At 48.8% G+C, this 61,547-nt stretch overlaps 3 protein-coding genes across 9 annotated transcripts in view; 1 reads left to right on the top strand and 2 right to left on the bottom strand.

Moving 5' to 3' along the window:
• The window catches only part of LOC306639332 (spermatogenesis-associated serine-rich protein 2-like), a 3,097-nt gene extending 1,570 nt beyond the window's left edge, over nucleotides 1-1,527 (bottom strand). The window contains 2 exon segments of the mRNA XM_079102762.1: nucleotides 1-380; nucleotides 383-1,527. The exon segment at nucleotides 1-380 is cut by the window's left edge and continues 43 nt beyond it. Coding sequence (XP_078958888.1) covers nucleotides 1-380; nucleotides 383-1,003 — 1,001 coding nt within the window. The 5' untranslated portion in view covers nucleotides 1,004-1,527.
• The window catches only part of SLC3A2 (solute carrier family 3 member 2), a 19,590-nt gene extending 8,131 nt beyond the window's left edge, over nucleotides 1-11,459 (top strand). The window contains exons 2-10 of the mRNA XM_079102761.1: nucleotides 4,598-5,029; nucleotides 5,458-5,631; nucleotides 6,572-6,666; nucleotides 8,325-8,393; nucleotides 8,500-8,555; nucleotides 8,693-8,873; nucleotides 8,985-9,128; nucleotides 10,755-10,832; nucleotides 10,946-11,459. Coding sequence (XP_078958887.1) covers nucleotides 4,598-5,029; nucleotides 5,458-5,631; nucleotides 6,572-6,666; nucleotides 8,325-8,393; nucleotides 8,500-8,555; nucleotides 8,693-8,873; nucleotides 8,985-9,128; nucleotides 10,755-10,832; nucleotides 10,946-11,308 — 1,592 coding nt within the window. The 3' untranslated portion in view covers nucleotides 11,309-11,459. The remainder of the gene's footprint in view (nucleotides 1-4,597; nucleotides 5,030-5,457; nucleotides 5,632-6,571; nucleotides 6,667-8,324; nucleotides 8,394-8,499; nucleotides 8,556-8,692; nucleotides 8,874-8,984; nucleotides 9,129-10,754; nucleotides 10,833-10,945) is intronic.
• A 14,824-nt stretch (nucleotides 11,460-26,283) lies between these two features.
• CHRM1 (cholinergic receptor muscarinic 1) lies at nucleotides 26,284-38,882 on the bottom strand. Of its 7 annotated transcripts, none has more exons than XM_079105456.1 (5): nucleotides 38,829-38,882; nucleotides 38,204-38,314; nucleotides 37,672-37,764; nucleotides 36,702-36,811; nucleotides 26,284-28,794 (listed from the first exon to the last, which is right to left on the bottom strand). In XM_079105456.1, the coding sequence occupies exon 5, from the start codon at nucleotides 28,718-28,720 to the stop codon at nucleotides 27,338-27,340; it is 1,383 nt and encodes a 460-aa protein (XP_078961582.1). In that variant the 5' UTR covers nucleotides 28,721-28,794; nucleotides 36,702-36,811; nucleotides 37,672-37,764; nucleotides 38,204-38,314; nucleotides 38,829-38,882; the 3' UTR covers nucleotides 26,284-27,337. The 7 variants fall into 7 exon arrangements, with proteins under 7 accessions (XP_078961582.1, XP_078961584.1, XP_078961583.1 ...); XM_079105458.1 differs by having other exon boundaries at nucleotides 38,204-38,309; nucleotides 38,829-38,862; XM_079105457.1 differs by lacking the exon at nucleotides 38,829-38,882 and adding an exon at nucleotides 38,703-38,767.
• Between the last annotated feature and the right edge of the window lie 22,665 nt (nucleotides 38,883-61,547).

Raw genomic sequence — 61,547 nt, 5'->3', positions numbered from 1 at the left:
ATATCAGCTCTGGGCTCGACCAATTGCTCCTCTGACATTCGCACAGCCACATCAGTCATCTTCTTTAGAAGTTCAGCTTTCTTTTGTCGGCTAAGCAAAATTTCCATGGCTTCAGCTTTCACTTTATCCATTTCAGCAAGCAATGCCACTTCTCCATCCATTAAACAACTTTGCAGTTCAGCAAAAGCTTGTTTCATTTTCTTAATGGAAGCATCCATCTCTTCTTTAACTACAACTCGATACCATGCAAGACAGACTGTGCAGTGCTGGAGGTCTTTTACAGATTTTTCAATATTGAAACCAAGTTTTTTATTGGTGGAGGACAGTGGAATGTCCTCCATTCCCAGACTAGAAAACTGAGGTCCTGTCGTGGATCTTGAGATTTGGCAGCATTCCTGGAATGTTGGGCGTTCTGAATAGGGTGTATAGTTGAAGACCTGGACTCAAAGTCAGAGACACCGTTCTCCAGTACGGATCCTATTCTACCCAGTGTATCTGGCAAGCCAGACTCAGGATCTTCTAGTTCTCTGGCATCTACTGAAAGTGTCTCCAAACCTTCACTGAGTGAGTCCACAGACTCTGCATCATTGATGGCACCATTGACATGGTAACCATTAATGCCACCTTTTCCTGAGGAAGGCACAGACTGCTCCTCTTGAATGGAAACCGATTTACTGGAATCTGGGATACTGTTACTTGCTTCGGCTGTAGGTTTTGGTTTGCTTTTCTTCTTTTTGTTCTTTTTCTTGCCTGTTACTGTCCATTCTTTGAGTACTTCACTGGCGCTCCCTTCCATGAATGCTTCAACTGTTTTGTCCACACAATTATCAAAATGCTGCAAAACCAGGATGATCTCATTGTTGCTCTTATTGGGAACTATTGCACGCACTGCATTTATCTTTTCTTTCATGTTCTCAAAAGTACCTCCCTGGGCCAGTACAGTATTGGACTGCAAATCAAAAATGAATCCTGATGAATCCTTCTGGCTTTGTTTCCTAGACATTGCAGTTTCTTTGATCTCAAAAAAATACAGAAGTATCCTTTTGCTTTGTCTGGGGTCTGAGATTATCTCTGATTTTAAATTGCCCAACAGAAGTCTAGAGTTGAAAGTGATAAACAAAATATCTTGGTAGTATGAAATTCGTTTCACTAGCTGTTAACTGCCTTTCCTTCGGTTGTATCAACTTCTTGTCAGGAAGTATCATTGCAGATAGTCATGGCTCTTTTTCCAGGGAGATTCTAGCCGAGGCCCAGCAGTCGCCGCTTTCCCCCAGTTCCGGGCTCTGAGTCCCGGACGCTCCGAGGTCTGAGAAGAGGAAAGGAGATCCTCCGCCTCCTCTCCTGGAGCCGCCGCTGTCGCCGCCACGCTCCTCCCCCCGCTCTCGCAGGGCCTGAAGCCGCCCCGCCTCCACCGCCGCCTTTCGGGCTTCCCTGGTCTACCCGGCGGCGGGCAGGGAATCGCAGCGCGGCTAGGGGCCGGAGTGCCAGCGACCCACACCGACCCTCCACCGGGCTCGAGCTGCTCGCCCCTCCTTTTCGTTTCTGTCCTTTACCTTCACATGCTCAGTTGTTTAAGAAGGAAAATGTGTGAGTTTAATTGATACAGTTCATCCACTCATTTACTTAGGAAGGGTCTACTATATGCTATTTCTGAGCAGACAAGTTCATTGGCAAATACCACAAGGCCCTTGCCATTTGCCTACAAGGGCAAACAGACATTCGGAAAGGAAATATAAACAAATGGGACATGAAATGTAGCAGAGGTAGATGCACCATGGTGGGAAAGTACTTTTGTCTGTGGAATTGAGAAAAGCTGTCAGTTGAGCTAGGTCTTGAACATATAGGAGCTTCTGAGCTGCAGAACAGGAAGAACCAAACACCAGAGGGACTGTACAAGATGTAGAAGCCTGAAAAAGGGGGTTGGGGTCGTGGCTCAGTGGTAGAGCACTTATCTAGCATGTGTGAGGCACTGGTACTGCACCACCTATAAATAAACGAATAAAATAAAGGTCCATCAACATCTAAAAAATATGTATATAAAAAAAAAAGCCTGAAAAAGTCTGGTGTGTTGTGAGACTGGCAGATGTTTGAAAGCTGATGTGTCTGTAGGGTAGTGCCTGTGGAAGGTGTGGTGGGTGAGAAGGTGTGGGGTAAGGTGTAGGCTTCTTCAAGACATGGAGAAGGAATAGGCTTCAGCCATCTGGAGCCATATGGGGCTTTGAGCTACTATATCTAGGGGGTGTTATGTTGAACCATCTCAACAAGAGCTTCTGACCCCACAATTCTCTTGACCTTGGACTTTCATGCTGGGGATAAGGACTGTTTGGAACCACTGGCTGGCATTTCTTATCTAGCATGCCCAGGGCACCTTGGGCCTCTTATCGTCTTTGAGCACTGTTATGAATCCCAACCTCTACCCATTTGCCTGCCTTCCCCTATGAGCTGGTTTTAGCTTTTCTTGGTGGGGATGGGAGAGTATCCTTTGGGATACAGAAGGGCAATTGCAGTGGACAAGACTTCACACCTCTTTTTTTCTTTGCTATACGTCAAATCTTGGCTTCTGCTTTATTTCAAATCCTGGCTTCTAGCCTAGGTGAGAGCGAAAGAAAGAACCAACCCATTCGTTTCACCCCTCTCTGGCTCTGCTCAAGAACAAGTAGTTCCTGAGAGTGTTGGCACCTCCTGGTGTTGATGTCCATTTGTCTCTGCTTTGAACCTTGTCTCTGCTCCACTGACCCTTTCTCTATCCAAGATTCTCTGTGGAGGGAATTCAGGTCTTCAAACGCTCCTGCAGAGTTGGGCCCAGTGGCACATGCCTGTAGTTCCAGTGACTAAACTCAGAAATCTGAGGCAGGAGAATTGCAAGTTCAAGGCCAGCCTCAGCATTTTAGCAAGGCCCTAAGCAACTTAGTGAGATCTTGTCTCAAAATAAAAATAAAAAGGTGTAGGGATATAGCTCAGTGGCATAGCACCCTGGGTTCAATCCCCAGTACAAACAGACAAACAAAACCCTTGCAGAAACTGGGTGTGGTGGCAAAGGCTACTCAGGAGGCTGAAGTAGGAAGATTGCAAGTTCAAGGCTAGCCTGGGGAATTTAGTGAAACCCTGTTTCAAAGTAAAATAAAATTTATTTTTTGTTGTGTTTTTGTTTTGTACTGGGGATTGAGGCTAGGGGCAGTTTCCCATTGAACTACATCCCCAGCCCTTTTCATTTTATATTTTGAGACAGGGTCTTGCCAAGTTGCTTAGGGTCTCACTAAGTTGCTGAGGCTCACCTTGAACTTGTGATTCTCTTGCCTCAGCTTCCCAAGTTGCTGGGATTACAGGTGTGTGCCATCACACCCAGATTTAAAATAAAAATTTAAAAAGAACTGGGGATGTAGCTCAGGGGTAGAGCACTTGCCTAGTGTGTGCAAGGCCCTAGGTTCCATCTTTAGTACTGGGAAAAAAAAAAAAAAAAAAACCCTGCAGAATCTGCTTCCTCCCAGGCCTAACAGTGAAATGACACCTCTGACACCTGGGGGAGTTCTGGAGGCCCTGCAAAGTGGGGAAGAGTCTGTTCATGGCATCTGGCCTGTTCTAGGAAAAGGGTGGACACCTCAATGCCCGAGACTCAGTTCTGTAATATTTGCTACAGCTCATTAGTCTCTTCTGGATGTTTGACTCCTAGTTGCCCAATATCTTAGTGTCAGTATCTGAGCTGGGTTAGTGTAAGAAGAGGGTTGTCCATTTCAACATTCTTGCCCAAATATATCCCCACCCCCCATGTTGCAGAGGATTGAACCCAGGGCCTTGTGCGTACTAGTCAAGCCCTCTACCACTGAGCGGCATCCCCAGCTCAGATTCATTCGAAGTCATGGAGAAAAATGGGTGAGTGAAGTCAGTAAAGTTAATGAAGCAGAGGACTAGTAGGTGCGTAGTCAATAATTTCAGAATTAACTGAAATCAAGTCAAGATGTGTCTTCAAAGATGAGTGGGAATAAGCCCTGAAGGTCTAGCGCTAAGTCCAGAGGCCTGAGAGGACAAGGCTGGAGGGGCGGCGGGGGGGGGGGGGGGGGGGTGTCAAAAGCAGAAGTTGAGTCTGGCTGGCTCTGAGTGCCAGTGCACATGCGAAATTGGCCTGCAGGGGTAAACAGATGATCACGTCCAGGGAAGCTACCAGCCTGCGGAGTAGGCAAATGGGGACCTCAGGCAGGCCTTTGTGGGGCAAGGCCAACCCACAGAATTCATCCTCCTGAAGGTGGATCTGTGCAGTGTCTTCCAGGGGTCCGTTCTAAGGAATTTTAGGGTAGACAGGTTCAAGCTGAGATACTGTACCTCGTAGCGGTCAGAGGCGTGTTCTCTCTGGCCATGATCACCTGCAGGCTGACTCAGGACGTCCCAGAAAGAGCAGTCCCCGAGGTTGCGCTTTAAGGGGCGGGCCGGGGCGGGCCGGGGCGGGCCGGGGCGGGCCGGGGCGGGGCTGCCCTGCCACTTCCCAGACGCCGCGCCCTCAGCTTTCCAGAGGCCGGAGAGCAAGCTACGCCGAGCCACACGGGCCGGGAGGACTCTTCTGGTAGAAGCTGACCGCAGGCTGCCTTGTGTCCCTGGTCCGCAGGCACCATGAGCCAGGACGCCGAGGTGGATATGAAGGAGGTGGAGCTGAATGAGCTGGAACCCGAGAAGCAACCGATGAACGCGGCGTCGGGGGCAGCCGTGGCGGTGGCAGGCGGTGGGGAGAAGAACGGTCTGGTGAAGATCAAGGTGGCCGAAGACGACGCAGAGGCGGAGGCCGCGGCCAAGTTCACAGGCCTATCCAAGGAGGAGCTGTTGAAAGTGGCGGGCAGCCCTGGCTGGGTTCGCACCCGCTGGGCGCTGCTGCTGCTCTTCTGGCTGGGCTGGCTCGGTATGCTGGCCGGCGCCGTGGTCATCATCGTGCAGGCGCCGCGCTGTCGCGAGCTGCCTGTCCAGAGGTGGTGGCACAAAGGCGCCCTCTACCGCATCGGCGACCTTCAGGCCTTCCAGGGCAGCGACGCGGGCAACCTGGAAGGTGAGTTCTGGTGCACACCTCCCTCCCTGTCCCCATCTCGGGGCACCCCTGGTTTCACCTGGCCACCTGTATCGGACTCCCTTCCCCCTCTTCTTCCCTAGACGACTGGGGACAGTTCTCCACCCCGCCCCGTTGTCTAGGGCTGCCCCCTCTTTTCTTTGAAGAAAACAACCCGGCCCCTGCTCTACTCAAGGGTGGCTGACTCAGCATTCCGCTCTTGCTCTCACACGCCACGCGGTGCCAGAGCCGGTCACAACCGGTTTCTGAAGCAATGTGCAAGGTTTCTTACATCAGCTCCTCAGTGCCTCGTGATCCGCTCCCTCCCACTCCAGCCCTACACTGCCTTAGGCCTGAGAGAGGAGAGAACCAGGAGGAGATCAGGGGCCTCGCTCCTTAACCCAGCTTCCCTTTCCCCACTCCCATTTCAGGTCTGAAGAAGCATCTTGATTACCTGAGCACTCTGAAAGTAAAGGGCCTTGTGCTGGGCCCAATTCACAAGAACCAGAAGGATGATGTTGCTGGGACTGACTTGGAACAGATAGATCCTGCACTGGGCTCCAAGGAAGATTTTGACAGTTTCCTTCAACTGGCCAAGAAAAAGAGTGGGTTCCCAGGGCTTCCCAAGGGCTTGACCTCCTGGACAGAAGGAAAGCAGGATAGGGTTTTTTGTCTGACTCTCCTGAGTTTTCTAGGCCAGGCACAGGGGAGATCTGTCAGCCTTCAGCCTAAAATGGATTTATCATGTGGCTTAGGGACTTTCTACATGGCTGGGCAATCTTGACCAGGTCATTTAACTTATGGGCTTTAGTGCCCTTATTTGCAAAAGGCTGACTTTTACTAAATCAGAACCTTCCTAACCTGTTCATCAGTGGTTTTTACACTTGTAAATCTGTGGATCCTTGGTGGGTGGCAAATACTGTCTTACAATTCACTGTAGAAATATGTTCATGACTTTAGAGGCTACTGCAAGAGGATTGCAAGGTTGAGAGGTCAGCCTTAACCACTTAGTGAGACTCTGTTCCAAGATAAAAAAAAGAACTGGGGAGCTGGGCGTGGTAGTGCACACCGGTAATCCCAGTGGCTCCAGAAGCTGAGGCAGGAGGAGTTCTAAGCCAACCTCAGCAACTTAGTAAGGCCCTGAGCAACTCAGTGAGACCCAGTGTCTAAATAAAAATACAAAAAATAGGCCTGGGGATGTAACTCAGTGGTAGAGTGCCCTGGGTTCAATTCCCGGTACCAAAAAGGAAAAAAAACAAAAAACTGGGGATGTAGCCCAGGAGTAAAGTGTTTCTGAGTACAATACTTACTATCCAAAAAAAAAAAAAAAAAAAAAAACCGACAAAACCCCACACAGATGTTTAAAAGCATTTTCTTTTGGGTGGGGAGTTTGGGCCTCCACAGCTCAGTCTACTTTGCTAAGCTACAAACTTGCCTTAGAACTTTTAACCTTTGTACCTAGTAACATGGGAAACACGTCTTTGTATCCCCTTACTCTAAAGACTTAAGACTTTGTCACAGCTGTCTCTTCCTTCATTGTTCCAGGCATTCGAGTCATTCTGGACCTTACTCCCAACTACCATGGCGAGAACTCATGGTTCCTCCCCACTCAGGTTGACGCTGTAGCCATCAAGATGAAAGTGAGTGTGTTGAAGCTAATCGTTGGTGGGAGGCAGGTGTGGGGCTGTGCTCTTCCTTTCACAGTAAGGCCATTACATCTCGCCTGTCTCTGGCCTGTAGGCAGGAGGACAGGCCAGCAGTAAACCTGGTTTTTTCTCGATCTTTTCTGACCACTGATTTTTCTTGTTTATTTGACTCTTGGGATGGGACAGTGACAGGAAGGGAGTTTCTCAGATGGCAGTGTGGAAGTTTGATTTTTTTCATCCTTTTGGAATAGGAAGTCCTTTCTTTTCTCTGTGGGAATCCTGTGGTTTCCAGTTCTTGTTTGATGTGTTTGGAGTGGAGCCCAGTCTGAAATTGTAAGGATGGGGTCTTCCTATGTGTCGGGGCTGTGCAAGTGTTTTGTAGATGTTTTCTAATTGCCTATATAACCATACAAAATACGTCTTCTCCCTAATCTGTAAATGAGGAAGGTGAGGTTCAGACGAGCTTCAGGTGCCCAAGATTTGCAGTCTGGAGTATTCTTCTCTAATTTGCTTTTCTTCAAGGTAGTGGATCAAACTCAGTACCCAGCAGGCTGGGTTTGGGGCTTTCACTATCACTTCAGCTCCTAATGCTTGAGTTCTGGGACACAGACAGGCTCAGAGTGGGCAGAATAAAAGTAGAGGCAGATTCAGGTAGCTGTGATTTTGAAGAATTCAGGACTCCCAGCATTTGGGTAGCACCCCTGGGACCATCCAGTTTGGCCCTTGCCAATTGCTGGGAGATCCTTTGAAAGTTACTGGTAATAGATTGTTTTCAGATGGTAGGGCACCAGGAGTAGCTTCAGGTGAAAATGGGGGCCAGAGGGGAGAGTACATTGAAGAGAGAAAGGGAAGAAAGGAGGTGGGGGTGGGGTTCCACACTGCGTGCCAGAGAATGCCAGAGCTTCAGGCTGGGGCCTGTTTTGTAGAGCTGGCCTCCTTTCAAACCATCTCTGCTGCCCTGGGGCTGTGCTTTGAATTCTGAGCTTTCATTCTTGGTCTTGCTCTGACCAGCTTTTGTGCTCATACCCTTCTCAGGCCCCAGAAAACTGGGAGAGGAGTAAATGTATTTGCCTTGGGGTCTTCACAGGCATTTTAGGTGGTCTCTGCTGCTTCCTGATTATGATCTTTGGCATATCTTCCTTCTCTTAGCCTGTTTCTTCATCTCCACAATAGAGGATACTAGTATTTCATATGCTAAATGTTAAAAGGAGTTATGTTTATGGATAGGTCTTCTCTTTGGCCTTTGTATAGCTATTAAAGGTGAAGCTGTGTGATTTGCCAGAAGCAGGAATAGAGAAATAAAATGCTAAAACAAAACAAAACAAAGTGCTGCAACAGTAAGAGAATCAAGGGGAAGTTAGAGATGGAAGGGACCTCTGGGCATGGTGGGGCATACCTGCAATCCCAGTGATTCAGGAGGTGAGGCAGGATTTGAGGTCAGCAAAACTTCGTGAAACCCTAAGCAACTTAGCAAGATCCTGTCTCAAAAATAAAATGGACAGGGATGTTAAGACCCTTTGTAAGAGCTGGGAGAGTGAGGCCCAGGCAAGGCCGGCTGCTGCCTGGGGTTATAGAGAAGCAGGCTGGGATTCTCATTCCCGGAGCTTTGCCTGTATAACGATACCTTTCTTATGTTCATTTGTCCCCTGTAGGCAGCTCTGAATTTTTGGCTGCAGGCTGATGTGGATGGATTTCAACTTCGGAATGTGGAGAATCTGACAGTGAGTGTCCTTTCCACATCAGGAGCAAAGCTGGGGTGAGAACAGAGGGTCCCAACCAGGGTCGGGAAATGTTACCTTTTCCTTGATTCTGCTGTTTTCCTTCTAGGATGCATCCTTATTGGCTGAGTGGCAAAACATCACCAAGAGCTTCAGTGAAGATAGGTGGGTGCCAGGCCCCCTTCCTGACTTAGCTCAGTGGAGTATGAGGCCCCAAGAGGGGCGTTCCTAATTCAGAGAACTTTCTTTATACTCCCCTCTGTATTTTCTGTCCTGTACCAACCTTGACCTCTCCTGTTCAGGCTCTTGATTGCAGGGACAGATTCCTCCAACCTGCAGCAGATCCTGAGCGTCCTTGAGAATGCCAAGGACATGCTGTTAACCAGCTCATACCTGTCAAGACCCAGTTCCAGTGGGGAGCATGTAAAATTCCTCGTTACCCAGTATTTGAATGCCACTGACAATCGCTGGTGTAGCTGGAGTGTGAGTACTGTGTTGTCGGGTATGGGGACAGGCCTTTGGGACGGAGGAAAGGCTAGTTGGGAGGTGAAGGCAGAGGCAGGCTCTGGGGCTCACTGGTATCTGTCCCTGCAGTTGTCTCAAGCAGGGCTCTTGACTTCCTTCGTGCCAACTCAGCTCCTCCGACTCTACCACCTGCTGCTCTTCACTCTGCCAGGGACTCCCGTTTTCAGCTACGGGGATGAGATTGGCCTGCAGGCAGCGGCTGTTCCTGGACAGGTACCCTTGCTTTCTGCCTGGTGCAGTAGAAGAGGTCTTGTTCTGTTCATTCATCATGTCATGTGGCCCCTGTGGATAGTGGAGATAGATACCACCCTTGGGATGGTACTGTTTTTGGTTCCTGGTCAATTGCTGCCTAATCAGTAGTTGTATGACCTTGGGTATTATTTTACTCTTAGGAATGTTGGTCATCTTTTCTGTGACACTGCATTCCCTGTAGAGTAGTTGGAATTAAATTTTTTTTTTTTTTTTCTTTAAATAGATGGGCTCTTGTTATGCTGTCCAGGCTGGCTCTGAACTCAGGCTCAGCAGTCCACTTGCCTCAGTTTCCTTAGTAGGACTTGGGGATGTAGCTTAGTGGTGGAGCACTTGGCTAGCATTGTCAAGGTCCTGCGTTTGATTGTTAACACTGCAAAAACACCAAAAATCAGTTTAGTTAGTAATTGGGACTATATCTGTGTACCACCGATACCCTCCAAGGGCCTATTCATGAATGAATGTTTTTTTTTTTTAATTTATTGATTATTGCTGGAGAGTTGAACCCAGGGCCTTGTGCTTGCTAACTAAGTGTTCTGTCTACCTCTAAACAATATCTCTCATCCCCCAAAGGCTTTTTTTGGTACTGGGGATTGAACCTGGGGGGTACTTTGCCACTGAGCTACATCCCCAGCCCTTTTTATTTTTTATTTTGAGACAGGATCTCATTAAGTTGTCTAGGGGCGGGCTGGGGAGATAGCTCAGTGGGTAGAGTGCTTGCCTTGCAAACACAAAGCCCTGGATTCGATCCCCAGCACTGCCAAAAAAAAAAAAAAAAAAAAAAAAAAAAAAAAGGCTCACTAACTTGCTGGGCCTGGCTTTAGACTTGCAATCTTGTCTTTGCCTCTGGGATTACAGGCCTGTACCACTGCACCTGGCTCTAAGGGCTCTTTTTAATGGCAGTGCCTGGTACCTGGTAGATGTTCAGTATGGTAGCCATCATTCATTCATGCATTCCAAGGTGGGTTCTCAGTCTAGGCTTTGAGTCCTCTAGCAGCTTACAGTTTAGTGAGGGAACCAGACCAGTAAGCAGAGACATACATGGTGGCGAGTGAGTGCTGTGTTGGGATCCTGCCATTAAGGCATTTGCTGGCTGTAGCCGTACGTTGGAGTTGGTGCCCAGCTGATGTTTGTAGAACCAGTCATTCACTTAACTCGTAGGTCTTACTGAATAATTCTTGTGTGCTACACACTGAGGATAGCAATAGCACATGAAAATACTGGAGGTGGTGAAATTGGATAATAAGTAGATATAGTAAAGACACCAGCTGCTGATAAGTGCTGTGGAAAAGAGAGTGAGGAAGGGGCCTAGGGACTAGGAATGGGGCATATTTTATATAAAGGGGCCACAGAAAACCTGGAGAGATAATTGAGCAGAGACTTGAGGGAAGTGAGGGAGTTGGTCTGTGGCTGTCTGGAAGTCCTCCAGGCTGAGGGGACAGTGTGTGTACAAGGAGGTATGAGTCTGCCTTGTCTGTCCAATAGAAGTTAGCCACACCTTGGTGGAGAAGGCTGTGCATTGATGAGGTGGAGGGAGAGGAGTGAGAGGGGGCCTGGTCTTCTTAAAGCCTTATCCTCTCTGTTCTACAGCCTGTGGAGGCCCCGGTCATGCTGTGGGATGAATCCAGCCTCCCCCATTCTTTAGTAAACGTCAACATGACAGTGAAGGTGAGAGGTTTTGATGGGCGGGGTCTGACCAGCAGAGGATGGGCAGGTGGCTTGTAGAAGTCTGTTCCTAGAAGATCCCTCACCCCCTCTTTCTGTGTTTTCATTATTCTCAGGGCCAGAATGGTGACCCAGGCTCCTTTCTTTCCCTGTTCCGGCGCCTGAGTGATGAGCGGGGTAAAGAGCGCTCCCTGCTGCATGGGGACTTCCATCCACTCTCCTCCAGTGCTGGACTCTTCTCCTACGTCCGCCACTGGGACCAGAATAAGCGTTTCCTGGTGGTTCTTAACTTTGGAGACATGGACCTGCCAGCCAGGCTAGGAGCCTCCAACCTGCCTGGCAGCCCCAGCCTGCCAGACAGGGCTGATCTGCTGCTCAGTACCCAGGCAGGCCGTGAGGAAGGGGCCTCCCTGGAACTGGAAAACCTGAACCTGAATCCTCATGAGGGGCTCCTGCTGCACTTCCCCTATGTGGCCTGACCCCATCTGTCTAGGTCCCAGTACCCTCTCTGTTCCCTCCCAGCCCCTCGGGTTCTTTTTTGTTTTTTTGTTTTTTTAACTTGTGGATTACAAATGAACCCCCAAGTAGGGTGTCTTCTGCCTTCAAATAAAAGTCACCCCTGCTTGGTGAGGTCCTGTCTTCCCTTTGTCCTTCTGTTACCGCAGAAATTTCTTTCCTCCTTTCCCTCCTGAATCTGCCCCATAGTGATCTTAGCCGAGGTTCATTCCTCTGCTCCAGCTCTTTTATTATTCAACCCTAGGATACAAGGCCCAGAGATGGGACTTTGCAAGGTGAACAGCAAGGAGGTGTTAGGGCTTGGACCCCTCCATGTCCCACTCAGTCTGGCTCAGAGTGTTCTCCTAGAGGTATTGGGTATTGCCAGTTTATATCCCCTAGAGCAAAGGTTTCCAGCTAAGTGTTCTCAGTTTTTCTGTTTTTGTAGACTTAGTCTTTCAGGAAGAAAGTAAGGGTGGGATGACCTTGTTTCCTAAAGGTACTTCCAAAGGGTACCTGATATCATTTATTTAACAGGGATGTGTTGAACACAGTACATGCCAGGGACTGTTCAAAGTTGGGTTTACAACAGGGAACAAAGCCTTGCCCTGCTGGGGGTGTAGCTTGGTGGATTGGCATTCACCTAGTGTGCAGCAGGCCCTGGGTTTGATCTCCAGCGACAGGCCAACTATGCCTACCTCTGGGGCCCATATTCTCATGGGGAGACGAAGAAGAAATTAGAGGAATAAAATGTATAGTGGATATGGTGATGGTGCAAGGAGGAAGAGGTAGGGTAGGAGAGATGTTTGTGGGAAGAGGGAGTTTGTGGAGGGGTCTGGAGGTGACCTTGGAGTAATAGATGTAACATAAGTTGTGTGTGTGGGGGGTGTTAATCTGGGGAAGGGGCTTTCTGGTGCCCTGGGGTGGGAAAAAGATGATGAAGCAGGAGATGGGTAAGAAACAGTCTTCAGTGCCTCAGGAGGCTGATGCAGGAGTATCCCAAGTCTGAGGCCAACCTCAGCAACTTATTGAGACCCTGTCTTGAAAAGGGCTGAGAGGGAAGTGCCCCTGAGTTCAACCTCCAGTACAAAAAAAATGAAAGAGGTCTAGTTGGTAAAGGTTGGGCAGATTTTAAGGATATGTTATGGTATGGTGGGCACAGTTACCATAAGACCCCTCACTTCAGACCCCAGCTGCAAGACAGGGGTCCCCATGACTACTTTCAGGTGTGTAACACATTAGAATGTCTCAGACTCAATTTTACAGCAAAAGGATTCACAGCCAGCTGAAGGCTGAGGTGCATGGGGCAGAATCTGGGAAGAGTCCAGATCTGAGATTGACTGCAGTCCTCCGTGAGTGTGGTCCCAGGCACAGTACCTCCCAGCCATAATGTATGGGAGGGAAGCAGGAAGCCTTTGTGGGTGTATTGCCTTGGAGCTTAAGCACATGCTGCCTGCCTGACTGAGCTGTACTCTCCAGCCCCTCCCAGGACCTTGAGCCTATACTGTAATCTCCACTTCCTACGCGGAGGGCATGTGCTTTAAAACCACATTGCTGGTAGCTGAAGTCCCCAGACAGACTCCTATCAGGACATCCCAGGGGCTTAGAGATTACCTCAGGGCTAAGGACAAAGGCTGTACTTTGGGATAAGAGCGGTTCTTCCTTGCACAGCATCAGGGAGTGAAGGGTTTTGAGTAGAGCAATGTGATCTGGCTGAGTTTCAGAAGCCCACTGGCTGTTTGGCTAGTGAGGCTAGTTTGCTACTGCAACCTTGAATATTCACTAGGATGGTGAACTGGGAGGTGGTAGAGGGGGTTGTGTTCTGTACTTCCTTTCTAAGCAGGCCCACCTGATTGCCGTTGGATCTTTCTGTTACAGTGGGTGACTCTTAGGTCTCACAGTCCTTGAGGTTAACTTTGGCCCCCTGCCCAATGGGACAGAACGCATCACTGACACTGGGCATGGTTCCCTTCCGTGGAATGGGACATGGGGTGAGCCTGGGCCTCTGAGGGAATCTTGTAGGGGACAACATCAAGAGATCAGAAAGCCCAAATTAAGGCCCAGTCCTTGTTTGCTCATCTTTGTTTGCCTTGCCCAGCAAGAGGCCTGTTGGGCAGGAGTACATGCTGTCACTGAGGCTCTGGAGCACAGTTCCTGAGACTTCTCCCTCCTGGCCACTCCCCTCGGCTCTTGTCTAGGCCTCTTCCTGAGGTTCCCCACCCCTTCCCTCTTCATGGCCTTTCCCAGGGTCCCAGCTACAGCCCTCCCCTTCCCCTTTCCTTTTTCTGCTGCCTGGTTTCCTCTCTGACAGTTTTTATGCTGCTGTTGCTACAGATGGAACCTCAGCAGGGTTATGTACTGTGCTGTGGACTTTGACTTTTAAAAAATTGTGATAAAATATACATGACATAAAACACTATAAATCAATTTTAGGTGTATGATACAGTGGAATTAAGTGTGTTCACATTGTTTTGCAATCATCCATTAAATAATAACTCCCTTGTTTGTTTTTAAAAATGTTGTTGTAAGAACACTAAACGTGAGATCTACTCTCAAATTTTTAAATGTATAATACGTTATTGGCTACAGGTGCAATATTGTACAGTAGATCTCTAGATGTTGTTCATCTTGGTTACTTGAGGCTTTATCCCCATGGACTGACTGGTAACTCCTCATGTTCCCCTCCCTCCAGGGCCTAACTACCACTATTCTCTTTGAATCTGAATTTGAGTACACTTGTCCTTCCTTACCTATGATTTTGCTTTTGTGGTTTTAGTTACCCATGGCCATCTTTGGTCCAAAAATATTAAGTAGGAAATTTCAGAAATAAGTTTTAAATTGTGCATTATGAGTGGTGTGATGAAATTTGTCCTGCTTGTGATAAAAATTGTTCTTTTATCCAATGTATTCATACTGTATATGCTACCTGCCTTTTAGGTGCTTGGTAGTTGAGTTATCAGATTGACTGGTTGTGTGGCAGAGCTTGTGTTCAAGTAGCCCTTATTTTACTTAATAATAACCCTGAAGGTCAAGAGTAGCAGTGTTAGCAATTTTCATATGACAAAGAGAAGCCATTAAGTTCTTTGAGAAGGTGAAAGTTCTCAAGGAAAGAAAAGAATCTTACACCAAGTTGCTAAGATCTACGTATAATAAGATTTTGAAAGACCACATTTACACAACTTTTACAGCCTAGAGTTAATTCTATTTTATTACTAGTGACCATGCCTAATTTGTAAATTAAACTTCATCATGTGCAAGTATGGGGGAAAAAAGATATACATTGGTTTGGTGCTATCCTTGGATTCAGGCATCCACTGGGGGTCTTGAACAAGGGTCCAAGGATAAGGGGGAACTACTGTATTTTAGATACTTCATATAAGCGGAATATGTGGTGTTTGTTTTTCTGTGCCTGGTTTTTTTCACTTGGCATAATGTCCTCTGAATTCATTCTTCACTTTTTTTTTTTTTTTTTTTTTTGTGGTGCTGGGGATTGAACCCAGGGCCTTATGCTTGCAAGGCAAGCATTCTACCAACTGAGTTATATCCCCAGCCCTGAATTCATTCTTGTTGCTGTATAATGCAGCATTTCCTTTTATAAGGCCAAATAGTATTCCACTTTTCTTTTTCCATTCATCTGTCAATGGACATTTATATTGTTTTCATGTCTTGGCTATTGTTAGCAGGGCTGCAAAGAAATTGGGTGTGTTAATATTTCTTCAAGATTCTGAGTTCAGTTCTTTTGGGTAAATAACTGGAAGTGAGATGACTGGATCATGTGACAATCTTTTTTTTTTTTTTTTTTTTTTCTTTTGATATTGGGAATTGAACCCAGTGATACTTTACCACTGAGTTACATCCCCAGACCTTTTTATTTTTTGAGATAGGGTGTTGCTCAGTTGTGGCCGTCTTTGAACTTGCCATCTTCCTGCCTTAGTCTTCTGAGCTGCTAGGATTACAGGCGTGTGCCCTCACACCTGGCATGTTTAAATCTTTAATCCATTTTGAGTTGTTTTTTTTTTTTGTATATGGTTTAAGAGAAGGGTCCATATTCATTCCTTTGCATGTGGCTTTCCAGTTTTCTGAACACCATTTGTTGGGATATTGTCCTTTCTCCATTGTTTTTATTTATTTATTTTTAGGTACTGGGAATTGAACCCAGGGGCATTTGACCAATGAACCACATCTCCAACCCATTTTATTTTTTTATTTTGAGACAGGGCCTTGCTAAGTTGCTGAGTCTGGCCTGGAACTTGTCATTCTCCTGCCTTGGCCTCTGAGAGGGTGCACCACCTGGCTGGGCTGTGCTTCCCTCATTGTGTATTCTTGGCACCCTTGTTGAAGATCCCATGTGTGATTTTATTTGTGGAGTCTCTATTCTACCTCACTGATCTATGGTCACAGCAATGAAAAGCTGACTAACACCATCAGCTTCCTTTCAAAATTTATTACAGAGTTACAGTAGTCAAAACAGTATGGAACCAGCATTAAAACAGACACACTGACCAATTTTATACTGGAGGATGAGGAGGAAACAAAACTAAGGAATCAAGTGCAATCATAGCAACTGCCTCATCAAGCTGGATGCCTCTTCCAAGGGCAGCATGACCTCAGCAGGACTTACTGAGGGGTGGGGAGGCACACAGGCAGCTCCCACAGGAAGGGAGGCACTCTGTTCCTCTGCCCTCATTCCTTCATTCATTCAACAGTTTTGCAGTTCCTGCTCTGTCCCTGATACTACCCTCAACTTTCTGGGTACAGGTTGACGAGACCTGTCCTGAACACGGGGTGTAACTTAGTGGCAGAGCACTTGCCTAGCATATGCAAGGCCTGGGTTTGATCCCCAGCACTGAAAAAACCAACCAACCAACCAAACAGACCAGACCAAAAGAAACCCAACATGATTTCCAGTCTCCAGAAGGCAACATGCTTGAAATTCGAAGCATCGAGGGCCTCCTTAATGGTTACGGGCACTCCCATATGAAACCATTGGCTCCACAAGACTTGTACTTTCTTTGGTCATTGGGATACACTTTCAGATCTGGTGACAACTATATCATTGGTGAGTTTCTGGTGGTCTTCTCCAGAGCACTCTTAGGGGCTGGTGGAGAAATGGGTTTTTCTAATTTTAAGTGGGAGAGAAATGTATACATATTTCTAGATAGTACCAGTTGGAATACCTGATTTTCTTAAGCACCAAAAGAATTTATTGGAAGGCCATCCGGGACTGCCAGGAGGAAGCAGAACCAGACTTGGAAAATGGGCAGGAAGCCAGCGCCAAGAAGCAGGAAGTACAATTGTCTTTTGACTGGAATAGCCTGGGATGCTGCCACAAAGGACACACTGCCAAGATGTGTGTGGCTGGGCACAAAGGCACTGGCCACCCTGGGTGGGGTGTGGGTGTTGCTGAAATTCAGAACAAGTTCTCCTTGCAGTGTCCCTGGAGTGTCCTGAGTCCCAGGACTAAACAGGGTTACCTTTTTTTTGCCAAGTCATGTATCGTGTTACTGTCCCTGCACTGAGGGGTGTCCTGTTGTAATTCACATGGTCGTGTCTATGGAGCTGCAGTGCCCTAGAAATGGAAGAATTAAGGATGAGTCTAATTTTTTTTGGCTCAAGCATCTGAAAGATTGGATTTGCTACTTAATGAGATGTGTAGGACTGTGGGAAGGAGGCTGAAGAGGGGAAATAGGCAGCTCAGTTTGGGCCATAATGACTTTGAGATCGGAGATTTAGGTGGAAAGTGAAGAGAATAAATAATTGGACTTAACTGTTGTGTTTGTGGAGAGAAACGAGGAACTGAACTCAGGACCTCATGTGGGCTAGGTAAGTGCTCTACTTCCTAGTGAGCTAAGTCCCCAGCCCCTGGAGGTAGGGAACGGTTTGGGAGTTGTATGTCAGCTGGAATTTAAAACCGTGAGATGATGGGAGGGACAAGAAGAGGACCAATGGCCAAGCTCTGCGTGAAGACCGAGGAGGGCAATGCACAGGCAGGAGTGTTCTGGAACCTGCTCAACTCTGTCAGCTGCTGCTGAAGGGTCAGGTGAGTCGACAGAGGATTGGCTGTGGAGCTTTGCTGCATGGGTGTCTTTGGCGACCTTGATGAGAGCAGTTTTGATGGGGGTGGGGGCAGATGTCCTACTGGACGTGCTTTAGGAGAGGATCAGAGAGTACATGGGGTGACTACAGATGGGTCGCTGAGAAGGAAGGGAGAGAAAGGAGGCAGCAGCTCAGGAAGAAAGGGAACAAAAAGTGTTTTTATTCTCTCCCTTGCAATTTTTTTTTTTTTTTTTAAATGGAAGCAATAACAGCCTGTTTACTTTAGTAGAGAGACTGACCTTGAGGAGGCGGGAGAGGAATCTTGTTGCATAGAAGCCTCTGAGTCTGGATGGGGTTGGAGAAGAAGGGAGGGCTGGCCTGGCTAGGAGCTTGGTCCCAGAGGAAGCAGCATACATGAGCATAGAGCTGGTGGGAAGACGAGGGGGAACTTTGTGGAGTGTCTCTCACAGATTGCTTTTCTTCCCCTTCTCCTTTTTTTTTGTATTGGGTATTGAACCCAGGGGTGCTTTACCACTGAACTCCATCCCCACCCTTTTTATGTTTTATTTAGAGACAGGGCCTCACTAAGTGGCTGAGGCTGACTTTGAACTCATGATCCTCCTGCCTCAGCCTCCAAAGTCACTGGGATTACAAATGTGCACCACCACACCCAGCTCCTTCTCCTTTTTCTTCTTCTTGTAGAAAGAAGGGGCTGGAAATCTAAGATCAAGATGCCAGCAGTTTCCTCTGAGGTCTCTCTTTTTAGCTTGCTGATGGCCATTCTCTTGCTCCCTCTTCACCTGTTCTTCCCTTTGTGCAGACATGCCCTGGTGTGTCTCTCCAGTTTGTTTTAAGATGATTAAATTGACTTTTGATTGACAAGCAGTAACTATATATGTTTATGGGGCACACTGTGATATTTTGATGTATGTATCCCAGGTTGCTTTTATTTTCTCCATGGGAAACAAAATTGTTAACTGAGACTGAGGATGGCTACTTTCCAAGCGCTGGAGGTTTGAGGAGAAAGAAATAATGAATAAACCCCACCACTATCCTGTAACATCTTACTGGTTAGAAATACAGAATCTCCGTCCTGCCCCAGATCTACTGAATCAGAATCTGCATTTTAATGAGCTCCCAGGAAATTCATATGTGCACTGAAGTGTGATAAACCTTGATGTGGGAGAGTAGGGAGTTACCAGTTCTTTTTCTTTCTTTCTTTCCTTTTCTTTTTTGGTATTGGAGATTGAACCCAGGGGTGCTTAACCACTGCGCCACATCCCAGCCCTTTATATTTTTTATTTTGAGACAGGGTCTGGCTAAGTTGCTGAGGGCCTTGCTAAATTGCTGAGGCTGGCCTCCAACTTGCCATCCTCCTCCGTCAGCCTCCGGAGTTAGTGGGATTACAGGTATGGGCCACTGTACCTGGCTAGGAGCCACACTGTTTGACAGAAGGAGAAGTATAAGTTGATTGGCAGGTAGCAGATGGTGGGACAACCAGCTGGAGGTCAGATCTGCTTCTTTATTTTTATTTTTATTTTTTGCAGTTTTGGGGATTATACCTAGGGCCTCATGTGTGCTAGGCAAGCGCTCTCCCGTTGACCTACCCTGCCAACCCAGACCTGTCTTTGTTTCTCTGGTATTGCCTTGAACCACTGCAGGTGGTCTCCCTAACTGGTAGTGAAATGGGAGTCTGCTTTATGCTTTAAATATAAATCTCACTGTGTCTTATTTTTAAACTGATGTTTTTTCCCCTTCTTCTCCCACTCCCTAACCATGGGGGAAGCAAAACTGGCCTTTCTCTCCGAGTTATCTATTCTTTGGCTCCCTGAGCCCAGGAATGAAGAGGTCCAGAGTTCTGGGCTGGCATCATCCAGGCTGAAAAATGGTTATCTCTCAAGGCTATGAATAAACAAGGACTCCTGGGCCCACCTGGAATTTAGCCTTTGTATCCCCTTTAAAAGTCCACTGTTCCCCTGGGCAGTCAGAATCCCAGCCTCTGAGAAGGGAGTCCCCTGTGTATTCTCCTTCGCTAGTAAAGCAATAAAACTTCTTTTTCCTTTTTTTTCTTCCTTTTTTTTCAAAACCTTGTCTGGCTTGTGGTTATGGGGACAAGACCTGGGCTTTCTTTTCTGTATCAGTGGTGACAAAACACCAAAACCCCAAACCCCCCTGTTATGATAAGAAGGGAAAAAAATATTCCCTCCTGTTCTGCAGTTGCAGAAATAAAAGCAGGGTTCCCCCTGCCCCCTGTATTATAAAGCCATTCTTGTAAATGTTATCTCTAACACCGGTTGTGTCAGACACAGGCTGTTGCTTTGTCCATGGAAGTAACCTTTAACTTAAAAAGCTGTGATTCTGATTGCCTATCTTTCTTAATAATGTGTTGCCCTGGCAATACTATTTAAATTCACATCTCTGTTTTCTAGAAGGTATAAATACCTGTGGATTTTCTTTGTTAAGCCAGAGAGGAAGCATTGACACATCCCTCCTCTCCACTTGTGGGAGGTAAAATAAACACAGGAGCTGAAAGATTTCTTAATCAAAGAGTTTGAGACCCTTGCCTGCCTTTCTCTTTCTTCCTTCCTTCTATCTTTCTTTGGGGGGGCGGTGAGGGGTGGTGGATGCTAGGAATTGAATTCTAGGTCTTGCGTATGCTAGGCAAGTGGTCTCTTACTGAGCCTCATCTCTAGGCAAGTGCTCTACTGCTGAGCCACATCCCGGGGCCCTATTTTCTTCCTTTTGAGGGAGGGTCTTGCTATGTTGCCTAGTCTGGTCTACATCCCTAGGCTCAAGCCAATCTCCTTCTCAACCTTCCCGGTAGCTGGGATCACAGGTGCCCACTGCCATGGTAGCTAGACAGTCTTATCTGGGTAAATATTCATATCAACATGCCGGAGACCAGCAGAGGGTGGGGGGGCAAGAGGAGTGTTAATCAACTTTTGAGCAGTGTGGAAAAAACCGGAGGAGATCCACTTAGAGGAGGAATGATTTGTTTTGGCTCGTGGTTTCAGAGGTTTCAGTCCATGGCTGATTGGCCTCGTGGCTTGGAGGCTGAGGTGAGGAGGAACATCACAGTGGGAGGTCATGGCCCAGGAGATCTCCTCAGCGCATGGCATTCAGGAAAGAGGGGCGGGGAGGCGGGGCGACCCACTCTCTTCAACTGGCCCCACCTCCGACGCTTTCCACTTCCCAGTAGTTTGCTTACTGTTCCAGAGGGGCCAGGGTCAGCAGTGTGCAGGGGCATCTCCTGGGCTTGGTTGGGCAGAGGGACAAATGCATGCAAAGGGGAAAATGGAGCCTGTAGGGGAAGGGAAGGAACACCATGTTTTCTGAGTGACATACAAAAGACCCAGCATGACTGTTACCCTTTTACAGATGAGGAAACTGAGGCTGGGCCTAAAGAAGTAATTTGTCTCGGTTCACAAACTCTGGCTCCCAACTCGTACTGCACCCCATATTGTCTTCAATGAGGGGCCTGGGAGACAAGGGGAGGAAGGGATGGGGAGTCCACTCCTGGGAGGTTTGAGTGAGGAAGCATGTACTGCAGGAGAGGTCAAGATCCAGCATGCACTTTTTTGAGGGGGGATCTAACCCAGGGGAGTTCTACCATTGAACTACATCCCAGACCTTTTCATTTTTTGTTTTGTGACAGAGTCTTGCTCTGTGCCCAGACAGGCCTCAAACTTGCAATCCTCCTGCCTCGGCCTCCTGAGTCTGGGATTACAGGTGTGTGCGCCTGTGCCCAGCAAAGCCCTGTTCTCTTTACCTCTGCCTTCCCCTCAGCCTCTGCAATCAAGTGGGGGCTTAGTCAGTGTTTAGCTAATTGAACCCACCATTAGGTAGCTACAGCAGCTCTACTTTCCCAGTGAGAATATGAAGGGTCAGAGAGGTTGAATAAGTTGCACAGAGTCATCTAGCTTGTCAATAGTCAGTGCTGAGATGAAGCCTTGCTTTGGCTCTGGCTTTCTGGCCCGGCCCTGGCATTACTAGTCTGGTTCCAAGAAAGCACTCTGGCTGCCCGAGGCTGGACCCTTCGGGCCATTTCCTTAGGAGAGGTCTCCCCCCAGTTAATCAGACAAAGCAGCGGTGGGTGGGGGGCGGGGGACGGCATTAGGGGTGCGATGAGGACATAAAGACAAGGTCCATTGTCTCCAGGACCTGGAGCTGGTCCAGCAGACAAAACCCCCCGCAGGATGGGTTCTTAGGGTGGACTGCTGAGGAGGAGTGGGCTGTGTCCATATTTCCTCCCTCCGCTGTCCCGCCCTTCCTTTCGGACCTCTCGGCTGCCCTCTGTATTTGGGGGTCTTCTATTGCCCCTGCATCCCAGCCTCCTCTCTTCTCCATCTTCTGACTTCAGCTAAAACCTGATGTCCCCTGAAGTGCTTGTGTGTTTGGTGGGGGAGTCGGAGGTCGGGGAGGAGGAGGCTGTCTTTTCTCTCCGAACCTTGAAGGAAACATAGGAATTTTCCAGACAGCAGGCAAAGATATCCCAAGCATAGGAACTGGAGGAATGAAAGCATGAAGGAACGAGCTTGGAGCCCGTGTGAGGACCAAGAGAGTTCCAGTTACGGGGAAAGGGATGCCCAAGAGGTCGAATGTGAGAACTTTTGAAGGTCAAGAAGCTTTCGCACTCTTTTTGTTTTGCAGTGCTGGGGTTGGACCTCAGACATGCCAGGCGAACACTCCAAAATGAAGCTATGCCCCAGCCCCAAGAAGCTCATTTTTTTTTTTTTTGTGGTGCTGGGGATTGAACCCAGGGCCTTGTGCATGTGAGGCAAGCACTCTACCAGCTGAGCTATCTCCCCAGCTTTTTTTTTTTTTTTTTTTTTTTTTAATCCCAAGTTATTGGCTCGTTGCATGCAAGAGATCGAAAATACGAACCTGTGTTTTGGCGAATTGCTTTGGCTGAGCATGGAAATGGGTGGGAGAAGGGCCACTCATGGCTAGTGGGTTTGTTTTGGTACCAATTCTGAGCTAAGAATGTGTTTTGTTTTTTAAAAACTGAAAAACAAATCAAAGTAATATTATTTGGGGGCACATGAAAATTTTGCAAAATTCAATGAAATTTTATTGGAACCCAGCTATGCTCCATTGTTTCTGTGTGTTGTCTGTGACTGCTCTTTGCTTTTGACTGAAACAGTATGAAGACTGTGTAAGTACTGACATAATAGCTTTGATTTTGTCTCTTGACTTGCAGAGTCTAAAATGTTTGCAATCTGGCCCTTGACAGAAAATGTTTGCTAACCTCCAAATTAAGGGATTGTTTAAGTGCCATAGGCAAGAGGCCTGCAAGGGGATAATGGCGGTGGGGACAGAGAAAACTGAATGAACTTGGGAAGGGTTCAGGAGTAGACTGGACACAGGGAGTGAAAAAGAGGGGTCTGAACTGACTCCAGGCTTTCTGGCTTGAGCAGCAGCTACGTGAATGGTGTCGGTCAGGAACACCAAGGGGGAGAACAGAGTGGGGGCGGGAGGAGGGCGGAGGAAAGACAGGGGTTGGGAGTTGGGAGGGTGAGAACCACATTCAGGTCTATTTTGTGGGATAGTCTGATTCCTGGAATTCTTTTTTTTTTTTTTTTTTTTTTTTTTTGGTGCTGGGGATTGAACCCAGGGCCTGTACCTGTGAGGCAAGCACTCTACCAACTGAGCTAGATCCCCAGCCCTGATTCCTGGAATTCTGTCGTTCCTTATCAAAGATGTCAGAAGCAATAACCTTGAGCCCTCAAGAGCCTGAGACAGGCTTGGGCCTAAAAAAAGACATTTGGGGGCCTGATGTGGTGGTGTACACCTGGAACTCCAGGGCAGTGGCAGGGAAGGAAGAGAAGGGCTGGAGGTGTAGCACAGCAGTAGAGCATCCTCGGGTTAAATCACCAGTATCACAAAACAAACAACAAACAAACAAACAAACAAACAAGACGTTCCTGCTCTAAACATGGGTAGGTTCCTGTCTGAATTTCCAGTTGTTCAGCATGGGTTCTGTGAAACCTGAGCCAGATTCCTAAGAATGAAACCAAGGATTTCAAAGGCCTGGGAGACTCTGGGGGAATGTGGAGCTGTGCAGATGGTGCCAAGTGTCCTCTCATCCAGGGCATACTTGGTGAGGTTGGCATACTCCTGAGAGGTAGGGCCTGTTTTTGCACATTTACAGTAAAAGCCCAGTGAGCCCACCCTTTGGGGGCCTTGAGTTCCTGCGGAGGCAGGACGCAGATCATCTACTCCATCATTTTCCTGTGGTCTTAATTATCTGCACAGGTCCCTGCAGGTTCAAGGACCAGGTTTCTCGGGAGGGCTATTTCCCTCATGACCAGCAGATGGCGCTAAAATGTCACAGTGGGACTGGAGGTCGGGGCGGGGCTGGGCATTCCCCTTCTCCGGCCTTGCCCCAGGATGGTGGGGGTGGCAGGAGAGGAGGTGGCGTGCACAAGGTCACTTCATTCTCTCTCTCCTTCCTGCTCAGGAACGAAAGGGGCAAAGAAGGACTTCCTGAGGGTGGGAGTAGTTATGGTGTGGGGTGAACTGATGCAGAAAAACCACCCCCTCCCTTACAGTGCATGTCATTTTCTCCTTTTTTGGCCGCTGGGTTTTCAGGAATCTTGTTTTGGAGGCCTGCAGGACACAGACCCCATCTCTGGGAGGCCTTCCTGGATCATACTCCCTTTCCCACCCAGGGTTACTCCCTGAATACTCCTTTAACAAGCAACATCAGGGTGCAAAGTTTCTTCTCCTTGGACTGGAGAGATAGAACTCTGGACTTTCCCAAGCCAGGCTGGAGGAATAGGGAAAGAACTGGGTCTGAAACTAGACTTGTTTTCTAACTTCTACTGGTGGCAGCCTTGCTCTGTGATGAGGCTGATCATAAAGCCACTGAGTCCTTTCCCTGTAGTCTATCTCATCCTCCTGCCTTTTCTGCAAGGGACTCCTTCCGCTTTTGGACACAGGAGACATACCCAAGTTTATTTGACTGGGGATCCGATACCAGCTTTGAGCCCCACTCCCAATCTTCGGGAGAGGCCAGGCCAGCTGACTACAAAGCTTCCATTCTCCCAATGCTGCACAGCTTCCTCAGTCTCTCCTCCTCCCCGAACCTTAGTTCTGATGCCTTCAACACTGGCCCCCCCAAAGGGGGTTCAGGGCCATGAGGGAAAGTAGCAAGAGAGGGGCCTTCTCTGAGTCTCGAGCTGACAATCCAGGAAGCTGCCCTGGTGGGGTAGGGCTTTGTGTCTGAGAGTCATTCCCATAGGGCTACACTTCCTGCTGGCTCCTGGCTAAGCCTGTCCTGTCCACTTTTCCCAGATTGGCCTTGACCATGGTTTTGGAAGATCCCTTTCCAAAGGTTTCTGAGTGTGGGGCAAATCTCCACTTTTCCCTCTGCAACGATTCAGGCCCACCAAGGACCTCATCCTTCTAAGGCCAGTGTTGCTCAACCTCAGCCTGCCTCAGGATCACCTGGAGGGCTTGTTAAAACACATGGCTGGTTTCCATCCTCCGAGTTCCCATTTTAATTTAGTGTGACTCCAAGAATTTACTTGTCTAACAAGTTCTTAGGTCCTGCTGATACTACTGGTTGTTCCAAACTCTGTACATTTCAAAGAAAGGTTTGGCTTTGTCTGGCTCCTTGGAAAGTCAAGCCTGTGGAATATCCTGCCTGGCAAGAGTGTCTTTGCTCACCTGTATGCCTTGGACCACACCAGATGATCTATGCTAAAAATGTGATTTCTGGTGGAGGCTATGGGCCACCCCATACCCATAGGTTAAACACCTCTGCAGAGGCTGAAGACTGAGTAACTAAAGTCAACCATGCCTATATGACCAACCTGTAGTAAAAACACCAGCTGGGTATGGGGGCATTCACCTGAAATTCCAGCTACTCAGGAAGCTGAGGCAGGAGGATCTCAAGTTCAAGCTAGCTTGGGCAATTTAGTGAGACCCTGTCTCAAAATAAAATAAAAACCAAAAGGCTGGGGATGTAGCTCAGTGGTAGAGCACTTGTCTAGTATGCAGGAGGCCCTGGGTTCACTCCCTATCCTGAAACCAAACAACAAAATCCCCCAAATCCTGGGCACTAAGGCTCTGGTGAGCTTTTCTGGCTGAAATATGTCATGTATGTTGTCACACATCATTTCTGGGAGGATTAAGCTCTGTCCACGTGGCTTTATCGGGAGAGGGCAACTGGAAGCTTGCACCTGGTGTCTCCTGGACTCTGTACCTCTTGCTAATTTTCTCTGTGTTCTTTCACTATAATAAACTGTAACTGTGGCTCTAAAACCTTTGCTGAGTTCTGTGTGTCGTTCCTTCTAGCAAATTATTAAACCCAGGATCTTGGAGACCCCCCTCCCGTTACCATCACACTTTGAGAACTACCGCTCTAGGCTGTGGGAATAACCTCTGTTAGGATTTTGGAGACTCCACACCAATGCAATGCTTTATAATGTGACCCTGCAGGTCATCTTGATGGAGCGCTTTGGCTTAAGAGTACCCCAGACCCCTGTCTCCACCATCTAGGGGTCAGGAGACTATGTTGCCTGGAAACTTGGGTGTTGCTTGGTGGGATAACACTAAAAATTCCTCCTGGGTCTCTGGGCCTCAGGCCCGCCCTCTTTAATGAGGGTTTGAAGGAGTTTTATTGTCCTTTGGTGTGACAAGACCCCAGAGCAGCCACATATGGCAGAGAACACACAGGGATCTGCACAGGGGCAGTTTATTTTACCCAGCTGTCCCACTTTCAGAGACCAGGTCTGCCTAATTCAGCCCCACTTACCTGAGCCAGCGTCCCCGGGGTGCTGGGGCCCACAGGCTGCCCCTCCTGGAACCACTTCAGGGAATTGGCCCACATTCCACAGTTCTGGGCCCTCCCTGCCCCATCCTGTCCTGGCCTGAGACCAGGGCCTTGAGCCAACGCAGGGAGGAAGGCCCCTTAGTGCCCGCTGGTTATGTGGCTTTATTCACAGACTCAGCACTTGCTGAGGATGGAAGGAAAGAACATTTGGGGCCAGGCTGAGCCTGGAGATAAGGAGGCCATGCATGAATCAGTTTGGGGAGCTCACAGGAGAGAACCTGCTGGCTGGGCCAGGCCTGTGTGGGGCAGGGCTGGAGGCAGGCAGCATGCAGGAGGCCTGGCTAGATCCGAACAGAGCAGATCCATCCAGGTGGTGGCTGTGAGCCAGGAGGGAGGGACTGAGGTTGCTCTGGGGCAGGGGGAGGGAAGAATGGGTGTGGCACTGGATAGAAGGCACCCCTGTCCCTACCCCCACCCCAGGAAAATGACATAGTGGGACGCTTAGGACATGTGGTCCCTGGTCCTGCTGATGCCTTGGGACTCGATGTGTGATTAAGCAAGTTGATCCCCTCTGGTGTTATTGACTGGCTGATGCTTGGACATTTGCCTCGAAGGTAACCCACATAGGGATGTTCTGCGGACATGTTTCGGGAGGCTGGACAATCCTGGAGAGTGCGCCCAGGCCCAACTGGGCAGGCTTTGTCTGGAGAGGGAGGAGCCCTCCAGCCAGGAAGTCCCAGCTTCCTCCTAGCCAAGCTTTTCTCTCAATGGTTGGTGTCAGTTCCCAGCTGTGGTCCCCAGGGGGCGCCATCTCTATTGCAACCTGGGCCACAGCAGGGCCAAGGAAGACTGTGATGTTAAATTACTGGCTCGCCCTGCTGGCTCCTGACTTCCTGTCTAAAGGCAAACAAGGAGTCCAAAGCCCGGATCCTCCTCCCAGGCCTTCTTCCTGGTGAAGAGCCCATTCCCACCCAGCAGGGAACAGAAAAACCAGTTCCCCGGGTTTCACTCCCTGCCTGGGAACAGCCAAGCTTGGAAAGCTGGCAGGGTCTCTCTGGGCTGTCCAGGAAGGTGACCCCGGGGCCTGGGACACCCGGTGAGGCCTGAGCAGAGCCCTGGGGCTGAGGACACAGCCCTTGCCTGCTTTGTACCGGCTTCTCCTTGGGACTGGGGTGGAAGGATGCAGGAGAGGGGGCCATCAGCATTGGCGAGAGGGGGTGCGGTGCACAGAGCCGGGGCGCTTGGGGATCTTGCGCCAGCGTCGCTTGTCCCAGCGGCAGAGCAGCAGCAGGCGGAAGGTGTCCCGGAAAGCTTTGTTGCAGAGTGCGTAGCACATGGGGTTGATGGTGCTGTTGACATAGCACAGCCAGTAGCCCAGCTCCCACAGGGTCTCGGGAACACAGTCCTTGCAGAAGGTGGACACCAGTACCATGATGTTGTACGGTGTCCAGGTGAGGATGAAGGCCAGCAGGATGGCACTCAGGGTCCGAGCCGCCTTCTTCTCCTTGACCAGTGAGAAGGTCTTCCTCTTGGCCAGCTGCTCCTTCCCGCGGGGCTTCTGGCCCTTGCCAGCGCGATCTCGCCCCTTCCGGGTGGGCCTCTTGACTGTGTTCGGGGAACTCTTTGGGGGCTGCTTGGGGGGGGCCTGTGCCTCAGGGTCCACCATGGGCATCTTGATCACCACTTCAGAGCCTGGTTCCTCACCCTCAGAAGACGTGAGGGACTCCATGGAGCCTTCGTCCTCCTCCTCTTCCTCCTTCCAGCTGTAGGCCTGCAGCAGCCGGGGGGTCCGGCAGCAGCGGCAGCAGCGGCCTGGAGGAGTCTCTGGTGAGCCCTCGGCACCTGGCTGGGACCTCTCTGAGCTGCTGCTGCTGCCCCCTCCTTTGCCTGGTGTTTCGGAGCCCTGAAGGGCCGCCAGCTCCCGGGCCCGGTTCTCCGTCTCGCGGTAGATGCGCCAGTACAGCGTGCACATGACTGTGACGGGGAGGTAGAAGGCGGCCATGGCTGTGCCGAAGGTGATGATGGGTTGGGAGAGGAACTGGATGTAACACTGGCCGGCCAGCACGGTCCGCTCCCCTACCAGGTACTGCCAGAAGAGGATGGCTGGGGCCCAGAGGACGAAAGAAACCAGCCAGGCCAGGCCGATCATCAGAGCTGCCCGGCGGGGTGTGCGCTTGGCACGGTAGCTCAGGGGCCGGGTCACAGAGAAGTAGCGGTCAAAGCTGATGAGGAGCAGATTCATAACAGAGGCATTGCTGGCCACGTAGTCCAGGGCTAGCCAGAGGTCGCAGGCCAGCGTGCCCAGAGCCCAGTGGCCCATGAGCAGGTACGTGGTGTAGAGGTTCATGGAGAAGGTGCCGATGATGAGGTCGGCACAGGCGAGGCTCAGCAGGAAGTAGTTATTGACTGTCTTGAGCTCTGTGTTGACCTTGAAGGAGATGAGTACCAGCAAGTTGCCTGTCACTGTGGCCAGTGACAGGAGGCCCGTGGTGATCCCGATGAAGGCCAACTGCCAGGGACCCTTCCCAGGGGCCAGAACAGTGATGTTGGGGCTGACGGCGGGTGGGGCTGAGGTGTTCATGGTGGCCAGGTAGGATGAGGGGCCCGTCCCTTCCTCCAGTCACACCAAGGGCTTCCTCAGAGGAGGGTCATCACCTGAAAATAGAGGACATGCGCTTTGGTTGGGCCCCTGCACTTCTCTGGTAGCCCAGAGCAGAAGGGTTAAAGGACGCAGTCGATGCCCTCCCAGAACCCTGGGCCAGGCAGCATCGCCCTCCCTCCCTGGCACCCACACACGGTCATTTGCAGCGCACTTTTCCTGCCACAAGGAGATTTACCAGCAGTCCAGGGTGGCTTTGAAATCCAGAGAATGTGAGTCCTCACCCCAGCTACACTGTTCAGACTTAGAGCTTCAATTTTCTCATTGGGAAATTGCTACTAATTCCTGTCTTGCTTAACTCATGTGGCAGGAGTCGGGAGACTCACTTTGTATACAGTCCTGCCAAATTTTCAAAGCATTTCAGTCAACCTTATTAAAGCCTTCATTTACTGAGCAGTCGCTACATGCCAGACACAGCGCTAAGCGCTTAATCGAATTATCTGCTTTAGCCGTTGTGCATCTCTAGGAGGAAGGTCCTCATTATCCCCATCTCCCTGCTGGGCAATGGTGGCCCTGGGCGACTGCAAGTCCTCACCTTGGCGACAAGATGGTGAATAGGATTAGAACCCGGTTCTCACTCTCACCGAGTATGTGAAGTCATCAAATACGGAGAGATGGGAAGAGAGGGGAGATGAGGAGAGGAAAGGACATGCATGTGTGTGTGTGTGTGTGTATGCACACATGTAGTATACACACACGTATGTCTTACATTTTTCTGTGTTTGTGTAAGAACAAGGAGTGTTTGGGGCTGGACAGGACCCTGGATGAGCAAGGGACTTGTGCCTTGTGGTATGAAGGTCTGGAGCAGCAACAGAGACAAGGGCCTCAGTTACCAGCTAAGTGGGGGTCTGGCCCCAGATGGGACGTGGGAGGCCTCCCTCCTGCTCCCGGCTCTGTTCCTGGGTCCCAGCTGATTTGGGGGCAGCAAGGGGAACGGGAAGATCCCCCCAAACTTTTCTGGGATCTGGAGTCTGGCCCAGGCACTGAGGCTGGGTAGCAAAGAAGGCTGGGATAGCAACCTCCGGAGCAGGCAGGAGACCCACAGTCAAGGCAAAGCCAGATTGAAGAGGGCACAGCTCAGACATGGCCTTGCTGCTATGTGATTTGGTCAGTTCCCTCCTGTCCTGGGCCTCAGCACCCATGCATTCATTGAAGAGATTGGGGTCTCCCTAGTCCACAGCTGTGGCCTTCAGGAGTTGTATTGTTGAGAAAGTTTCAAGGGAGAGATGTTGGGCCAGGGTCCACCAAGCCCTGGTGTTCCTTGGGCACCCACCATGTGAGAGATTGACTAAAGTGTTGTGCCTGTGAGAGAGGGCCTTGGTGGAAAGTGGCTCATTGTGTGTGACCCGGACTGTGTGTGGTCATCTCCGTGGCTTGTGGTGATCTGTTAGCATGTGAGAGGAGCTGGCAGTGTGGGGAGACACACTCGTGACAGTGTGAACATGAAGGACTGTGGCCATTGGGATGCTCTTGTGTGTATGGGATCATTTGCATGAAGCATCACGGTAAAAGAATTTTACCTGATGGTAAAATTACCCATCAGGTAAAAGCCTGACTGTTTGGATTTGAATCTAGGCTTTGCCATATATTCAGTATGAGATTATTGCTAGCGATGTAACTTCTATATGCCTTAGTTTCCTCAACTAAAAATTGGGATAACAGGTTAATACCGTTAGCTAACAACTAAAGGGATCGTTGGATTAATTGGGTCAGTACATGTGAAGTGCTTAGAAGAGTCCCTGGCACATGCTAAGCATGAGGTCCCCATGAGCTCTCTGAGGAGCAATGAGAGTTTCCTCCTGCCTAGTAGTGTCCATTTCTGCAGTTAAAAGTCTCTTGAGTCTATTCTGGAATGGTGGCACACATCTTTAAACCCAGCCCCTTGGGAGGCTAAGGCAGGAAGATCACAAGTTTGAGGGCAGCCTAGGCAAATTAGAGTAATGCTGTCTCAAAATAAAATAAAAATAAAAAGGCTAGGGAAGTAGCTCAGTGGTAGAGCACTTGCCTGGCATGCCTGAGGTCCTGGGTTTGCTTGCCAGCACACACAATAAACATGCAAACAAACAAACAAACAAAAAACCTCTGATACTACAGCAGAAGCCAATACCAATAAAAATCATAATAATTAATAGTAATAGTGCTCATTGCTGTTGTGTAGTACTCCCTGAGAGCTAGTCTCTTAGATCTTATATATATATATATTATCTAAATCTTCACAGAAACCTGTGGCCTAGGTATTACTCTCATCTCCCACTTTACAGATGAGCAAGTTGAGGCTGAAAAAAGTGAGAGAATTTTCACATGATCATCCCAATAAGGTAGGAACTAGGATTTGAACTCAAGCAGTTTGTTCCAGCGAAACTTCGTTTGACAAGAGAGGCTGGTTTGCCATCCGAATTTTAAAAATATTTGCTTTGCTGGGTGCAGTGGCACATGCCTGTAATCCTAGTGGCTTTGGAGGCTGAGGTTAGAGGATTGCAAGTTCAAGGTCAGGTTCAGCATGTTAGTAAGACCCTCAGCAACTTCACAAGAACTGTTTCAAAATGAAAAATAGAAAGGACTAGGGAGGTACTTCAGTGGTAAAGTGCCCTTGAGTTCAGTTCCCAGTACCAAGGGAAAAAAAAAAAAGAAAGAAATCAAGGCCAAGAATCCATGATGAACAAAAGTTGATCAAAGATGGGATCCAGTCCACACTGTCTCACTCATCTCACCCTAACCCTGGTCCTGTGTCTGGTGGAACTTTATTTACAAAAACAGACGACCAGTCCGTGGGCTGTAGTTTGTTATTTGATTTTTCTTTTTTTGGTATTGAGGACTGAACCCAGGGACACTTTATCACTGAGCTACATTTCCCAGTCCTGTTTTAGTTTTTATTTTGGGATACAGTCTCCCTAATTTGCTGAGGGTCTTACTAAATTGCTAAGGCTGGCCTCAAATTTGTAATCCTTCTGTTCCAGCCTCTGCAGTCCCTGGGATTAACAGGTGTGTGAAACTGTGCTTGGCTTATTATTTGTTTTTGGTCTGGGGATTGAACCCAGGGGTGCATAACCACTGAGCCATATCCCAGCCCTATTTTTTTTTTTTTTCTTTTTTTTTTTGAGACAGAGTCTCATTAGTTGCTTAGGGCCTTGCTAAGTTGCTGAGGCTGTCGGCTTGTCATTTGATTTAAAAAGAAGTTACATTACTATATTATTTCTCTGGGCTAGTGAGGGTTCTTTTTGGTTGCACCCTCTTTTTAAATTTTATTTTTATTATTTTGGTGGTGCTGGGGTGGAAGCTGGGCCTCACTCATGCTAAGCAGGTGTACCTGCTGAGCTGCACCCCTGACTCTGTGACCGCCTCTTAAATTTTTCTCCTAGGTGAGCCAACTGGCTCACTCTAGTTTTGGCACTGTGGCCCAAGCCCTGGGATTGAAGCTTAGTTTTGTTCCTTCCCAGCTGTGACGATCAGCAATCACTTGACCTTTTGTTCTCCTGCTGCCCGTCACCCCCAGCTCATGAGCCTGTGTCCTGAAGATGACACTCACTTAAAAGCCTCTGCTGTTTTCCCTGACTCCCTCTCCTTGTGCCCCTTCTCTTCAGACCCCAGCCCCAGCTCCTCTCTGGTTCCCCATTTGCTCATTGTTCAGTGGAGGAGATGGACCAGCCTGGCTTCTGGGGAAATTCTTTGGGGTGCTGAAACCAACATCTTTAGATGCTGCACAGAAAGGACCCATGTCTCCGAGGTGAGGCTCAAGGCTCACCTAGGTTGCCTCCCTTGGGGCTGGAGTGAGAGCACCTTGGGGTGGGAGCCCAGTGACCTCTGCCCATCACAAGCTCTTGCTGGAGGCTAGCTATGACTCTGAACAGGGGACCTGTGAGAAGAAGTAACCTGAGTGGTCCTTGGAGGTGAAGAGCCTGGCAGTCCCTCACTCGATGTCTGGAAAGGCCTTCCAACGCTCCCATGTTGATAAGCACCATGACCAATACCTCCTGCAACTGTACTCATGGCATCCCAATGGGGGCTAAGAGGTCTAAGTGGCTTTCTGATTGTCCCACAGGAAATGGTGGCAGTGGGATTCTGACCTTGAATCGTGGCCTCCAGGGCTGGTGACCAACTACTCTATGAACTTGGGGGGCTAAAGCCTCCCACTGGGGACAGCTGGTGGGGGAAAAAAAAGGGGGCAGCGGTTGCTGCTGGATTCTTACCACCCTGTGGACCTTCCTCTGTAATGCAGCCCAAGAACAGACCTTCGGTGACTCAGCCTTTCCTCCACAATCTGAGCAGGGGTCCTCGCTCCTCCCACACTCTCTTGGATAGTGAGAGCTCAGGAGAAGGTTCCTGGTGGGCATACTCTGGTTCCTCCCGTGTGACTTTGGGCAAGTCACTTTAATTCTTTTTTTCTTTGCAGCCTTGGGGACTGAATGCAGGGCCTTGTGCATTTGGGGCAAGTGCTCTGATACTGAGCTATATCATAATCCCTTTCATTTTTATTTTGAGACAAGGTCCCACCAAGTTGCCCAGATTTGCCTCAAGCTTTCAGTCCTCTTGCCTTAACCTCCAAGTGTCGGGGCTACAGTACATGCTGGCATTCTTGGCTCTCCTTTACTCTATTTTTTTTTTTTTTTTTTTTTGACCACTAAGAGAGAATCTTGTTTACTGCCACCTGAAATTTTCCAGGTTTTAAAAATAAGTTTTATTGGTGCATAATAATTACGTTTAATAGTGGGGTTTATTGTGACATATTCGTACATGCACATAACATAATTTGATCAATTTCATTTTCCAGTCCCTTCCCTTGCGCTCCCCTCCCATCCCCACCCCCTTCCTCTATCCTACTGGTTTTCTTTCTATATTCACAAAATCACATTTTTTCTTTTCTTCTCTCTACTTTCCATGTATGAGAGAAAAATATGACCCTTGACTTCTGAGTCTGGCTTATTTTGTTTAACATGATGTTCCCCAGTTCCATCCATTTTCCAGCAAATGAAATAATTTCGGTCTTCCTTATGGCTGAATAAAACTCTGCTGTGTATATATGCCGCATTTTCTTTATCCATTCATGTGTTGATGGACACCTGGGTTGGTTCCATAACTTGGCTCCCATGAGTTATGCTGCTATAAATGCGAGCATGCACGTATCTTTAAGGTAAGTACTTCTTTGGGATAATACTGAAGAGTAGGTATAGCTGGGTTATATGGTGGTTCCATTTCTAGTCTTTTGATATTTTTAACTTTTTTCTTTTTTTGGTATTGGGGGTTGAACCCAGGGCTGCTTAACCACTGAGTCACATCCCCAGTCCTTTAAAAAAATATTTTATTTAGAATCAAGGTCTCAATGAGTGGCTAAGCGCCTCACTAATCTGCTGAGACTGGTTAAGATGTGTGCCACACACCCAGCTCTTTAATTCTTTTTTTTTTTTTTTTTTTTTTTTTTGTGGTGCTGGGGATTGAACTCAGGGCCTTGTGCTTGTGAGGCAAGCACTCTACCAACTGAGCTATCTCCCCAGCCCTCTTAAGTCTCAATTGGGAATAATCCCCTATCTGTTCAATGCTACTGGGGATCAGCATGATGGTGGTTGTGAATGAACCAGGTTTCCTATGATTGTGACTGATTGTCCTGGAAAGATCAGTCCTGGGCTGACAGGGTGCTGGGGTTCTGCTGCCCCCAGAATTTCTACAGAAGAGGGGTTTAGGGTCAGCTATCTGGTTGGAAGGGGGATGGCAGAGCATGATCTCTGAAAACATGCCTGGGGTGTGTCAGGGGAGCTGGTGGACCAGGAATGCAGTGGGCGAGGGGCAGTCCCTGACACAGCCTCTGCCTGACTTTAAGCTCTTGTCTTGCTATATGACCTTGGGCAAGTCACCCTCCTGACCTGGGCACCCTTCTGTGGGTTGGGTTAACCCCAGCATCGGTGTGTGAGGGTGTGGGCGTTGCTGAGACGAGGGGAGGGTGGGGTGAGACCACAGCTTTGTGGGGCTGGGCTGGGACTCATTTGTGGAGGATGTCATCTTGGGGATACAGGAAGGTGGCAAGGAAGCAGGGGTGAATTTCTGCCAGTACTGTGGCCTCCTGATGAAGGATGTTGGGAGCCTTTAATGAGATTACTAATATCATCATAGCAACTCATATTTACTGACTGCTCGAATATACCAGACATGACTCTATGCATTACATGCATGATTTAATTTACTTGTTATGACTCCTTGTGAAATAGGTTCTATTATCTCCATTTTGCAAAAAGAGCCACTGAGACTTTAAGACCTTATGGAACTTACAGCTCATCAGCAGTGTGACCAAGATTTGGACATAGGCAATCTGCCTCTGAGTCCAACCTCCTAGACCCCTGCTGGAAACTGTTGTTGAGGGGATGGGGTTGTTTATTAGCCTCCCTGCCCATCTCAACCAGCTGGGCCAAACCCTAGTTTGAATCAGTCAACAGTGAGGAGTGGGTCTTCCCTTTAGAACATGGCCTGTATGTGACCGTCTACTGTTTATCTGTGTGATGTGACGATGACAGTGCTGGGCAGAGGGGGCGGTCTAATCAGAGCTCTCTGAGTGAGAGGCAAGATTGGGGCCTCTGACTGCTTCCTTCACTACTGTATCTCAGGGCTTGGCACATAGTAGTTGCTCAATAAATATCTGTGGGCTAAATATACAAATGTGCTCTTGGGGTCCTCCTCCTTATTGGCAGTAGGCCCTGGAGCAGAAAATGAGCCTATTGGGGTCAGGACTGGCTCGGCTCCCATGCCCTCATCTGGTCAGCCTCTTCTCCCTCGGGCAAGGCCCTTCCTGACTTGAGAGCTCAGAAGAAAAATAGCCAAGAGCATCCTTATCATTAAAATGGACCAAGAAAACTCTCCTTACCTGGCTGCAGGGAAGCTAAGTGAGGTAACAGGACAGGTGTAGATTGGCCTGGTGCCTATCAGTGTGTGTGTGTGAGTGAGAGAGACAGTGTGTAAGTCATGGGTGTGTGTCAGTGTGTAAGTCAGCCTGGTCTCAAAGAGTTAAGGGATGAGGTCAGAGCCTCTAGCACAGGCAGGCCAGACTGTTGACTGCCAGTGCCCTGGACCAATCCCTAGGGGCTGGGGATCTGGCTGGAGAGAGGAAGCAGGAGGGGAGAGTCACTGAGGGAGGCAGGAGAAGAGATGGGGAGAGAGATTCCTGAACACTAGGCTTTCCTCAGCCTTACCACTGGTCAAGGAGTATGAAGAGGAGACCGGACAAAGGGCATATGGAAAAGACATAGGAGGGAGGAGTCCGAAGCCATCTTGTCGTTCTGGGCCTGGAAGCCAGCAGAAGACCCTGGCCGGGGCAAAGGGACAATATTGAGAGCAGGGAGTCTGCGAGGCCTGGGATCTGGCTCATGTATGCAGTGAGGGAGATGCTCCTTTTGGTCCCCTCTGCTGGCCCTAATGCAGCAGCTAGCCCCTTCCCAGGTGGCTCTCTTCCACTGGGTTGACTTCTCTCTCTGAAGGTGGCTCTTGACCCATTAAAGAGGCACAAGACTTTCACCCCGAAAACTGGCCTTGGGAATGAGGGAGTGAACACAAATAATTCATTGTATTTTCAGGCTAAAGTCACCGCTGGGAGTGACAGCTAGTCCTGGGGAGGGCAGCGGCCACGAGTTAAATACACTACTGAGCGGGAAGAGGAGAGTCTAGAGCCACTGCCAGATTTGCTCACCCATGAGGGCCCTTAACCGGTCGCCTCTCTTTAGCAAGACCATGCCAGAGCCTAGCCTTGCTCTGCAGGTGGGTGTAGCGCCAGAGGTGCTGGTCCCTCGCCCTCCTCCCCGTGCCCCCAGCTCCTCGCTCCTTGCACTCCCCTCCCTTTTCCCGTTCTTTTTTCCCTCCCTCCCCCATCCTCCCAGGCATCACCATGGCACCACCGCAGAGCAGAAACCCAGCGAGATTCACCCACCTCTCCCGCCTGCCTGCCTGGAGCCCAAGCTCTTGCCTCACGAAGCTTGCTGCGCCCCCTGCTTCGCCATCCCATCATCTTGCTCACCGAGGTGGCAGGGCAGTGTTGTGCTGAGGGTTAAGGAGAATGGGGTTCTAAGTGCAACCGGACCCATAAGTCTCCCTTCTGTGGCCATGAACCTGTCCATCCCCCTTTCTCAGCCTCAGTCTCTCCGTCGGTACAATGGGAAGGTTCCTTTCTGGACCCAAAGTGACTTCCGCCTAACCCCTCCTTGACAATTTGGACTTCCCTGTGCATGTTAGGATCCTGTTCTCAAATCTCCAGCCACCAGCCCAGCAGGGGAGCCGAGTCACATCTGCAGCCCATTGCTCCATCTCCTCCTCTTCCATATCTCAGCAGCGATCACCCATCACTGCCTGCCTAGTGGCTGAGGTCAGGGGGCAGAGAACTCTCATCTGACAGCTCAGTGAGCAGCTGATCACCCAGGGACCGGAGACTGCCTGGCTCCTTCCGGCCAGTTGAACTGGGGGCCCTGGCTCAGTCTGGGTGGAGTTGCAGGTGCGTTCTGTGGGAACGAGGTGATCCCCTTGTTGTTGGCACTGAAAACCCCTAAGCTGCAACATGTTTGAATGACCTAATGGGAACTGACCACCACCTCCCCAGCTGCCCGCCTAGAAACTGGCAACTCTGTAAGAATCAGAGCTCCTGGTCCTGGTCCCTCCCCACATTGTGGAATCTGGAAGCACCTGGCGCAGGTGCCCATCAGGATCTATGTACTGCCTGGACACAGGGCTGAGCTCTCCCTCAGGGGAGCCCCAAATACTGAAAATATAGGGAGGGCCCTCTGAGCCCCTGCACATGTCAGGGCCACGTTCACTGGCTGGAGTGGCTGTCCCTGTGCCCATTTGTCCCAGAAGAGCCCTGGGGCTCTCCACCTGGTCTCCTGTTTGGCTTCTGGCCCAACACCCACCTTAACATCCAGTTTGTCCATCTGGCCAGCAGCCTGGTTCAATACATCCCCGGGGGGCTGAAGGTGGACGGCAGCGGCTGGATTCAGGGTGCCCTGAGGGAGGAGAGAAGGAGGTTCTGGGACTGGAGCCCCAGTTAAGGGGTGGCAACCTTCCACAGGATACTGGTGACAGGGGTTGCCTCCTGGCCCCCTGCCCTTCCCACTCTGACCTTAGGGTTCTGGGGGCTCTGCTTGCTACTTGGCAGCCTTTCTGGGCTCCAGGTAGTTAGTTTCCCAAGGGGTCTCCATCTCCTCTGCTGGCTGAAGCCCAGGAAAAACATCAGATGCATCCACTCAAAGCCAGGAGACAGGGTGTTTGGAGCAGCCAATGTCCAATGCTACACAGCTCCCTTGGCCTCTAGACCCCTCCTTGGATACCTCTCTCTCCAGGATCCACCCCCATTTCTGTCTCATCCCAGTCAGCCCTGCCCTACCACCAAGGACCTGCTTCTCCTGCCCCCACCTCAGCAGAGCCCCTCCCAAATGCACTCACCATGGGGCCGGAGAGGGGTCTGTAGGGTCCTCAGCCCCACTGCTTTTCCGGGGCCGGCAGCGTCTCCTGGGACCCAAACACCTGGCTCCCGGGGGGGAGCTGCGCCCTGTGCTGGCAGCGGGAGAGGCACAGCCAGTGATTGGCATGTCCCACCCCCTGGCACGCCAGCCTGGGGGGGGAGGGAGGAAGGGAAAGACAGGGAGGGAGGAAAGGGAGGAAAGGAAGGGAGGGGGAGCTGGAGGGAAGCCTCAGGCAGCATCTGGGGTTGGACTAGGTCCTGGAGCATGGCCCCCTCCTCCACCAGGGCACCCACTTTGGGCCCCGAGAGGGGGGAGGCAGGACATGAGGAAGGCAAGCCCAGCAAGGCTAAAAGTCCAGGACGGGAGAGAAGGCGGATACAGGGAGACAAACACCCACACCCACTGCACACAGACTCCGCGGCACACACACACCCTCACAAAGGCACACTCTGTTTCCCTAGGCTCCTTCCCCCACCCACCTTAGAGCCCCCAAGCCGGTGCGCCATGCCCCAACACACATGCCCTGGTATTCACATGCCTGCTTCCCTCGCACACATGCCCCCCTGCACATGCCCACGCGCCCACCCACCCACCCAGCCACACACCCTGCTCTTCCTCCCTGCTGTGAGGGAGCTAGATTCCTTCTGTTTGGAAATGACACATTGGGCCTCACGTGAGAGGCTCCAAGTTGGAACAAACCCAGAGGGCTGGCGCACCCGCCCCAGGGCTGAGCGGACGTGCCCGTGTGCTGGGCTTGTGCTGGAGCGTCTGACCATGCTGGCACAGCCCGGGTGTGAGGCTCCAGGGGTGTCTTTTCTGTGGGGATCAGTGGGGGGCTGTGTGCTTGCTCCAGGTGCTGCGGAATGCCCGGCATGTGTGTGTCCCTAGTACTCATGTCACCATGCAGCCTGTGGAAATGCAGGTGTGACCCTGTTGGTGTGGAGGAAGGATGCATGTGCGTCTGTCTGTATCGGGAGTATGTCTGAGTGTTGCCCAACTATGGAACTTGCTAATTCTGACAAGCCAGGCAGTTTCTTCCCTCCTTTCCTGCTCCACCCCCAGCTTCCCCTTGGAAGACAGACAGACAGGCAGACAGACAGCTCTCCTCCCAGCTTGTCAAACTCTGTCTCCCCTGACTCCCACTTAGGGCTCACAGGTGTGTCCTGGGAAGTGCAGAGTTGCTCCTTCTCACCTCCCTCAGCCCTGCTGCTTGGCCAGCACCCCTCCCCGCCAGGTCCGTTTGGATTTCTGTGTTGCGTTTCCTCAGAGATAGAACCCCTGGGGGGCCCTTTGCCATAGAGACCTGGTCCTGCACTGCCCTGTCTGGCCCTAGAGACCTCCTGGGGAGCTGACCACAGGAGAGTTAGGGAGGCTACAGGGACTGCCTGCTGGGGCTGCTGTGTTCTTTGCCCCATGGGCTGTGCCAAAGCCCTGGGGTGGAGGTGGGAAGCATTGAAATCATTATCCCCATTATGGAGGTGAGAACTGAGAAAGTTGAAGAGGTGATTAACGCAATGGGCACTGGTTAGGACTCAGGTCCAGGAGCTCTGTGCCTGGGACACCGGGTTGGGCTGGGGTTTGCCCCACTCCTTTCTTTCCTCTGCCCATCTTCCCACCAAACACCCCTTTTCCTTGCTCACGTCGGAGGGTAATTTGGGGCTTTCTCACCCAGGAGCCCAGTTGCCTAGGGAGCCAGGTAGAACGTAAACTGGAGTCCCTGGGGCTTGATCAGCAGCCACCCGGTGCCAGTAGTGGATACACGTGGCAGGTACATGTGGGGCATCTATACTTTTAAGAAGCTGGGGCTCCAGCAAGCACCCATATGCCTCATTTCTGAAGTTGGGTAGACACTGCAGCTCGGAGAGGAATCTGAGTCGCCCCCGCCCCCGACCCCAGGATCACAGCCGGTCAGTGTTGACTCATAACTCAGCTGGTCCCCGCCAGTGGGCTGCCCCCTGCTGGGCTGTCCTGGGTTTGCGGATGCGCCTTGCGCGCGGTGGGGCTGCGTGTACTTGTGCGCGTACACGTGGCTGAGTGTGGGGGTGTTAGGCCTCCACGCTCAACATCCATTTCCGAGTCTGAATCAGACTCTCCTTACCCCTCCCCCCAATCTCTTTGGTCTCCCTTTTCTCTTCTCCCACCGCCTCTGCACACGTCCCTTTAGAAATAAAAACACTTATTTGGTGGGCGGGAGGGGAGGGTGTCCAGCTTTCCCCTGCCTCCTCCTGACTGCCCCGCTCTGTCCCACGAGGCTTCTTTAAGTCTGAGCAGCAGCGGAGGCAGGGGGATAACGCCCCCCTACAATCCCTGTTCCTGTAGAACTCTTCTTGCCTCCCGCCTAGACTGGGCTAGGTCCCCTTACTAATGGGGAAACTGAGGCAGGAGGCGAGAAGGGAGGTAGGGCGGGGAGAAGCGCTCCCGCCCGGCTCGCTCACCACCCCCGCACCCGCGCCCGATTTAGCCGCAGGGAGGCTGGGAACATTGTCTTTATTTTAAGCCGCCGAGTGCGGCACGAACGCGGCTGCTCGCGACAAAGGGCTTTGCAAAGCGGCTGCAGGCAGCGCTCATGGGGGTCCAGACCCGCCCCCGCGTGACTCCCCAGCCGCCTTGACCCCTCTCCAGCTTTCTTTTGTCCAGGCTGTGCAGGGCAGGATTCTGGGTCTCAGCTCCTGCTAGTTAATATTTTTAGTAGGATTCATTTCTCCAAGGGAGGATTCACTCCTCCAAGCCACCAAGGAAACGCGGGGTCGCCCTTTCGGTGGTTCGGTCCCAATCTTAGTCTTCCCGTGTTGGAGGAGAGAGGCTTCCCTGGGTACGAATCCATCCCACCTTTGCCCACTCGAACCTGCGTGGGCAAGTTAGTGCTCCTCTCTAAGTCACTGGTGTTGGCTGGTGGATAGAAATACCTTCTTTGATGGGTTTGTCTGACCACTGACTAGTTGGGCTTGAGAAGTTAAATGTGGCATGTACCTCTGCTAAAAATGAAAGGTATTCTTATTATTATCATTAATTTGTGGTGCCCAGATTGAACCCAGGGTGTCTGAGCATGCTAGGGAAACCTTCTACTGAGGCTACAAACAGCCCGTGAAAACCATTAGTGTTATTTAAATGTATTGTACACTTACTACGCGCCAGGCCCTGGTAAGCGCTCTATATTCGTTAACCATTGGCTGCTAACAACTTCATGAGGGAAGCTTTATTATTGTTGCCATTTTATGGATGAGTAGATTTACCAGCTGTGCATCCCAAGGGACTGCATGGAGGGTGCACTCTGTGCGACTGAGCCATCCTGGGGTTGGGCATGAAGTGGAATCATACAGGCTACAGTTCCAGGGTCCTGTGGGACAGTAGTTTTAAATTTACAGGCGGAGCATGCCTGTACTCTCAGCGGTGCGGGAGGCTGAGGCAGGCCAAGTTCAAAACCAGCCTCAGCAACTTATGGAGACCTGTCTCAAAAAAAAAAAAAAAAAAAAAAAAAAAAAAAAAAAAATCCATCTAGTCTGAAGGCCTCCTTTGGGTGGAGAGGAAGTGAGCCAGTTCAGGGAGCACACCCCCCAATTGGCAACCCGCTTAAGATTAAACCCTTACACGGCCTGAATCAGGTCAGAAACTCAAACCTACCTAAACTGGACACTTCACGGTACTGATTCTACTGTCCTAGGAGATGGAGACTAGAATGGGAGATCCGGTTCTTTTCTCCCCATCAGGCCTGTGCAGCCCAGCTGGTTGGTCCTCAGGGTCCTCAGGAAACTGACCAGTATGTGGTCTCACCTGTCCTGAGAAGCAACCTCCATTTGGAGACAAGCGGGAAAACAGAGAGACGTTTCCAGGGCGCACCTCTTCGAAACCCCTCCATGGCTGTCCTCCCCGCCTTCCCCAAGAGACTAATTCTTAAAAGGAGAAACTAAAATCCCGGGCGGGGCTGCGGATACAGGTGGCCCAGCAAGGGGGTCCGGAGCCCCGCTGCCCAGGGCCAGGGCAGACACAGCCACAACAAAGTAATACTCTTGGGACAGGAAATTGAGGTTTTCCGAGCCTGCTCCAAAGCTGAGCCGTAGCAGACACAATTCCCCACCACTGCCGGAAGCGTCGCCTCCCCGGCCCAGCTCGGTGCAGGGCACCGCCGCACAGGGGATTGACTTGGAAGCAGCCCCGATCTCCACCTGGAAGCCTCGAGGTCAGCTTCCGAAAAAAGGCTGGGTTTGGGGCAGCCGGGAGCGCGCGCCTGGTGTTTTCCGGAGCAGCCTGGGATCTGGGCAGAGCGCTCCCTGGTCTGTCCGATCGGAACGACTGGCGACGCCGTTGAGTTGACATGACACTCAGGATCCGGCCGGGGTGGGAACCGGGATAATGTCAGACTGGGCCTTGGCAAAGAACTGCGTCCCAATGGGGGCATCCCTGAACGTTCTCTATCACCTATTACGAGGAAAGGACCTCGGAGTCTAGGTCACTTGCCCACGCCTGGAATTGGAAACACTGTTGTGCAGCCCAGATGGAGGAAGAAGGCGCTTTCCCCGAGCCATGGAGGTGGTGCCTCCGCTCTAACCTTGCCAAAGTAGCTCGAAAAATCAATGAATGGCGTCGACTGTTTCGATTGGTCAATGACAGTTCCGTTGGCCACGACCCCAACCACCACAGGGTAGTCTCTTCCCGGCGCAGGTCTAGGTCTCACGTGAAATTGCTGGAGTCCCGCCGGACTTGGGGTGCGAATTTCTTTAAGGTCTCAGTCGGGACCTTAAAGTTTCTCCCTGTCTGCCGAGGAGTCCTGGGGTCCAGGGGCATGATGCAGGTATGCCAGGGCTGATTTCTAGGTCCCCGCCCTTGGCCCTGTCAAGTTTGCTTCCTTCCCTGGCACCCCTTACACAATCCCACAGGCGCCCTGTTCTCAGTCCCCACCTAAACCTAGAAGCGCGAAGTCTGCAAAGTCTAAGATGGTGAGGGATGGGAGGGAGCCAGGTGAGGGGCCCTCAGCCGCCTTCTCTACTCATCTCTCCGGAGACCCTCCCTCTGGCTCAGGTGCAGCAAATACTGGGTGGGCAGGTGTTGCCTCTTACCTCCCTGCCTAGGCCTTGCCAGCCTAGGACCACTGGCTTCCAGTGTTTTCTGACTTCAGAGTTCACTGCCTGCAGCAGCCGCCGTGGTGGCACCCATGACCGTGTGCTCTTAGCAGCACTCGCCTGCTGACCTCTCCAGCTTCAGGCCCAGGAGGGGCTGGGCTGGAGGCAGGGTGCCTGGGGCCGGGGTGTGCCTGGTGTGGAGTTGTGCATTTTCCTTCACAGGGGAGAAATAACATATACCTCGATCATGCCCTTACTGGGTAGGCCTTTCATTGGAGGAGGTGGGTGAGGGATGGCACACGACTAAAGCTCAGAAGACAATAGGAGCTGGCTGGTTAGCCCTTCTTCCTAACTCCCACATTCATTAGCTCTTTACCTGTGTACATTGTCATTCAATCTCCACAACAGTCCCATGCTGTAGGGGCAATTATGGCCCCCATTTCACAGAGAGAAAACTGTGGTCCAGAAAGGGCAGGTTAACTCAGTGGGTCCTCTTGACCCCTCCACAGTTTGTGGGTTTTGCCCCTAACTTGGTACCTGACTTAGAACCCGTTCCTCCACATGGGAGGAAGGGGTATTCTGGTCACTAAGCCAGTTTCCTTGGTCTTTCTTTCTGCAGTCTCATTATTTAACAAACGCTTGCATAGTACTGGTTCTCAGCGTTTTACATGTTTTAGCTCACTTAATTTTTGTAATAACCCTATGAAGTAGGTAGAATTATTAACCTTATTTTATACATGAGGAAACAGAGGCATTGAGATGTTCAGTAACCTGTCCAGGATCACACAGGTAGTAGGTGTAGAGCCAATGATTGCTTCTGTCTTGTCCTAAAGATCCCCCAAATATCATTGCCATTGTGTCCTCATCACTTGCCCCTCTCTTTTCCCTCTCCCCACCCCTTGGGGGGCAGTCAGCCTTTTTGCTAAGGCCTAACCAGACCCTGGCCCCAGGGCCCTCCTTCCCAGCCCCCTTGGCGCCTCCTGTCAGCCTCAGCACTGATGGAGGCTTGACCAGGGCAGGGATTGATGACGAGAGGACCACAGAGGCTGCCTGCTTGTTCAGTCGCCTGCTCTTGCTGTGATTAACCAAGCAATCAAGTTAGGGCTCCAGCTTCTGGGTTGCAGGGGGTGGGGGAGGGCCTGGTGGCTACAGCTACTGCTTCCTGGTATTGAAGGGGTTTGCAAGAGGCTGGAGCCCCCAGAGGAGACCGAGAAGGGGCTGTGCTTAACCTGAAGAGACAAGGAGCATGTGAATCTTGGGGGTGGGGGAACCAAACTTCTCTGTCCTTCTTGTCCCCATCCCCTTTCCACAGAGGTCAGGGGCTGGGTATGTCTGAGCCCGAAGTCTTGCCCAAGAAGGGAAGGAAGCCCCTCCCTGAGGGTTACCTCCCAACAGGAAAAGGCGGCAAGGCAGGGAGACAGTTAGGGACCAGGTTGTGTTTTCGACTGTGGAAGACAGCCCTCCTGCATGGGCCCCAAGTGTTCTCACTTCTGGGGCGAGTTTGCGCGTCTGCAGTTCCCCACTGGTCTGTGAACAACGTCTCTCTTTAGCACATTCCCAGCCTGGGTAGCTTTTTTGCCTCAACGGTTAGTGGGTTGATTCTGTAAACCACTTGGATAAAAACCCAGCCGCAGCTCCAGCCTTCCTGGTGGGGACCATTTTTTCCTTTGCCCTGCATTCAGGAGATGGGTCTATAGAGTTTGACTCATTTAAAAACCACACAGGGCAGCCTATACATATCTTAACTCCTCCAGATTTGTAATGAAGCCCCATACTAAGAGAACATTCTGGAGTCTATGTCCAGCTCTGTGTTCCACACTGGGACAGGAAGAGGAGAAACCAGGGGAACTTTTGAGCTAGATGGGTAGAGAAGATGATCTTGGAAAAGGGATCAGGCAAAACAGAACCCACAGAATTTCCTGGGGGGGAAAAAGGTGAAGAAAGTTAGAGAGCTAGGTGGCCAGTAGAAGCTGTCCCCAGTGGGGAGGGTGGAGACCTGGGAGGAAGACAGTCTGGTTCCAGAGTTCGTGTAGCATATCGGAAATCAGACTGAATCGAACTATTCAAACCCTATCTAGAACTGTGTGGAAGAAAAGGAGTCCATGCCTCTCTCCTAGCCTCTGTCGACCTATCTGCAAATGGGGTGGGGGTAGCGTAAAGATGGACCCAATGGCTCCAAGGCACTCTTGCAGCGCTGGTTCTTTTAAGATGGGACACATTTAAGATGGGACACGTTTAAGATGGGACACTTGAAATTTCACTCAGTTCTGCTTCTCCCAGCAGAGCCTTCCTTTTCTTGGAGCTTTGGTTTCCCGGGAAATAGGATGGGAGGTCAGGCTGGCTCAGTGCTCCTCAAAGTCTGTTTCATGGATGTTGGTAGGTGTTACTTACAGGAAGAAAAGCTTCTGTGATAAAGTAGAAAAGTAGGCAGGCTTTTCTTTACTGCATTAACTGACCAGAGCCTTTTCAATGGTGAATGTATATCGAGAGTCCCGAGAGGCAGAGAGAACACATAGGGCTTCCCAGACTCATTTCACCTCAACATTACTTTCACTTGGAGCATCTCATGGAACTGGAGCTGAGAGACATGCTTGCATGCTTGGGCCACTCTGGACTAGCTTATTGAGAAATCTTCCAGCTCTGACATGTGATTGAGGCATGTCCTTCCACCTGTCAGGTCAAAAAACAATTCTCTTTTTTTTTTTTTTTTGGTACAGGGGATTAAACCCAGGGGTGCTTAACCACTGAGCCACATCCCCAGCCCTTTTATAATTTTTAAGTTTAGGGACAGGGTCTCGCTGAATTGCTTAGAGCCTTTTTAAGTTGCCAAGGCTGGCTTTGAACTCATTATCCTCATGCCTCAGCCTCCTGAGCCACTGAGATTATAGGCGTGTACCACCATATCCAGCAAATCTGAATTCTTGACCTCTTTAAGGGCTCCTTTTCCTGGCCTCAACCTATCCTGTACACTGCCCACTCTGGCTCCCTTACTGTTCTTTCCTGAGAGTGCCTTTCCTGTGGCCTCCCTGGTCCTAAAGGACTTAAACCTCAATTCCACTGCCTTTTCCCTGGACCTTTTTGGTTCTCAGAGAACCTGAAGGGCACTCTCTGGGTTCTCCTGACAAGGGGTCAATGTGGTATCCACCTGCAGCCCTGGTTCCAAGTCCCAGGCCTAGCCCTGACTTTCCCATACTCAGTCTGAAGCCCCTAGCCCCAGTCCTGTCACCAGCCTCCTACATGAGAGTCTCCTGGTTCCCAGCTCTGATCCAATACCTTAATCTATAGCCCCAAGTCCTCATCCAACTTCCCAACCATGGCTTCCAACCTCCCTCTCAAAATGATTTCTGAGATTCTGGGTTCTTGAGGGTTAATAGGCAGCCCCTTTCCTCTCCCTGGCTGCAGCTGTAACCTACTTGGTTTTTGGGCCTGAGCCAGGGGCCTGGGCCAGAGGAGAGCAATTGAGCATACTGGCAGGATGAAGGGTGAACCCCAGGAGATGAGGACAAGTTTTTATAGTGAGACTGCCCCAAAGCCCAGCCTGGTTCAAGGTAAGGAAGCTCCTTGGAGGCACAGTACAGATATAAACAGGAACATTCTAGTGCGCTAAATGTTGGGAAGTGGGGGTTGGGGGCATGTTAGTCCATTTTCTGTTGCTAATAACATAATACCATACGGTGCGTGAATTGTAAAGAAAAGAGGTTTATTCTGGCTCACAGTTCTGAAGGTCCAAGGCGGAGGGCCACATCTGGAGATGGCCTTCCTGCTGGCAGACTCCTGAGGCAGTGCAGGGCTTCACACGGCAAGAGGCAGAGTCCGTGTGCATGTGTGTGTCTTTTGGTCTCCCTTCTTTTTCTTTTCCATGTTTTAAAAACCAGAACAATTACTGGGTGACTAATAATTGACATTTCCAGGATGAACTGGGTGCTGCTACAACTGCCCTCTTAGGTTTAAGTCTCGCTCCTCATCTTGAATCTTCCACGTACAAGTTTTAGGTGACTCAGTTCTGGTGGTCTTTCAGCCTTGGCACTGCAATTATACTTTCTCTTGGGCTTGGCAGGGTAGTCACAATTGTCACAGGTTACTTCTTGAAGGGCCACAGCGGTGGCACTGTGTGTGTCTTATTAGGACACTTTCCAAAGGATGGTACTCCCTTCACCATCTTGCTTGACCCTGTGATTACCTCACGATGAGGATCAAACTTCGACATGAGTTTCGGAGAAGATGTACCGTGTTTAAACCCTAGCAAATTTTGCCCCTGGTCTCCCAAAGCTCCTAGGCTTCTCACATACCAATGCAATCATTCCATCCACATAGTCCCAGAGTCTTAACTTGTTCCAACAACAATTAAAGAGTCCAAAGTTCAAGATCATATCTGAAACTCACAGACTTCTAGCTGTGAGCCTATAAAATCAAAGCAAGTTAGGAACTTCTAACATCCAATGGTAGGAAAGGCACGAACTGTACATTACCAGTTCAAAAGGAAGGAATAGGCAAGTGCCAAGGAGCACTCATCCTGGAGCAAGGTTGAAATCCAGCAGGGCAGACATTAAATCCTTAAGCTCCCTTCCAGCGTCTTGTGCCCACTGGTGTAAGGGACCCTTGGGGGCCTACTTCTCTGGCTTTGCTGGTTGTTCCCCAAATGCTATCTGGAATTGCATGCAGATGCCCCCAGCTTTCCTGGTGGGCGTGGCATTCCTGGAAGCTTTACCTTCCTGGGCGCCCACTGTGGCTCCATCCCTACAGCTCCACTAGGCACCAACCCGCTGGGCATTCTTTGCAGCAACTCCGTGACAAACCTCTGCTTGGCCTCCCAGGCTTTCCTGTGAAATCTTGATGGAAGCCGCCATGACCCCGCGGCTCTTATTTTCTGTACGCCTGAAAAATAGTGCCATGTGGATATCGAAGTCTGCTGCCTGCACAAGACGTACCTGAATCTATTTGAATTATGATTATGGAGCACTTTGCTGGAAAGCAGGAATCCCCAGGGAGCCCTGGACAGCAAGCCTGGGGTGTAGTCCTTAAAACAAAAGTGCACTTCTAGGCCTCTGAGCCTGTGAAAGGAGGGGCATCCTGGAAGATTTCTGAGATGCCCTCGAGGCCTTTTCCCAATTAGCACAGACTCCCTCTTATCTGCGCTGCTCTGTACCCTGGCTGCATCTTTCCATTTCCATCTTAAACAGTGTTTTGCTCTCTTCTTGGCTAACCTGTGAATTTTCAAAATCTTTTTACTCTCCTTTTCATCTTACTGTAAATCTAACTAAAGCAGCCAGTGATACCCAGGCTATAGCCAGAAAGCTTTGTTGTTTTGGAATTTCTGCTAAAATAGAGTCAATTCCTATTAATTTCAGCCTTCCATGAGGTCTTGGGGCATGGGCACAGGGTATCCAAATTCTTTGCCATGGCATAGCCAGAATATCTTGATTCTAGTGGAATCCTCATTTACATCTGAGATTAGGTCCCTAGTCTTATCTTCGGAACCTTCCCTAGAATTGCCCATAATGCTCCACTGATAGCATTCTAGACCTTTTCCAGCCCTTTCCTCCAACCTTTCTCAATCCCTACCTGTAACTCAGTTCCAAATATACTTTTATACTTTTAGGTGTTTGTTATTAGCAATGGCCTCACTCCTGGTACCTGTTTTCTGGATTAGTCTGCTTTTCTTACTATAGTGAAATAACTGAAGCAGGCTAACTTTATACAGAAAAGAGGTTTTTTAAACTAACCATTTTTGATACTGAAAGTCTAAGCAGCAAGGTGCAGGCTATGGTGAGGGTCCCCCTTGATTATGTAGTGGGTGGCAGTGGCAGGAGTACACGTGGAAGGAACAGATCACATGCCAGACAAAGCCAGAGAGAGATCGGGTGGAGCCAGGTGCAGACTTGTATAACCACTATCTTACCAGAGTCGCAGGAGAAAGGTCTTAATCCCTTCTGAGGGTGGTGTCCCCAACCACCTAAGGACTCTCACTAGGACCACCTCTTAAAGGTTCTACCGCCTTGCACATCACTGCACTGGGGACCAAGGCACCAGCACATTAATCTTTGGGGGACAAACTACGTCCAAACTTAGCAGGAGGAAAGAATAAACATAAGGAGAAGACAGAGGGGCTGTCATAAAGGTCAACCACACAATGCCTGAACTGGTGAATTTCGGAAGAACCATTTGCAACCGGGTGTGGTGGTACACGCCTGGGATTCCAACGGCTTCGGAGACTGAGGCAGGAGGATCCTAAGTTCAAAGTCAGCCTTAGCAAAAGTGAGGCACTGAAGGGATGGGGATATAGCTCAGTTGGTAGAGTGCTTGCCTTGCAAACACAAAGCCCTGGGTTCAATCCCCAGTACACACACACACACACACACACACAATGTGAGGCACTAAACAACTCAGTGAGACCCTGTCTCTGAATAAAATGCAAAAAAGGGTTTGGGGGATGTGGCTCAGTGGTACAGTGCCCTGAGTCAATCCCTGGTACCGAAAACCAAACAAATAAACAAAACAAAAACAAACAAAAAAACCCCAACCATTTGCAGAGGGGGATTCTGAGGCCCTGTGACTTGCCAAAGACTGTTACAACTCAGTGGCCAATACCGGACCCCAAATTGTTTGCAGTTTCCAAAGTGCTTTCTCTCCATTGCTTCCTCCTTGAAATACTTTTTGACGCTTAGCCCCTGGGGACAGCCCCTCTAGGGTGTCCCCTCTACCTCCCTGACTATAGTGCCTTATTCTCCTTTGCTGATAGTCTCAGCTTTCCACTCTCTAAACTTTGGAGCTCTGGCTCTGTCTGGACTTTTGCATCTGCTCCCTGGGTGAGCTCAGGCTACACCCGCACACCAGTGATCCTAAATTTATGTCTCCAGCTCAGGCTTCTTTGACCACCAGACATGTACAACAGGGACAACTGTAGCTCTCTGTCATAGGGTTACTGTGAGGGTTGCATGAGTTCAGACACGTAAACTGTTGGCTAAGTGAGCCCTTGTGCTGCTGGGGATCAAACCCAGAGCTGCATGCATGCTAGGCAAGCGCTCTACCACCGGGCTGCACCCCCAGTCCAGAGCGAGCACTAAGACTGCAGCTGTGATTACTGCTGTCACTGCCTGCCAGCTCCATTCGGATGTCTAGAATCATCTCAGACATGACTCATCCTGATCCCCAAACTTGCTCTCTCTGCAGCCTTGTCCATCATGGTAGATGGCATCTCCGTCCTTCTAGTAGCACAGATCCAATCTGCCAGAGTCATCCTTGACTCCATTCCTTCTCTCACATCCCAAATCTAATTAGTTGGAGTCCTGTGTCTCTTCCTTAAGCATATCCGAAGGTGGCCACTGTGGTCCTTGATGGTGTTTCTCTTGCTGGATTACTACCTCCACATTTGTCTACCTGTTTCTGTCCAGACCCATCTCTAGTCTCATCTCAACACAGCATCAGAAGGCTCCTTTCTTTCTCAGAGTAAAGCCAGAGTCCTTCTAGTGACCTGCTTGGCCCTAGAGCAGTCTCTGCTTTCTCCTTGACTTCCTTCCTGCTCCTGCTGCTCACTGCTCTGCTCCAGGCACAATGGCCTTGCTGTGCCCAGGACACACCAACCACTTTCCTGCCTCAAGGACATTGTACAGCTGTTACTTTGCTCAGGTAATAGTAAACAGTCAGGTTTCTACAAATAAAGGTTATGATAGAGATTGTGCAAAGGAGAGGCTTGGGTCAGTGGGCCACACAGACAGGAGCACAGAGACCTTTGGCAGGGGCCAGATCATAAAAGTTCCTGAGGACTCATGCAGTCAAGGAAGGTGTATGTGTGCAGGGAATGGTGGAGACTAGGGTGAGATGAGGAGCAAGAATTTAAGGGGGTTTCAAAGAACTCAACAATCATGATAAATATTTTAACAAATCAAAATCTATGCAACAAAATTTATGATGAATGAAAGAAATATCAAACATGATTAAAGAAAAGATCAGACAGGGCTGGGATTAGGGTGAGGCCAGAGAGGTGAGTCTTACTCATTCATGATAGACCTGGTCTTGTACTGCAGGTCAGTGACTCAAGATCCTTCTGGAACCATGGGGGATGGGCTGATCAGGGACACTATGCAATGGTTCAGGGAGAAAATAAGGTGCAGCGGCCTGGGCCAGGGGAGTAGCAGTGGGTTAGACAGGAGTACCTGGCCTGAAAAATGGGCTCAAGAGAAGTGAATGACATAAAGGACAGAAACCCTGTGCTTAGTGGTGGTGCAGGTTTGGTTGGGAAGTTGGTTGGGTAAAGATCAGGGAGGGACAGGGCTGTGTGAGTGAAGGGATGATCACCTGTCTTGTTGCAGACTGTCCTGAACCTGTCAGGACAGCAGCAGGTGGAGAAATGAGGGTGAATACCACAGAAGTCCTTCTGTCATTCCCAGCTGAGGCGGGATCAGGAGAATGGAACTTTGAGATGACCCTGGTGACAGTGTCTCAGGGGTTGGAGCTGTGTTGGTGATCTGAAGGCTGCATTCAGAATCAATGAAAATGGGCTGGGCCCAGGTTAAGGGCTCTCAGGGATCAGAGAATGGAAAAAAGGTGGATCTAGAAACTGGGACCTTGACCAAGTACCTGTTGTCTGCCTATGCCACAGGTCTTCAGGCATTCGCCCCTGCCCCTGCAGAGCCAGCTGCAGATCGTGCCAGTTCTCCTCCTTTCCTCTTTGGGGTTGGGGCGATGTGTGCCTCTTTCTGGATGTGGAGGAGTCAGGCTTCTTGGCTCAGGGTAGGGTCCCATGAGTTCAGGAAGGGACCGGATTATGGCTAGGGTGAGAAGATGGATCTGAATGAACTGCTAACTTTTGTCATTGAGCAGTCACAGCTTGTGTCTAAGCCCCTTCTGCCTCTCTGCTGTCACTGCCAGGGCTCCTGAACCAGCCCCAGGTTCTTCCTGAAGTGATAACCAGAACTTGTACTGGGACCAGAAACCCTGAGTTCTGTTCTCGACTGCAGATCACGGCCATCCTCCATCCCTCTCACTTGACCTCCCCAATGCCATCAGTTCCTATCAACCCAGGAGGAGGCAGGGCCCCAGGGATGGAGGATGGAGAGATCAGACCTCAGAGACTTTCCTGGCTGCAGTTTGCTTTCTGGTGTCTCACCACTGCCAGCCCAGAGGTAGATTACTGGAGGCAGATTACAGAAGAAACCGGAAATAAAGCAGGAAAGCTTAGGTTATCTGGGAGGCTGAACTTCCTGGACAAGAGCCCAGAGGAGGTGACAAACTGCTCCTGCAGCCAGGACCTGGCCAGGAGGGAGGGACTGTTACCCTCTGTCAAAGCATTCTTCTCTCCTTTCTTCCTTTCTCCTTGTTTTCCAGGTGTCTGCACTTGCCTTAGGGAGGGGAAGAGGTTTAAAGCCTCCTGATCAGCTGACCTCATCTTACTTCCTTTTCCACTTCCAGGAAAGGGTGAACAGGGGAGGGAGAGGAGAATGGTGCATAAAGGTTTTCAAGGTGTGAAAAAGCCTTGAAGGAGCAGAGAAAGTGGATGAGGAGCACATCCATGAATCCTGTCAAGCCAACTGCTGGGGTTCAAGTGTAACTCCACTGTTTCTTAGCTGTGTTTCTCATCTTTTTCACCTTGAGGATAATACTAGTACTTCACAATGCTAGTACTTAACCTTATAGGTTATTGAGAGTTTCAGACATGTAAAATGACATATGTCCACCATTACGTTATCATGCAGAATAGTTTCACTTCCCTGGAAACTATTTTGTCTATCCATCTTCCTCCTCCAAACCCATGACAACCACTCACCTTTTTACTGTTTCCGTGTATTTTGTATTTTAGATGCTATTGTAATTGTCTTTTTAATTCCAATTTCTGGTTGCTTATTGCTAGTATATAGAGCTTCAGTTCTTTTTTTCACATTGATCATAGAACCTGCAGCCTTGCTAACCTCATTTCTTAGTTGTAGTACCTTTTTTTTTTTTTTTTTTTGGTTGATTCCATTGGATTTTCTCCACTGACAGTCACTGTGTGACTTTTTAAACCAAGGGTTGACTGACTAATGTGGTGTGACCACTGTGCAGGAACTGGAGAGAAGAGTGGAAGAAGTTGTGCATAGCTGCTTTTAATGAAGTAGCTTTGGTGGGCCTGGCCAGGAGGCGGGGACCCAGGGGCAGTGCTGCCGTGAGACCCCAGGCCCACAGTCCCTCCTGCCCTCCACAGGCTGCCATTCTTCATTTCTCTTCTTGGTGTGACTCTCTGGGAGATGCAGGGGATACTTCCTTCTACCCTTTTCCCCTTCCCTGTCCTCAAGGCCTGGTTCAGAACCACCTGCTGCTTCTACTTCACCGGTAGGAGAAGCAGGGTTTGGGAGGAGAGTTGGGGAATCCTTTTGAGGTGTCTGTGCTTAGTTGTCCTACTTTATATCCCAAACCACCCACTGTTTCTAAGAGCCAAGAATCCCAGGGAGGATTCCAGGAAACTCAGCTATCTGTGAAATAGGACCCAGGAGACTCAGGTGGCAGGGGACCTGGGTGTTTGCCTTGATAAGTTTGCCCAGATAAGTGACCCTTTGCTCTTCCCTGGGTCTGACATTTTTTGACAAAAGGGTTTGTATCAGGAACTGTGAGCTTCTTATGACCCTGAAGATAGGGGGTAGGAGAGAGTGCAGCCCACATTTTCTTCAGGTCCTGCATTGTGTTGGGCTGTGAAGGCCCAGGATCTCTGGCAGGAGGACAGTGACTGGGCTGGCAGCTGTGGTACTAGGGACTGAATCCAGAGCCTTGAAAATGCTAGGCAAGCACTCTGTCACTGAGCCATATCCCCAGAATAGACTTGCGACCACCTCCAATTTTTTTTTTTAAGTCTTAAGAAATCTGAAAGCCAGGAATGGTGGAGTATATCTGTAGTCTCAGCCACTTAGGAAGCTGAGATGGGAGATCACTCGATCCCAAGGGTCCAAGATTCTATCTTGAAAAAAGAATTATCTTCCCTCTTCGGAATGAATTTATTTTTGGTTCCAGGTTGAAATATGGATTGCATACTGTTGGCTTCCAGCGTGGGTGAGTAGATGTCCTGGTGCTAACTGAATAGTCTGTGTGAGCTGCGGGGCTACCTTCACAGCTTTCCAGGTTCCGTCCAGGATAGGTCTGTTCTGGGCTTGGGATCCTTTTCCACTGGCCTATTTGTTTTTCCTGCCCCATCACCCACAGCCTTCATTACTACAGTTCTATAATAAGAGTTTATTTATTGATTTATCTGTTTATTTTTGTGGTCCTGGGGCTTGAACCCAGGGCATTGGGCATGTGAGGCAAGCACTTTACCACTAAGCTACGTCCCCAGTCCTCTATGAAGAGTTTATAACAGGTACTGATTTCTGGTAGGGCAATCCTTTCACCTTGTTCTCAAAACAGCATCTTAGTTACACTAAGCACTTTCATATAAGTTTTAGAATTTGCTTTGTCAGTTCCTTGAAAATGTATACTGGAATTTTTGTTCAGAATCGCACTGAATCTATAAGTCAGTATAAAATAATCAACATTTTAATATCATACTATGCCAATTATGAGTTGGCACGGGGTTTCCTACTCATGTACATGGTATAATTAAATTTTCTTTAGTACCTTTCAGTATAATCTTTAAATTTTCTTGATACAGGAATTTAAAAATTATACTTTTAAATTTTTAGTAGAGTATAATTGATATTAAATTTATTTATTTACTTATTTATTTTTTGTACTAAAGATTGAACTCAGAGACACTTCACCACTGAGCAACATCTCTAGCCTTTTAAATTTTTTTTTAAATTTTGAAACAGAATCTTCGTAAGTTGCTTAGGAACTTGCTTAGTTGCTGAGGCTGGCTTTGAACTTGCTATACTCCTTCCTCAGCCTCCCCAGTCCCTGGGATAACAGGTGTGTGCCCCCACTACCATCCTGATATTTTTAGTTGTACAAGGACACAATACCATTATTTAATTAATTAATTTATTTTTATATGGAGCTGAGGATCAAACCCAGTGCCTCACACATGCTCAGCAAGCACTCTATCACTGAGCTAGAACCCCAGCCCCTACCATCCTGATTTTTAAATTTATGGACCATGTAACCAGCCACTCTGCCAAATTTTAGTAGTTCTGATAATTTTACATTTCATGTAGGGAATTATCTTTCTATACACAGTGACATGTTTTTTCCTTCTTATTGGGAAATAAGAAGGAAATTATAATTATAATACATATTATAATGTGTTTTTTTGAGACAGGGCCTCACTAAGTTGCTTAGGGCCTTGCTCAGTTGCTGAGGCTGACTTGGAGGTCACGATCCTCTTGCCTCTGCCTCTCAATAATTATATATGTATTATAATTATATGTATTATAATTACACATAGCACTGGGGTTCATTGTTACATGTTGGTTCATGCACACAACGTAACATACAATTGGATAAATCATAGTGACAGTTTTGATGTTCTTTTCAGTCTTACTTCTGTTATTTGCTACTATTATCCTTCACACTTTCCAGGATAATATTGAACTGAGGAGATAATATTGAGGAGAAAATTGATATTTGATAATATCAATTGAATATTGATAATATTGAGGAGAAAATGAGTACATTGGTCTTGTTCCTAAGTTCTAATGTTTTACCTTTAAGAATAGTTTGCTGTGGATCTTTGGTATCTGTGCCATAGCAAGTTCAGTTTCCTTCTATTACTATTTTATTAAAGAGCATTTTAAAAATTTCATTTTGTTTTTTGTTTTTTGTTGTGCTGGGGATTGAAATAGGGCCTTGGCATGCTCAGCAAGCATTCTATCATAGAGCTGAGTGCAGTGGTGCACACCTGTAATCCCAGAGGCTTGGGAGGCTGAGGCAGGAGGATTGCAAATTCAAAGCCAGCCTCAGCAACTTATCAAGATCCTACCTCTAAATAAAATATAAAAACACAAAAAGGGATGGAGATGTGGCTTAGTGGTTAAGCACCCTTGGATTCAATCCCTGGTACCAAAAAAAAAAAAAAAAAAAAAAAGAGTGTTTTTAATAGATGCTAATTTTGTTAAGCATTTTTTTGCTTTTGTTGGGATGGTAATCTATTGATGCATTTTTTATGCTAAACCATCCTTGCTGTCCTGGAGTAAGTTCTATTCTGTCACGATGTGGTATCTTTTTATACATCACTGGATTCATTTTTCTAATCTTTTGTTTAGGATTTTTGTGTGTTTATGAATGATACTGTTTCATGCTTTTTCTTTCATAATTACCCTTCTTTGGTTTCAGTATCAAGGTTACACTGGCCTCCTTGAAGGAACTTGAGATAATTCCTGGTTTTCTCTCTTTTAGGGGAGAACTTGGGTGTGGTTTCTGAGACAGGACCTCACTAATTTGCTTAGGGCCTTGCTAAGTTGCTGAGGCTGACTTGGATGTCACGATTCTCCTGCCTCTGCCTCCCAAGCTGCTGGGATGAGAGATATGTGCCACCACACCTTGGGGGAAGAATTTATGTAAGATTGAAGAATTGTTTTTTAAAAGTGTGATAAAACTCAAGTGTAATATTATCTAGAACAGGTGTTTGAGGCAGATTTTGAAAGTTTGCTATTCAAATTTTTAATTTATTTAGTTTTCCTATATTATCTTTTTTTTTTTTTTAAACATTTTTTAGTTGTTTGTTGATGGACCTTTTTTTATATGCGGTGCTGAGAATCAAACTCAGTGCCTCACACATGCTGGGCTAGTGCTCTACCACTGAGCCACAACCCCAGCCCCCCTATATTATCTTTTAAAGAAATTTGTCAACTTCATATAAAAACTTAACTCTGGCATATACTAGTTTATAGACTTTTTTTTTTTTTTTTTTTTGCATTGCTAGGGATTGAACCCAGGGCCTTGTGCTTGCAAGACAAGCACTCTACCAACTGAGCTATATCCCCAGTCCCCTGTTTATGGACTTTTAAAATACTTTTTTCTTTCTCTTTTTCTGTGTGTGTATGTGTAGTAGTGGGGATTAGACCAAGGCCTTGTGCCTGATAGGCAAGCACTCCACCACTGAGCCACATCCCAGTCCTATTTTTGCTTCCTTAACTGGTAAATTTAATCCATTTATATTTATTATGTTGATTAATGTATTTCGAGTTATCAATACTATCTTATTTTCTGTCTTTTATTTGTGGCAACTTCATATTTTTTGTCTTCCTTTTTTCTTTTAAAGAATAGATAGACATTTGTGTCTTTTCCAGTTGAAAATGTTCTTCCTGATCTAGGGCCTGATTTTCCCAGGATATTTCCAGGATACCTCCCAGACACCTCCTCCAAATCTTACTGCATTACCAAAGGGTATAGCTCCCCTGTGTACCCAGAGATGCAGGTGATAGGCCAGCAGTACACCTTTTCCTAACACAGTCATTGTGATGTAGAAGAATAACTAGTCTAGAAAGGAATGAAGAAGATGAAAGCATAATGGGAAAGTTTAAAGGAACCTGGGGTTTTCCCCACTCTTCTTGGGGGCATATCGGGACAGGAGGCAGGGATGGGCATATGCTTACCTAGGGGGGCAGTTGCACAAACCAAAATGCAGACCCTTTACTATAGCAATAAGGTCATTTGGATAAGCCTGTGTCTCGGCAGCTTTGTGGCCAGAGAGTCCAGGAAATAAAACAGTAGGTCCATGGTTGTGAAGTGATTCAGGTATATATTGATCTCTAAATGGTGTATACTCAAGACTGAGCTATAGAAGCTAAAGAAGAGTGCAATCCTGGGCAGAAGCTGAGGGGATATGCTCTGGATGATAGCTGTGCCTCGTCTTTCCAGCAATCACAGCTGGCAAATTGCTGCCACCTCTATTTTCTCCCTTTGGCCTTACATCATCCCTATGAGTGAGGTTATGTTTCAAATACAGATAAGAAAATCTTTTCTTAACTCTGAAGACAGGATATTACCTATCAGATATTAGACGGCATTTAAAAATTATCTAGAAATATATGTATATATGCATATATATGTATGTGTGTGTGTGTGTATATATATATATATATATATATATAAACTTAGTTAGCATAGATTGCCCCAACAGGGGGACCTGTTTTTCACAGGTGCATGCTGTTATTAACTGAATGCCCAGGTAGGGTGTGTGTGTGTGTGTGTGTGTGTGTGTGTGTGTGTTTTCTCCCTAGGTATGCTCAAGTAGCAACTGATGAATTCAAAGAAGAAAACATTAATTTAGGACAGGGGATGTGGTAGAACACTTGCCTAGTAAGCATGAAGCCCCGAGTTAATCCCCAGTATCATAAAAAAAATTACAGCAAGTGTTTTGTTTTTCTGAGTGATGTGTGCAGTTTGAATCTAGAGATGAATTCTTAGGACACGGAGGAGACTTGAGAGGTTACATGAGGGAACAGTCGGGAGACAGAGGGGAAAAATCAATGGCTGTTAGCCAAGGATGGGTTTGAAGGGAACTGAAATGCCTGCTAAGCATTTTTTGCTGTGTGCTCTGTGCTATAAGCATCTCTTTTGTCTCTCCATGGAATCTTGTAAAGTCAACAATGTTTGGTGACACATGTGGGCAGTTTTGCTCTTTTGCAGCGTGATGAAGGGCTGCATCTTGCTTCAGAGTTGTGGGGGGCACAGCAAGAAGCTGTCTGCAAGGGGACAATCTTGAAAGAGCCACCCTACTCTCCAGGAAAATAAGATTAGACCGGAGTGTGTAAGAGACCCTTATCAACACTCAGTCCTATTTTTTTTTTTTTTTCTGGGTACTGGGGATTGAACTCAGGGGCACTCGACCACTGAGCCACGTCCCCAGCCCTATTTTGTATTTTATTTAGAGACAGGGTCTCAGTGAGTTGCTTAGTGCCTTGCTTTTGCTGAGGCTGGCTTTGAACTCACGATCCTCCTGCCTCAGGCTCCCAAGTCATGGTGTGTCACTATGCCAGGCAAGTACTCTTGCCCATTTAAATCAATAATTAAACTGAATGCTATTGGCACTGGAATAGACAGACTAATCCATGAGACTGAGTGTTTCAGTAACATATGTGATACCAGCCAGTAAAGATGGGCCTGTTCATTAAATGGGTTTGGGGCAATTAATTAATCTAGACCCCCAAAAGAATCCGACTTCCTACCTTATGCTAAATTAAATTTCTGGCAGATTATGACAAAATACTAAAGCTCAAACAAGTATGAATGCATTTGAAAGAAGTCTAGGTGAATAGGTGAATAATTTTATACTCAGGGGGAGGGGACACCTTTCTAAGAGTAACCTGAACGTGGAAGTTGAATTTAAAAAAAATGCATATGAGCTGTGGAAGTTGCTCAGTTGTAGAGCACTTGCCTAGCATGTGTGAGACTCTGATTCCAACCCCAGTCATGCAAGAAAGAAAGGAAGAAAGAAAGAGAAAAGAAAAATAGGGTAGCAGTATCTTCCTCCCTCCCTCCCTCCCTCCCTCCCTCCCTCCCTCCCTCCCTCCCTTCCTTCCTTCCTTCCTTCCTTCCTTCCTTCCTTCCTTCCTTCCTTCCTTCCTTCCTTCCTTCCTTTCTTTTAGGTGGTATCTGATTATGTTGCTGAGGCTGGTCTGTGATTCTTGGGCTTAACTGATTCTCCCACCTCAGCCTCCTGAGTACCACCATACATGGTTCCTGTGATTATATAAAGCAATAAAAGGTCTCTACTTAAGCTGGGTGTGGTGGCAGCTTGGGAGGCTGAGGCAGGAGGACCGCAAGTTCAAAGCCAGCCTCAGCAAAAGCGAAGTGCTAAGCAACTCAGTGAGATCCTGTCTCTAAATAAAATACAAAATAGGGCTGGGGATGTGGCTCAGTGGTCGAGTGCCCCTGAGTTCAATCCCCAGTACTCCTCCCACAAAAGGTCTCTATTAAAAACAAAGAAAAAGAAAAAAAATTTAAAAGACGAGTTTTAAAATGCAAAAACTGTTGATTAAATAGGGTAATAGGTTAACATTGTTAATGTAACAGAGGATTCTTACAAGTTAGTACAAAGGAAAAATGGGTAAGAGATATATGAACAGGAAATTAAAAAAAATTTTATCAACTCCTTCTAGAATCATATAAATGTAAATCAGAACAAGGATATTATTTTCTGCTTCTCAAAGCAAGCGTAGTCAGTGTTGAACAAATCTTATACATTTTTATAAAATCTTACATTTTGGCCATACCTGTGAAATGCCTATATTTTCTTCATAATTTTGACCCAGTATTCACATTTTTAAGGTTTATCCCAAGGGTTTAATTGGACAGATGCACATGTATGGCTATTTATGACAACTTTGCTTAAGATTGGAAAGAGCTGGAAAGAGCCTGTGTGTCCCCCACACATATTAGTAAAATAAACTGTAAAATTATGCAATACAGTGTAGTCTTTAAAGATGGAATCCTGATCAGAGGTGGGAGAAAATTTATTGTAATAACACAAGGAGAAACTATCAAAAAAAGTAATATGTATAGTAAATATTTGTAAGAGAATCTGTATGTGATCCTGCATGTTTGCCAGTGTTTCAACTGTGACATGTCTTTGGTAGAAAGGGGAGACATTCAGTCAGTACTTGGTGTGAATTTTTGTAAAATCTTGCTTTTCTGGAGAGTAATTTGGTTACACCTGGGAAAGGCTCCCTCAACAATAGCTGTAAAAGTCTGGAGAACAAGGTGCTTGGAGACAAAGAGGAGTGTACAATGCACGTGTGTGTGTGTGTGTGTGTGTGTGTGTGTGTGTGTGTGTCTCGAAGAGAAAGGGAAAGGGGGCATTTGAGAGTAGTGTGCTAATAAGGGGGAAGGCTTGCGTGGTGGGGGAAGGAATACGCTTGACCTCTGTGCCCTAGAACTCCTGCCATCTGCCTGTTACTTCTGCTGCTGGCTTTGGGGCAACCAGTCCAATAAACCACACGTCTATGAACTGCCCCCACCTTGTCTGTTTCTCGGGACCACTGCATGAAGACGACCTGGATTGGAAGCAAATGGAGCTCATTTCCTGACAGCTTTCACGAATCGCCCTCTCCCAGCAGGGCCGAGGGGCTTGCAGTGGGCTAGCACACAAGGAGCGTTCCTCCTTCTCTGACCCACAGTCTTTCCCATCACCTACCTCTGGAGAGAAGTAGTCACGCTACTTTATAATTTGTGAAAGATGCCTCTCACGGTGCATGCTCAGCCTTTTCTGAGCAGTGACTTCTCACGCTTCTTAGGACTGTCCCTCCTGTCCCTCCTGTCCCTCCAGCCCATCCCTCCCCTTCATGCTACTGAAGACACCTGACTCTGGGACTTCCCTGGTGAGTTAGGTCCTTTTTATTACAAATTTGTAAAGAGGCCTAAAGTTGG

This window comes from Sciurus vulgaris, assembly GCF_902686455.1.
Source record: "Sciurus vulgaris genome assembly, chromosome: 11".
NCBI classification, from domain to species: domain Eukaryota; kingdom Metazoa; phylum Chordata; class Mammalia; order Rodentia; family Sciuridae; genus Sciurus; species Sciurus vulgaris.
The sequence above is the reverse complement of the archived record's forward strand: the minus strand, read 5'-3'. Positions and strand labels throughout refer to the sequence as shown.

Coding starts and splice junctions, on each gene's coding strand:
- CHRM1 (XM_079105456.1), bottom strand. CDS start 28,720: ATGAACACCTCAGCCCCACCCGCCGTCAGCCCCAACATCACTGTTCTG.